This window comes from Limanda limanda, chromosome 14 (assembly GCF_963576545.1).
Source record: "Limanda limanda chromosome 14, fLimLim1.1, whole genome shotgun sequence".
NCBI lineage: Eukaryota > Metazoa > Chordata > Actinopteri > Pleuronectiformes > Pleuronectidae > Limanda > Limanda limanda.
This window is the reverse complement of record NC_083649.1, coordinates 13,772,726-13,844,814: the sequence shown is the minus strand read 5'-3', so window position 1 is coordinate 13,844,814 and position 72,089 is coordinate 13,772,726. Positions and strand designations below refer to the sequence as shown.

General features: G+C 42.7%; 2 protein-coding genes across 2 annotated transcripts; both read left to right on the top strand.

Moving 5' to 3' along the window:
• Positions 1-29,371: 29,371 nt before the first annotated feature.
• Positions 29,372-40,648, top strand: paxbp1 (PAX3 and PAX7 binding protein 1). Its single transcript, XM_061085620.1, has 18 exons — positions 29,372-29,798; positions 30,023-30,145; positions 30,762-30,968; positions 31,582-31,803; positions 31,909-32,009; positions 32,286-32,509; positions 32,811-33,000; positions 34,064-34,187; positions 34,775-34,877; positions 35,064-35,179; positions 35,280-35,479; positions 36,550-36,697; positions 36,796-36,917; positions 37,034-37,110; positions 37,211-37,277; positions 38,433-38,579; positions 39,583-39,737; positions 39,983-40,648. Exons 1-18 carry the CDS (start codon positions 29,486-29,488, stop codon positions 40,101-40,103), a joined length of 2,760 nt encoding a protein of 919 aa, XP_060941603.1. The 5' UTR covers positions 29,372-29,485; the 3' UTR covers positions 40,104-40,648.
• A 1,514-nt stretch (positions 40,649-42,162) lies between these two features.
• On the top strand, positions 42,163-58,963 carry slc7a1a (solute carrier family 7 member 1a). The gene is made up of 13 exons (XM_061086611.1): positions 42,163-42,371; positions 49,602-49,873; positions 49,960-50,142; positions 50,290-50,448; positions 50,879-51,056; positions 51,245-51,378; positions 53,123-53,345; positions 54,423-54,562; positions 56,198-56,300; positions 56,419-56,624; positions 57,650-57,801; positions 57,902-58,010; positions 58,434-58,963. Exons 2-13 carry the CDS (start codon positions 49,687-49,689, stop codon positions 58,619-58,621), a joined length of 1,962 nt encoding a protein of 653 aa, XP_060942594.1. The 5' UTR covers positions 42,163-42,371; positions 49,602-49,686; the 3' UTR covers positions 58,622-58,963.
• The last annotated feature ends 13,126 nt before the right edge of the window (positions 58,964-72,089 follow it).

Here is a 72,089-nt window from a genome sequence, read left to right as displayed (position 1 = left end):
CAGCAATTTAAGACGATAGAAGAGAATGTCCTTCCTTACTCAACCAAAGATGTGATCACCAGTGTGAGCAATACACCTTGTTAAAACCAGAAGAAGATGCTGCCCTGGATTTTTTCCCCTTTAAATCTGTGTCAATTTCCCTACATTTGCAATTTCCGATGAAATCTGAATATATTGTTTTGTATTTATATTTGCATTTCTGAAGCGATAGAGAAGTGTGTAGAAGTGTGCTTTCTTTGTTTTGCTTTAAAACCTCTGCCCAGCAGGCCTCAGAAGCCCTGGGGTTTAAGTGCTTCTCTCATGTGATCACACTGAGACGGCTGAAAGGCTCTTGCACTTGAAAACCCGACAGGACCACTAGGTGCTTTCATTGTCTCCACAACTGTTATATGTGTGATACTCTGAGCATATATGGGTACAGAATAGCCTATTAAAATAATTAAACGAAGTGGGCTTCTTGTTTCACTTCAGCCACCCCACCCCACCCCACCCCACCCCCCCCTTCTCCATGCCGGCACTTTTTATTTGGAAGGAACACTCCAGAGGAACAATTAGTCTGGTAATCCATTGAACAATACAGACCGCATCTGCTCCCTCCTCCCGTCCCCATTCTTTTATTTATGTTTTAGTTGCTTTTGAATGTCTGGAGAAAGCATATGAGGTTACCATGGAGATAAGAAGCAACAAGCGCTTCATCCACGCCAGCCATATGTGCTCTTATCATGACAGCGTGTAGAAGCATATGTGGCATTCCTGCCTTGCTTAAGAGCACCTTGTTAGCGAGGTACTTTGTTTCCCCCCCACTCATCCATTTCATTCTTCTTTCCTCATCTTCTGTTTTCTGGACTAATTCTGCCCCCTACTGGGTCTGGCTTTTTTTTTTTTTTTTGCGTTATTCAAATTTCCCACTTTACAGCACAATAAGCAGCTGGTAGATATAGTTTTCAATATGCAACCTTGTCTTGAACAAGATTTCATGTCCCCATCCAGGGAAGCGCGGCTGCAGAATGTGCTGCTCATGTTCATCGTGTCCTTCCTCGTGTCATATTCAGCGAGGACGTGGCAGATAGTCGCCATCTGTTGTGACTTCACATGCGATTTCACAGGCTGCTTTTACTGCCTCAAACTATCCCGGCCTCCTCAGCCTGTCTTTATGAGACGCACCAAGGACGACCAGTGAGCAAAGTGTGTTTGTGAATATAAAGGTGTGTGTGTGTGTCAGGGAAAGAGAGAGAGACAGAGGCCACCATGCCCTGTAACAAAGGCTGATGTTGTTAAATCACCCAGCTGAATACTCATCAACACTGAATGCATCATTTGCAGAGGTAGGCAGAGACGTGGCACCATTACTCCGTTCCAGCCACATGACTAGATTTTTCAAATATTTGTCCTCTAAATAGCCTGATTGGTCTATTGGTCGTGCGCAGTGAGGTACTGTACATATTGAAACTGGACTCTTTACAGTGTGTAAACCTTTTCACCATTGTCTCATTAAATTGGTTTGAAAGGTACTTTTCATTGTGACAATTATTTTTAAATGTTTTTGCACACAACGAGGTTTAATAGGTGCAAAGAACCAAAAACTATGCGTGCAATACACTGTGAATCCTCACTGTATTATCATCCACTATTGAATTATTGTTTTTCCCTTGTATATTATGATGCAGGGAGAAACTTTTTTAATCCCCAGAAATTAAAAAAAAATGAAAAGGCACCAATAACTGTAATAAAGGGACGACAGTGCTCAGGAGTTATGAAGCTGATTACAGCCTAAAAAAAAAACATTGAGAAGTCAACTCAAAGGAATTAACGAGATCTGGCACAAGACGAGCTTCTGTGTTGACATCTTTACTCTGGTGTTAATATCGTGTTCGCGTCATATTGAATTTACCATAAATACGAGCAGCCAACTGGGAAAAATGGGCCTGTCAGCGTCCTCCTGCAATTACAAGCAGGATGTGAGGGAATTTTCGTTGGCTCCGATGTTTCCCACTTGGCGTCGCTGATTTCAAAAAGCTCGTCAGCTGGCAAACACTGAAACAGAACCCCACTAACGTCAGCAGTCTAAGGTAGTTCAAATTAAAATGATCATTCATAATCACTCTAATATCATCAACTCCACTTTCAAAAAGGCAGTAATGCACGTTTTTGGACTCCATGTTGGAGTCCAAATAGACCACAACAATATCATATAAAAAAACAACAAAAATATCTGATTGCCTGCCAGATTTAAAGCAATGTGACAGATGTTCTTTGGATATTAGCTGTTGATTTGGATTGAGTGTACTGCTCCTGCCATCATTGTTCCTATTACAGAAATGCCACTTGCTTATCCGGTCAAACTAGTGCACACACACACACAGACATTGCATTCGCACACTTGGACCGAAATTACACGTTGGCTTAACCTGGCTCTCACAGAGCGCTCCTTACCTCAAGTCACACTCACACCTGACACCACAAATCTTTTTAACAGCCCCCTGACAAACCTGCGCTCTCACTGAGGCAGATCACTCACATCTGTTTTTCTTTTATAACTTGACAAAGATGCACCGAGCGCTATTTCCCTCCAGCTCTCGGTAAAACAAACACATAACACCACTACAGTTGCTTACCTTCACCCTTCAGATCACGCAGTATATCAGCCGATCGGCTCTGGACACAGTCGAGCGGAAACAGTTTCAATGGCCACTTACTGTGCTGCGTCTCTGCAGCTCCTCAACAAGACAGATCCAGAATCAGCTCCCTGGACATGATGGAGACAGTTGTTCTGAAAGGATCCTGTACGGGCTGTTGTTTGGATGAAATTTGACAGTTATACTTTTATTCTCCCCGGGTTTTTAAGCTGTACATCCGCTAAGGATTTGCTTGTTAGGAGGATAACAGAAAAACAAGTTGCCAGGTTTCGACTGCATAGCTGGAGGGATGCAGTATGGGTCATACAGCATTTAAATTCCTCAGGGGTTGGATCCAAGATTTTTTTTCACTTTTTTAAACATTGCTTTTTCAACATTTTTACAGTTTTCCAAAGGAATAATATAAAAATCTGGCACATTTTTAGGGAACTGATGTCTTTGGGTGTGTGACATTTGTTGCAGCAGAGTTCAAGAGGACTGGAGGACCTCGGTGGAGGTGTGCGTTTACTGAGTGTCATAATTGTGGCATCTATTGTTTTAGCTCTAGTGACGAACAGACACAACCAAACAGGTAGAGAAGAACTGACTGAGGAAGGAATCTGCATAGAAAATAAATGTTGTATGTGTGTATGTGAATGTATGTGTCTTTCAACAGCAACATTTTTCTTTCCTAATTATAATATACAGATTAATTAATCCCATTCATGGGTTTTCCACATGTTTTCTATTTAAGCAACACCAAATAAAATGCTTTTACCTCATGAACATTTTTGCCATGACATGCAGGGAGAAGTGAGAACTAAAAACATCAATAAGTAACAAATTGTCCTGCATCCTGGTACACACTCTCTCCCATGCTGTGGTCAGAGATGGTTTCCTATCCTTTATTAAATTTCCCATTCTGTGTTCTTCATTTAGAGATGTGACGAGGTTTATTTGTTTCCTTACTACAGTCCTGTGGTGTTTTAATGTAATGAATTAGCTCAAGGAAGGAGAGGAGTAATTCTGGAACTGTTGTGACGGGAAGACGTGAAAACGATTTTGACAACAATGGAGAGAGATCAGTTACTTTACTTCACCGTGAGTCAACTTGTTAATAATGGAGTCACTGATGAACAAAAAATATCAATGACAGGGAAACTAAAACGTATCAGTCATTATGGTGTATTGATCAATTGCAGATTCCAGCAAACATTTGATATCCTGATTGACTTATTCCAGTTTGCAATTCTTGGCAAAGTGATTATTTAAACTAGCTCCCAACAATTTATTGTTAATTAACAATTTTACAGACACAAACTTTATCATTTCACTTTATTGAATTTTATGGTTTTTTTTAATATTGTGTAAATGCCATACAAATGCCTAAATTTGATTTTTTTCTGTCATTAAATGTTAAATTACATTGAATTCTGAAGGACAAAAATACCAATCCTATAAACGCTAAATGTATGTATTTGTGTTGGTATATTAAAAAAAAATGTCTCTGTTGTACAACCAAATGTTTTATTCGATGGTATTTGGTAACTTTTGCAGCCAGACTTTTACTGTATCTCTACATTGTGGTCAGCTCTTTCAACATCCATAAGGCTTCCTTACATCCCTGTGCAATTTTCACTAATTGGTAAACAACCGTATCATTTGAACGCATGTGATTGTCGGTGTTGGCAGTTCATTTATAAGCTGGATAATTAAGGTCCATGTACACTTTCCTGAGCCTCGTCAGGGGAACTGAAAGTAAACACATTGACTGGCTCCATATTGGATTCAAACCAGATCCATTTCCAACCCTTGACATCTCCCACCCCACAAGCCCCTACAAAAAATCCTACACACACACACTGTTTATATTACTATATACAGATACTATATTAATTCATCTACATTGACAAATATTTGGGTAGATATACAGTTGAAGCACCAAATTGAAAATGTATTCAATAACGTATTGAAGTCAACGCTGTCTTGTCAACTGTTTTTAGGTTTTAAGTTCATCAACACATCATTTATTTGGAATTGTCTGCTGCTGATATAGATTTAATCTCCACTGAAGAAAATAATGACCCTGATAATAAAATTCCTCATTATGTAAATTGGCTGTACTTGTAATAAACTGTGGTGAATTACAGGAAGATTATTAAGCATTTAAGAAGCATAATCATCATAATTAACTCGCAAAGTTATATCAAAAAATATATCGTTGCGATAAACATCAGAAGTTTTCATTTAATAAGACGTTGGCCTCTAATTAACCATGTAATTGCCTCATGTGAACTCCACACAGTAATTGTTATTCATGAAACAGTAACGTTTGCAAAAGCAAGTCGTGGGGAGGTCATTTCATTGAAAGAGGAAGAATTCAGCATTTAAACAGCATCAGCCTTCTGCATCATTTCAACTCATCACACACTCGACAGGAGGGGAGGGCTACCTGGGCTGAGTGTGTGTGTGTGTGTGTGTGAGTGTGTGTGTGATACATGAAAGTATTTATGTTTCTACCTCCGCCTTCCATCGCTTACAAAAGCAAAGACGTGTGTCTGTCTCTGCTTTGTATTTGTGTGTCTGATCTGTCTGACTCTCTTGAGTGGAAAGGAATTTTTTCGGGAAGGGTGTCTGCACTGAGGTCTTAACCACACAATATCCAAAAGTCTCCCACTCCCTCTTCACACATTCCTTTTGTTGGTCTCTGTAAATATGTGTTGGGTCTCTGACTAAACTCCCTGACCCTGAGGGTGAACTCTCGAGTGCTGGCGGAGAATCGGAGATGACTGTGAAAGGAAAAGAGAAGCAAAAACCAGCAAATACTGAGCTTAACATGAATTAACACCTGCAGGTGAAGTGATCTAGTTCACATTAGACATAAGCTGAAGCTTTTGTCAACATGACATCAACATGAAGAATCACAGTATTGGTATAAAGTTGTGTCAATTTGTGTGTCCAACAACTGCAAGTGATGCTGCCAAGATGTTGCCATAGATACAGTAGCTAATACAGTTATAAAAAGCATCATAAAGGCTAGCACTTAACCAGCTCTTCTTCAAGAGGCAAAGAGCATTTTTCGATCAAACCAAGTGACACATAGATGCACTGATGGCAAAGCAAAATTTGCTTTTTCTATTCCACTGTGCGCCAATTAAGGTTGTACAATCTCAAAGCCCAGTGTCTGATGAAAAATCAGTCTCTGGGGGAAATGGCCAACACTTGTGGGTTTAGACAGTGGATATCATGGCCAGGAAACCGCCGGCCACTATTCACAATCGGATGAGTCCACAGGAATTAAACGTTCCTCCACACAAAACACAAACAGTGATGCTTTTGGAAGATGTTTTAGGTCCAGACGACATTTTGCTTAATCTCTATTGAAATATATCTGGATATATTGATGCAGATCGAGTAACAAGCTAATGCGTATTGCTCAATGTGCTTCTGGCCCCAGAGTCTTGTCAGATTTATGCATTTTTACATTCAAAATCTGTTCATAAAGATTGATTGATTATTAATTGGTGCTGCTTTCATTGCTGCTGTTATTATTAGTAACATTATTACATCTAGACCTAATTGTATTACTGTTATTATTGCCATCACTACCAGTTAGTTGCAAAACATCTCCTGGTTTCCTGGCTTCTCTCTATAATAGTGTGAGGTTTCAACCTCAAGCATTCTGAGATAATGTGTTATGTGATTTTGTGTCACACAAATAATGCTGAACTGAATTGTTTCTGTTTGAAGGAAGAAAAGAAAGTTTACAAGAGTGAAACCAGCAAACTATTTAATGACCCAGAATATCTTACAGCTTGTGATGCAGACCTCACAATGACTAACTCAGCATTGCAACATTAATGAAAAAACAACAACAGTTGAGCACAATTACAGCGGCCCCCAAAAGTCTTCCCGGCATTGCTGCAGAAAGTCGACGGGTTTCAAAGACGTTTTATAAGTAAAGAAGATTTTCAGATTTTTTTTCAGAGCTCCTGAATCAAAGAGGACGAGAGAAAGAAATGACTCACACAGGCAGTCCGTGTTCTTTGCTTTGTCATTAGCAAGTTAATGAATGTGTGTGACTTTAGTTTTTTATCCTTGCTTTGCTGCCAATCGTTATTTCGCTCACTCTATCTGATACACATAAACACAAACACACAAACACACACACACACACACACACACACACACACACACACACACACACACTCACAGCTGTCTCTGAATCCCTGGAGACCAATTTGCTCCTGCAGCTGGCATACTGTAGGTGGTACAGGCCATGGGGCATTTACCCATTTACCAAAGTAATGAGGCTTACTACTATTCATGGGTCTCTTACTCCGCTGCTTTAAAATAAGCGGAACACTCCTCCATTTTCTCCCACACACAGCGAAGTAAAGTTTTTTTTTGTTGACTTTGGCTCAACCTTAGTCAAAGAATTCCTGTAGCACAAAATCAAACTGGACTGAGCCGCAATTTAGCGCTCTTCCCCGGCACAATGAGCCCTGCAGGAACAGTTCATCAAACTGGGCTGTTGTGGAGCAAAAGCAACAACACCGGCACACAGAGCACACAAGCCCATCTGTGTGGAGCAAACAATCCCCTCAAAGAAGTCGTAGAACAAATACATCACCTGAGGGGAGCAGCAGCGTGTGCCAAAGAAGATTCCCTTGTTGCACAGGCCCTGATAATGGAGCAGGGAAACAGACGTATTACCTGAAAGAGCACAGTAATTCCAGATTCATTATTGGACTATGGTTTACCTCCGTGCCAAAACTTCAGCCGCACGCTGAAATATCCAAAAGGCTTTGCAGTGTTTTTTACCTGGCAGGAACCGATGGTAAACAGAAATCCGTTACTGTTGGGACTGATAACAATAAACGACAACTGTTATGCATCAATTCTGTAGAGCCTGCCGCCTGTGGACCTATTGACATAAGTGGAGGGGGCGAGATACTGCAGCAACACACAAGACTTGTAATCTAACTTTTCAACTATTACACTTTAGCGATAGCAAGATTACTGATTGACGGAAAAGCTTAAGCACGGAAGAGTATTTTGATACTGATTCATACCTTGTCTATATTACTACTGATATTTCATTGAACCTTCGCTTTTTAAAACATCGACATCCACACAAGATGACAACAAACGCTCAAACAACACATGGGTACAGATGTTTGAAAATACACACTGTGGAAATATTGGTAAAAATCTTTATTTTAGTGTTTTATAAAGACGCAGAGGGAGACATTTCTTTTGCAAAATGTCTGCATTATTGTGGACAGGGTATAAGAGGTGAAGACCATGCATCATGAGGATATTCAAATGTAATGGTCCCCTGCCTGAACTTTGGCTAAAAGCTTATATCCTAGAGAAAGTTATTGTAAGTTCACAATCATTTTTGCCCAGGAGGGTTATTTGAAACAGATAATAAAGAAGGAGCACACATATGGCACATAAAAACCATGGTATAAAACAAAATGCTAAGGAAGATATCATGTAAAATACCTACACAATACCCTTAATGACAAATGTGACAGAGGACATCACATCCATAGACTTTCCTGACTGGAAACCAAAAGGAATCAACACAAACAAGCTTCTTTGGCCATTAGTCAAAATAGGGGCCAGTATGAAACAGGAACCCGCGGCTAGAGTTGAAACTCGGGCAGAATTCATCATTAAGAAGGTGTGTGTTCAGACAGCTGAGGGAGAACAGGGACAAGAGGATTCAAGCAGACAAATGAAAGCAACTTGCAGTCCCAGAGTGTCAGCAGGAGTCTGAGGTCTGAATCTGAATTACAGTCTAACACTCGGCCGTCTGTTTACTCGCTAGGACCCACTCTGCCATGAGAGGAATGGAAGATGAGGGCAGAGTCTAACTTTTGTGGTTTTGAAGGGCATATGCATTTTTTTTTTATACTTTCCAATATCAATGTGGACACAGTCTAGATATGCTAAAAATGGATTTTGATGAAAGATCTGGCTTTTGAAACACATTGATGCTAGTCTAGTTATAGCTTGTTTCTATATGGACGGTGAAATTCATGAAAGTATGATTGTAGTTGTGTGTTCTTTGGAGCTGCAGTATCAAGCTGCAAGTCATGAAAATACCTGTTGCCTTCAAAATATTTAAAACACACATCAATCAAATAATCCTGTATCCTACATAGGAAGTATATGAAGATGGCTGACATGTTTCCACTTCCTTTCCAGTATCCAGAAATGAAGCCAAATTATCCTGGATTCCGACCCTGCCGTCTTGAGCAATTTGAGCCGAGAGTCTTTTCAGTGGCTGATATACGTGTTAGACCAATCCAGAGTCAGTCTTAGTCATGACATTAAACTCAGTGTTTATAGCATCAAATACCCAATTAAAACTAAACATACCTGATAATTTGCAATTGAGCAAACATCAGTACTTTGAGAACTACCTAAGAAAACTGTATGCAACGTGTAATTTGACTTTATAGTTTGCTACATGTCCCAACCACTAACATGAAGGAGACAAGTTTTATGATCTATAATGCTTCCAGGCACCAGTTGGCAATAAAGATGCTTTGGCTTCACCTTTGCAGCCACTGTTCATGTCATCTTTGTATATGGCCTATGCTATCCTAGCCCTATGCTTCACATAAGCTGTGAGCGACATATAAACAAATATTACATATAATTGCATGCATATTGTAAGTTTTGTCCACATTTTCATCAACTCTCCAGACTCAGACTAATCCTCGTCTGATCCAACTCCCAACCACGCAACGCAGGATTGCTCCTGTCCCACGGCAAATCGGATTGGTCCTGTGGGAGTCTGATTAATGTCAGCCTCTGCTGTAGATGATTACCAGTCTGATCAGCGGTGATGGCGGGTGTTAAGAAGCGGGGCTCTTGTCTCTGGGAATTTGTGTGGGCTGTGCTTAAATAAAAAAGGAAAACAAAAATATAGAAAGATGAAAGTGAGTGGGAGGTACGAGCTTGATCAGACCAGCGACAACACAAAGTCCCAGCTCTCGTTTATCAACCCGTCTCCACACTTGAAACAAAGTTTGCTCCTTAGTCACTTGTCCTTAATACCATAACAGATGGTTACATCAGATCCTGAGCACTGATCCATTTTCATTGGTATTCTTCTTCTCTGCCGTCTGTGCCTGTTGCACAAATGGCTGGGCGTGAAATTTAAGCAGCATACATTTTTCTCGACCAAGTAAAGTTCAAGGGAGAGCTGTGGGACTCGCACTTGTTTTTTCAGAATTACATTTGTGAGAATTTGTCGGGCTTTTTCTTTCTTTCTTCTATTCATGTAATTAAACCATGAGATTTATCCGAAAGTAAAAATTTCTCGTGAGGCATAATTTACAGAAACAAAAGATAAAAAGTCTTGCACATTATTGGCATCGAGAAGTGAGCAGCCTTGCCTTTAATTTGGCTCTTGCCCTCCCCCTGCCCTTGGATAAAATATACTGCGACCGTAATAGAAGCACAGAGGAGTAAAAGTGGGCTGAAAGTGAAGTCATGTGTAGCAACTATGATATATATATACATGTATTAATTATAGATGAAGTCATGTTCTCATTTTTAATGTCATCTCCCCTGATCAGAGGCTACAGTGTGTTGGCTTCAGACAGTATTTTTGTCCACCCTAAGGAACTTACCTGACTGCAGCATGGCATGTTATATTACTCTATTAGAACACTACCATACATTTCTGTTACACTTTTATTATCAGTATCAGTAAAAACTTGTATTATGTGCCGCACAGCGGAGGCCTTGTGTCCAGAGCCTCGTAAGAGGTCCTCGCAGGTTGTGTGTGCATAAATTGTGTTTGTCCGTGAGCGATCAATCAATTTTATGTAATTCTATCACTTTAAGATTATTCTGTGACTCCCTGTATGAAAGGAAATGACTCTCCACGAGGGGGATTTGTATGTGGGCCAGATTTTTTTATGCCATTAGTAGAGCATGGCTTTGAGTATAAAGGGTAACAAACGTTCTTTCCCACATAAGTTTTTCCAAGAGTTTACATGTGGATGTTCTCTGGTTATCAGTCTGTGATCATGTTCAGAAAATGGAACATACAAATATCCCTGTTAATTATGACTGTTTGCTGTTTGCAGACAGTATCATGTTCACAACAACAAAGCCTACCAGTTTTCAGATTCCTGTATGGTGGCTTTTGAAAATGAGGCCGTTTTGGCCCATAGTGGCCTTAGCTCTATTGCATGCGTAAGTGGGTTTGACTGACTCAACTTTTTGCCAGCGATGGGAGACGAGAGCGACAGCAAATATAAGACATGCCCTCACTTTGGTCAGTGTTGTGCTGTCACTGCCACAGCACAGAATCCGGGCATGACTGATGGTATCAGGCTGTCATGGTGGAGTTCGGTGACACAGAATGGAGAGAAAAGTTTCATATGAGAAGGGCATCCTTTCATTGGCTGTGGTGAGACTGGAGGAAACAGGAGTATGAGCCCCAGTTGCTTCCCGATGGGAGTGGCCATTGTGTCGTACAAACTGGGAAGTTGTGGCACTTGGCTTAAGCCACGCCTACATCAGTTATGGTCAGAAACAAGATAGTGTATCCATGCATCAGTGTTCCGGTGACTAACGAAGTAGTCCAACCAGTAAAATTGGCCTCTGTATATGTATATATTCTTTTCTGTAGTGTTCTTGCTGTCTTCTAAAGGGGAAAAGTTGAAAAAGAATTTATTACAATGTTACATTCACAAACATTATTCCTGCTGATCGCTGAAGCCATTGTTAGTCAGCTGTCAGCACGACACTCTGGATGTGTGAGCATCATCGTCTTCATCGCTAACTGTGGCCACTGCAGCCCGACCTCACGGCTGAGCTGGAAGCTTCTCTCCGAGCTGAGCTGGGTACAAAATTCTTTACTCGACTCCTGCTCCCATCGCCACTAACTCTTGTCTCACCTCACTGTTTGACAGCCTTATTTTTGGTCAGGCCAGGGAACAGCCTAGTACTTTTGTGACAACTACAGTATGTAGAAGTTAAATTGTTTTATTGTGCTGTATTTGTAATTTTTGAAGCTGTAGTAGACATGGAGCTGCTTGCATCAAATTGGTCAAATATGCAATTGATTTGTTGGCATCAGCCTCCGCACGGGGGCTGTACTCGAGGGGTAAAAACCCTTTGCAGCCTCTAAACTTCAAGTTAGCTTGAATGTAAACTCCACAGCTTATTCACATTCCATTGTGGGGTTGTGATTTTAATACACACATGCTGTAATAAACACTATCTGTGAGGAGGTAACACAGCATCAAGCTTCCGGTCCGATTTTTTAAATATATATTCCTGAGGGAAAGAAGGGCTGATATAAGGACTACCTACAAGTGAGACTGTTTAATTGTTGCTCCATGAAGTGTTAGGGTTGCGGTTAGGGTTAGGGTTATGGGCTAAGGGTTAGGGCAGCGCCGCCGCTCCCATAACGTGCACTACACGCTGTGCGTAGGGCACCAAGTCCTGAGGGGGCACCGAAAAATAGGCAACTGAAAATCATCATAGTTATAATAATTATGTAGCAGAGCGTTTGGTTGTATCATAGGTCCGGCCTCAGCCGACAAAGGACACGAGAGCAGGTCGTGCGCTCGGGACAGCAGACCCGTTTATTCTCCGCAACTTCAGTCATCACAGAACCCACTTCCTTTAAAACCCCATTTCAAAATAAGAGTCACTACCAACAACCCGCTTAGAACAGGAAATACAAGTCAACCCTCAACAATAATGTCATTAAATAAAATAGCTTACAATTATAATGCCGATATTATTTCAGTATAGCAATAGTAGCCAGCTTTTGGGCATATATATCACAAAACAGGCAAAACAAGAGATATATTTAATTGCTCAAAAAAAAAGTTACATGACAAGTCCTGTCATTGAGAGTCCATCAGCAGGTGACAATGTAGAGACCTGTGTGCCCCCTCCAACTGATCCTCCTCTTTGGCCGCCACAAGTTTTAGACGCGGATCGTGTTGAAATAGTACGAAGAGGTCCATTTAAAATCCCATCAGATTTAAATATTCCAAGGGGAGTAGATGGCAGGGCGTTTAATAGTAGCCTACAATTCAAAACACTCTCAAATGGAGAGAAAATCATGAGAAGTTGGCTTGTTTACTCGCAACAAAGCAAAGCTGTGAAGATTTTCTCAATACTTGAATGTGTGTGTTTGTTCAACATAGTGTGTTTACAAAGTAAAGTAAAATTGTGTGAATTTTCTGCTTCTAAATCTTTGCTTTATTGAAGAAGATTGCTAACTTGTATACTTCTGCTATTAGTTTGTATTTATGGATGACTATTTAATTTCTACGAAGATTTTGCACATCCCAATACTTGTGTGTATGATTGTTTTGGCTGTTCTGTGTACTGTGTTTACAAAGTAGATTTTCCTTTTTCGTTTTAATAAAATGTTTAACGGGGGGGGGGGGGCCATCATAAAGGAGTTATGCTTAGGGCACCGAAATGACTAGCAGCGGCACTGGGCTAGGGTTAGGGTTATGGGCTAGGGTTAAGGTTAGGGTTAGAAGAAGAAGAAGAAGAAGAAGAAGAAGAAGAAGAAGAAGAAGAAGAAGAAGAAGAAGAAGAAGAAGAAGAAGAAGAAGAAATGCATGCTCATGTTAGTGGGTGTGAGTGGGTTTCTGAAGGGGCTGTACTCAACGGAACTTCATGAAATTTTGTGCAGGGGCAGAGAATAAGCAGAGGAGGAATCAATTACATTTTGGAGCAGATCCAGCCACATGGCAGATCCAGGATTATACATTTTTCACATTCTTTAACTTGACGAGATACGCTCTCTGAATTCCAGTTTCTAGTTTTCAGTAGTGACTGATTTGTTAATCTTTCCATCCGTACAACCATAGAGTAACTGATGTAAACATTTATATAACCAATTTTAATCTCTACTGTACTGGTTATACACCACTAAACACATGATCTTTGTGCACGCAGGCCGCACTGTATACATGAAGCTCCCACTAAAAATGAGTCAGTCCACAACCCACCTCTCTTCCTCCTCATATTCCTCATCCTTCATCTCACCGCAGGATGAATATCTATAGTGAATAAAGTGATGATGACAGGGAGCGTTGTGTCTTCTCATTATGCGTCTGCCTTCATAAAGCTGGATATTTTGCACATTATTAGTCAAAAACATTTCCGAGTCACCCTTTGATAAATAGGATGATTCTTCCCTGTCCTCAAACGCCCCCTTCTCTTCATCCCCTCCTCCTCATCCATCTCATCTCCGGCTCTCAAGCTGCCTGTTGTCCACTAGCAACAGCACCACCAGCAACAGCACCACCAGTAGCAGCAGCAGCAGCAGCAGCAGCGGCAGCAGCAGCCTGAGCCTGAGCCTGAGCCTCAGCAGCAGAGGCAGATTGTGTTGCCACAAACAGAGAGTGAGCAGGAGAAACCCACCATGACAGGCAGATAACAATGCTGCAACACCACACTAATTGGCCTGGGGCCTACAGCGAGAGTCTAGTGTTCAGCAGCCTGGTATTTTGGGATGTGAGAGCAGAAGGTGGGTAGGTGGGAAGGCGAGGAGGAGGGGGGGCAGGCAGAGGCAAAGAGTGTCGGTTTTGATTATGGATGTGTTGTGAGATAAGTTGAGCGAGGATATGTTTTTTTTTTGCGAGGTGGAACGAATCCTCCGCGTATGTGTGTGTGTGCATATTCATGCATGTGTTTTTGTGTGCACGTCTGCCACACGAAGCTCTAATCAGAGGAGATGGATGATGTTTAAGCGTTTTTTTTTTTTTTTTTATGAGCGATCAAAGAGGATACTTATGAAGTATGCTAACGCAGGCACATTTACCACTGCATGCAGCCCGTCAACAGACACACAGCCGTCTTTGATGCTCTTTCTATAAAACCCTCGTGTTAAAACCAGGCTTTTATGTTTCATCAGGATTTTCAACCGAGGAATTTACAAATGTTTTTGCGTTTCACACCTGCAGTAGCCTCAAAAGCAACCCACTACTCACACCCTCCTCCATCCCACCCTAAACACTGCATTACAACAAAAGAACATGTGTTTAGTTTTATACCTGCAGAGCTTCACATAATATAATCCAATACTTTTCAGCTTTCTTGAGGTTGTTAGCTGCTTATACAATAAACGGCCCCATTAATCATCGGCTAAAGACAAGGCTGACCTTTCTGACTTAAAGCGGTCAACTCTCCAACTCAAAAATCAAGCTCTGTAAGAAATTGCTGGTTTAATAATTTACTGTAGCACAATAATAAACAAGAGCTGGGACTTGCGTCTGAGGCCTACATACCGAGAGTACCTCCGTGGTCTGGGACTTGTGTCAATAGGCTGCTCGGGTCCCTGAAAGATTTCTCACATTTGTCATTCAGAGTCCTTTATATATTGCTCTGTTCTCGGGCCTCTCCTTCTACTGTTGTGCTTCCTTTCTCACCAGGACCACTGGGACTCCACCTGACAGCGTGCCAGGAGTCAGACAGTGTGAGTGGACATGACAGCGGGTACTTAAAGTTGTGCAGCGAGAAGAAAAAGATATAAACATGGCATTCATATTTACTGTCTAGGTATGACAACCTGAGGAGTTGCTATTCCAAACCACCTTGTTACTTTTAATGGCTTCTCCTTTGGGCACAGTGGTAAAGTGGTTAGCAATGTCCCCTACCAGCAAGAAGGCTCCCGGCTCGAACCCCAAACAGCTGGAATCCTTGTGGAGTTTGCATGTTTTCTGTTGGTTGAATGATTTTTCTGTCTCTGGATGTCGGCCCTGTGAAACCCCGTCTCTCGCCCAATGTGTGCTGGGATTGGCTCCAGCTCCCCTAGCAACCCTCAAAACGATAAGAATAAAAATGTATATTAAAAATAAACATAAGCGGGAAGGATCTATTTGTCTTTTTCTTCTGATCAGTTTTTCCACTATTATGCCTGTACATTATGAACTATCATAGACCTGAAGTGAACCCCAAGTGGCAGATCTAGGACTTCTCTTAATCAGGGGCCATAAAGGGGCCTCAATTTACGCAGAGGGGCCCCTGGATCCCCCAGCAGGTGGAAACAGACTCACGTCTTTGAAATGTTCTAACTTCATATTTCTTTAGTGTGTTATAATAATGTTAAACCCACAATTTCAAAAAGGCTAGATGCTTTTCAGTATAAGGCTGAAATCTGGGAATAAAAGAGGTCGGAGCCATGATTTCATCAGAAAGCTTGTCGGCTCCTCAGAGGCTTCACATATTCACATTTTCTTATTCATCTTCCAAAAACTAGAAATTGAAAATATTTTCATTTTTTCTAATCTCACAAAAACACGGAGACACACACACACACACACACACACACACACACACACACACACACACACATATCCATAATAACATTCTATTTAGAATAATTGAAAGATGCCAGGAGGAAAATTGATTTGTGAAAACTGAGTGGAGACTGCAGGAAAAGGTAGTAATAGAATTTTAATAGACTAACAGCATGTACGGAGTCAAGTAAAGGTCATTAAATCTTTGAGCTTGTGGAATGATGTTCACAAATAATTTCATACCCTGCAGTTGAGTATCAACTCTCAAGTTTTTTCTCACACGTTTAAGCTTGCAAATGCGTGACAATGTGTTGCAGTTGTAGATATATTGTGTGCATATGTGAAAAGGGTTTGTGTGCAGTAGCTTCAGGAATGTACCTGAAATTTGTGCAGGAGCACACAAATCTCCTATCTGTGCATGTAGTAAAGCAAAGCATAAGATGTCACATTACTTTAGTGAAGCAGAATTTTAAGGTAAATTACTATTACCGAATTCAATACATGTGCATGTATAATAATTATCTGCTGACAAATATCTCTGCTAAATATTGAATATCTTTAATCCTGAATGTCAGTGGAAAGAGTAAATAATTTACCTCTTTCACCAGAGGATAAAAAACAAATTTGTCCTTCTCCATTTGAACACTGTCAGTATGTTTGAAATGATGGATGAGAAGTTTTTAAAAGATGTATCTGATGTTATGTCTGCAGCGCCAAATGCATTTATATTAGAGCGGTGTTAGATAACCTTATCAGAGATGAGTAACCTACACAAAGTATTTTTAATTAATCTCATTAATCTTTTCATTAAAGTTGAACGGTAGAAGTTGATGCTGGAAACGATGACATTCCATGACAAAGATAATCAAGCAATAATGATAATAAGTGAATGGCAATTAGTGGGGAGCGTTATCTTAGCTTAATTCAATGGCAGTAAAAGGTGCAGCAACTATTGGTAAAGTCACATATTTGAACCAGATGAATACACCTCACCACACCAGCTATTTTCAAGCATGTAGAAGAAACAATAGTGACCTTCGGTTAGCATAAAAATGCAAAAGCCCTCTTAAGAGCCATTGTTTGGTTTGTCTGTTATGGGATAATGTAAAAACATGGAGGTCTAACTCGGCAGACTCTGTGCAATAGAACCTGCTCCCCACATAGATGCAAACAGGTTGTTATAAGGTAAAATTAACACAATTATTCTTAGTCTCTGGTGATTACAAACTAATGACGAGATAATTATGCATATTGTATTTCATTACGATTTAAGATCCCTCTAAATCCTACACACTGGCACTTTAACTGGTCAGCTCATCGTTGTACTGAGTTGAGCTTCACGGAACTTTGAGTAAACAGGTGAACAGCTCTGTGTGCAGCTGTAGTGCTGCAGCTTCAGGGTTCTGTCATCCAGCAGCAGGGCTTTACTTGCTCCTGCAGGTCATTTTTATAGTTTCAGTAAAAAACGCTGCAACCAGCACCGCTACAGGCCAAATTAACAGCCCGTTCCAAACAGGCAGGTTTAGAACAGGTACTGCACTAGTTAATCAAAATGGGAAAGGTTTCTCTCATCTCTTCAGAGGATCTCTGGAGCAGAGAGTAAGAGTCAGAGTTTTCAGCCATCTGTTACCATAGTGTACATTCACTGTCAGTTCTTAATTTGAGTTCATTCCATTGATGCTTTTCTGTCTCGAATGCTATCAAGTTTTCAAACCAGGGCAAAGTGCTGAGAGGAAAGAGGGAGAAGACCAGAGGAAGGGCTTCATCCGCTCCTCCCTTTAAAACAGTGCCAGGGTCCTTTTGGGAAGTTTCCGTCAATCAATAACCTGTCAGGTTGAAAGCCTTTTCACCTTTTTCGGTCAGTCCACCTGCTAATGCTCAACTCAACTCAATCTCTGCTCTTGTTTTCAGCCTATCGAGTGTCTGTGCCGGCTCAAAGAAACATTGTCTCCTCTTGCGCCTCTCAGACTCTTAATAAAACAAGGGTCAGAAAAGCTCAGGTGGAAAAAAACACATATAGCGGAGCATGAAGTCACTCCTGTAAGACTGAACCTTTACTTTGCCTTTTTCAAGCGATGCCACTTGCCAGTGACTTTTGCTGCGCTTCTGCCTTTCGATCCTGAGAACAGAAGATGTTTTGTCACCTTAAAATTGATTGTCTGAGATCTGAAAAGACTAACAGACTTTACAGAAAGTCAAAGCTGTTAAGGTGTACTGTTGAGAAAACTGATGACTGATGAAACTGATGAAATGTTGGTAAATTATAAGAATTCACCTGATTAACATTTAAAGCAAACATCTTTTCTGAAATCTAATGAGAAGATAATTTTTCTGCCAGTAAATTTAAAGATGTATTCTGTCTGTAAAGACACGAAGGAAAGCACTGTTACCTCACATGAGGAAGGTTCTTTGTTTGAATCCTGGTGTGGCCGGGTTGTGTGAAGTTGGCATGTTCTCCCTGTGTCTGTGTGAGTTTGTTCGAGGTTCCTCCTAGTGTCCGAAGACATTCAGATTGGGGTTAGGTTAATTACAGACTTGACTTTTCCCCTTTTCATAGGTATGAATATTTGGGAATGGTTGTTTGTCTCTATGTGTCAGTCCTGTGTTGTGCTAGCGACCTGCCCATGGTGTACACCCCTCTCTCCCAATGTCAAATGAGCTCCAATGGATGGATGGATGGATGAATAGCCATATAAGAAATATAATTAAATTGTGCAGGATCAATTCGTTTTTTCTAAACCACATGCACACAGATATCGAAGTGAATAGAAAGTATAGTAAGTAAATATTGCAATATTAAAGAAAACTTCCTGGATCAGCCTCTTTATCCGGATCTGCAACAAAATTGTATGTGTTAATTTTTGGCCCATGTTGGAAATTCATGTTTAATCCTGCAGATTCACCAACAAACCAATAAACAAACAAACAAGGGGGAGCAAATGCTGCTGTTTCCAACTGTCTCACCAAGGCTTCATCAAAACAGTGGATTTGACAGCTTGTTTTGATTTATTTAGTGTAAATGTATGTTTTCCTCTCCCTCCCTCTCCAGTCATCTGGAGAACCAAGCAGGTTAAAAGCTCCAGAGAGGTTCACCCTCCGGACCAGTAACACCCCTCAGCTCAGGTTATCATCATCTGTCAATCATCCATCACTCAGAGCCTGTCACTGCACGCTCGTGCTATCACATCATTTAGATGATTGATGACCACTTGGGTTCAAAAAAAAGAATACTAGTCTTACAATCATTTTCTTCCAAGTACTGCAGACTTCCACATGCCCATTAATGCACACACGCCACATGCACACTCATGCATGAAGCGAAATAAACTACTGTAGATTACACACACTGACACAATCAAGGACCATCTAAATATCCATAACGTAATTCACAGGCCGTATTCAATTATTGAACATCTCTTTAATTGTTTCTTGCTGTGATTTAATCTATTGCTTGTTATTATAACCTTTTTAAATTTAAATATTTGTTGAAATTCTATTTGATGTCAAATCTCTTGTTGTATATAATGTATATAGACGTGGGTTTGTGTGTGTGTGTGTGTGTGTGTGTGGGATGTGAAGTGTACCAAACCAAACTTTCCAAACTTAAAAAACGCTGCATATATGATGTAAGTGATTTCAATTTCACTATGTAAAACTGTATAGTTCTAAGGAGTGGGACAATGCCAGGATGGGGGGGTCCAGACATGCCCCTGTCCCGCCCGAATGAAAAACCCTCCAGTGATACAGAGTCAGTTTCACCTCGAACTGCCCAGCCTTTTAATGTATGCCCTGAATGGATGTTAATTGCTTAACTGTACCATGCACTTCACCTGGATTTATGTTTCTCCACTTGTTTATTCAGGTTTTTCCTTTAATTTGTTGCCCCTTCTTTATTAGACAGAAACACACTCACATATCCCTGTAAAAGGTGAGTGTTAAGCCAGGCACGCTCCTTCATCGACCCACGCAAAATGCCTGAGAGCAAATTGACCGTGGTAGCCTGGTGGGACCGCAAAGTCAATATAAACCAACAGGAGTGATTGATTGATCCCCTGCTACCCTCCTCTCCTCCATCTCATCATGCACACCTTCAGGTTCCCTGTCCGTGCACTCTCTGTAGATTTGTTCAGACCGAGCATCCTCTGTGCACATTTATCCAAACTGGATCAAGATCCTGTAGACATTTATTACACTTCACACCTCACATGAGAGTGCATCTCAGAACACATGTTCACACTAAGCCAGTTAAATCATTCATTTTTTTTCTTTTTGGGGGCGGGGGGGTTTCAAACCACACTACAAGCCTGTGTTTCACAGTCAAAAATGGATCTCTTCAAAAAGGCTTTCCAGAATGGAAGTATACAACCTCACACCTTTAGCACAAGTGGTGAAACATTGCTGAAATGATGTGAGAAAACAAGTGTTGTCAATGATTTTCTCTGTGCTATAAAAATCTGATCATTGTGTCAGTGCAGCAGTGCAAGAATCATAATGGATCAGCAGAGTATATATGGGTTCGGACTTTAGGTTATATTTATTATTTTTTGAAAGTATAGTTACTGTCCCTTTGAGAGAGAGCATCCTGGCACATTTATCTCAGTTAAGAAGACTAGTAAGATACTATTGAAGAAGAAGATTTCTGTGGCTATTTGGTTCATTTTTCATCTGACACAACCTTCACAAATTATGAGATATTTAACAGACTGAGCTTATTTTTTTCTGCGAAATTTTGTTCGGCTATTTTTCACTAAGTACAGGGAGGCATTTTCGCTCACATTACATGTCCCTGACCTCCTTGAATATTGATCAGCTGGTCCGGTCCCTGTGATTCCACAATAAGCTTTGCTTTTACAGCCACTTGGATGATGTCGAGTGGCTGTAAATGAGAGGTTTTATTGCCAGGTGTCTACAGGGCCAATTTTAAACGGCTGACTCATTGTCGACCGGGGAGCCACAGCAACAGAACGATCCCATCCTTATTTATAGATTATTGATGAGATAGCTAATAAGTGAAGGTGTGGATTATTGAACGTTGAGGACTAATGACTCGTGTGCAGTTCTCACCTGGTTATTTATTATTTTGTCATTGGGGAGAAAAGGAGATGTGCGTGTTCGACTGGGACTGAGGTAGGTATCACAGTGATCCTCCATCTGGACCTATTTATTTCGGGGTACATAAAATGACTAATCATGATGAGCCGAACACAGGAATAGAGACAGGAGGCAAGGTCAGCTTTTAACACCGTGATTAACAGTTCAAAGAGAACAACTGGGGTTTCATCTTCCTCTCCTCCTCTACGCCGTTCCCTCCCCTCACACCCGGTTCCTCTCATCTTCAAATAAAGCAGGTGGAGAGTGGAGGGTGAGGGACGGCCTCTCCTGGGTCAGTCAACGGGGAGCATCCATGGCAGGGGGATGGAAGGCTGGAGGGCAGCTTTGTTGCCTGCTTGGTCTCTCCCCTTGCTGGGCAGTGATTAAATCAAGGCCCCGGTGTGAGGCCTTCTGCCGGGGCAGCAGTGGGCTCCTGCCCCCGGTGAGCTTGGATGTGTCCCTCAGAGGAGATGTTACAAAGTCAAAGCCTGTTCTTTGTTTGTTTTTTTAAATTCATTGCAAATGCTCACAGTCCGCTCTGTTTTTCCCCTAGCGTGGACCAAATAGAGACGCCCCGTACCTGCCCTGAATCTCAACTTGTTATTGTGAACCTGCTGGATATCAAACATAAGATCAGGCTGGATTTTGATGCTCTTCACAGATATACTTCACATAGCCCTTGGCCTTCAAGAACAGAAGGTTCTCTGGAGAGGTGACAGGAATCCCAAAAAGGCTACCTAAAGTCAAAGGAGTGACATTAAAACCCTTCGCTTAATATTCAACTGTTCACACACAGACCAGATCTGATTAGAAAATGTAACCTCATTTAACCGTTCATAGAACCTTGCAATTATTATGAGAAAAGTTCAAACTTAGTGTTCAAGACTTTAGGATTAAAACTGAGGAGCAGGTAAGAAAAACTGGGTCATGTGTAAATGAGCTGTCCCACTATAGCCATTACTGAAGTACCTATGAGCAATCCCCAGTTGTTCCGGTGAAGCTGCAGTGTGGCAAACAGCTGAATGCGGTTGCCCTTGGCAACTCCCCGGTGGGAATCTATATCAATGTATGAATGTGACACAGTATGGTGCTGAAAATAGCATGCATACTCAACCAAAGCTGCTCAACCCCTGTATAAGTAAAGATTCAAAAAGTTAAACGCTTAAAAAAAAGTAACATGTAAACTTTTGGAGGATTGTAACTGCCTCTTGCAGAACAGCAGCAGCAAGTGATTGCTGTGCCCCAGGTCCTGTTCCTGTCAGCCTGACAGAAAGAAGGGGGAAAGCACTCAGGGAGAGTTATTCTTATATAATTACTCTGAAATCAAGGTGGAGGGGGAGAAAAAGTATTTTTGTCTCCACGTATAAACTTTTGGGAGATTCAAACTCCCTCCTGCAGAGTAGAAGTGAGTGATTGCTGTGCCCCGGGTCATGTTCCTGATGGGTTGACAGAAGAGGAGAAGTGCATTCAGGGAGAGTCATCATTTATCCTTATGTAATTACACCGAAATCAAGGTGCTGAAATATCTGGTACTCAGGCGGACCGAAGAGAGAAGCCCCCGAAGGACTGTCTGAAGCATACACTGCCGAGGAAATGATGCGACTGAGAGAGGAGGCAAAGTGGAGAAAGAGAGGAGAAATGAAGAGACGAGTGGGGGGAGAGAAAAAGTCAATACAAGGTCAAGTAGTTTTAAAAGAGAGGGTCTAATGAACAGTCAGATAGAATGATTAATCAGCAGACAGGGATGAAGAATGGAGGGGAGACGTATAAAAAATCGGTGGAAGTCAAACATTTATTCTTCACCGTCAGATTCACTACGCCAGGAGGATCTGTGATGTTTAATTTACCATAGATTGTCGGTATATTGAAGTGTAATTATCCAAACTGCAGAGCACTGTTAAGAGCAGGAGCATATGCTGCTCAGACTGTCTTTGTTTGTGATTGTGTACAATGACGTACTTACTGGTTCAGCTTAAACTAAAAATGTTATTGAAATTCTTTTCGGAATTAGTTCCCCTTTCATCTTCTAAACCTCCGCATTGAAAGCACTCCTTCGTTTTTCTCTTTTCCTGCAGTAATTCTCCCAAACAAGTGTCTCCTCACCCTCCCGTTTTGCCAAATGAGAAGTTTAGTTAACACATCCAGCACTAATCTCAGCGCCATTATGAGCATTGCTGGGATGAAAGAACAGTAAAGGAGCGGATGAAAGGCAAGGAGGGCTCTCGCGTCTGTTGTCCGCTGATGAGGGAGTTCTTGAGGATTTTTTGAAGGAAAATAAATCCCAAATTCTCTTCTCCTCTCCCACTTGAAGACGGCGGCGTCTCTCAGCACACACATTTTCCAAAGTCAATGTGCGTCGCTTTAACACACCCGCACGCTGACTCTTCTGAGCTCTATACATGCACTCAAGTGTGCGTAACCATGGCAGGAAATTAATATTTAAGCACTGAGCCGCAGGTGTAGGAGCTGCAGCCATTTCTCCAGTTGTCTTGAGCACATCATTTATTTACCAGTTTCAAGCTTCAAAGTGGGTTTAAACATCATCATTTTCTCTGCCTGTTCCCTTTAATCAGGCACATCATCGCCTTCAAACCCTTCCTCAACTTTAGCCTCCGCCTGCTTCGCTCTCAAGTGCTGTGTGTCTCTGAAATGGTACTTATGTTCTTCCACTGTGAGGGGCTACAGATCAGGGTGCGCTGCTTTTCTTGAATCCTCCATACAAGTGCAGTGCGTACTTACAAACGCGTCCGGGTGGAACAGACTTTAAATGTGAGCTAAAGTCCTGATGGAGTTCCTGCAACTGGACAGGATATATAACACTTTTAGAATAGCTCTGGTTCCAGAATTACATTTCCCATGCATTTTATCCATTAACATTTCAGAAAATGCTTATTTGCTTCGTTTTCAGCCCGGAACCAGGTCGACGAGCTGCTAGATGAATCTTGACAATAAGAAATTTGATTTGGAGCACAGAAATTATTGGGAAATATAAAATAAAAGGTAAAGGTACAAGGCTGTACATAATTATTTCAAGAGTCAACCCATTGCTTATTCAATTTCACTTTTCTCTAGTGTCTTTTTCTCATCTCTGAAACACCAAAGCATGTTAGAAAGCGAAATCGTGCCTGCTCTGTAAACGTGATGTTACAATCAACCATCCAATCGTAGCTAACATACTTTTCGCAGCTCCACCAAATACAGACATCACTGTGACACCTAAGGATTATGGGTAGTGTTATACTTCTCCTTGACATAGCGGATTAAAACACGTTTTTCTTATATCACATCATACAAACCTGTCGTCTCTAGAGGAGCATAACACATAGTTTTCACAATCTCGTAGCTTGTTGGAAATGTACCTTGGATGTTTAAAGTATTACAACTGATAATCAAAGTCTCTATTCAGAAAATGAATGGGTTTTTCTATACCTCCCAAACCAGGCAGCTGAGCTATATAGCCAGGTCTCCCAATCATCAGGCTTTGTTGTGGTCTTGAGTGACAGGAGAGTTGGTTGAGAGTCGAGCTGATGTTGCTGACGCAGTAGTTCGAGACAGCTTTCTTCCTCATACTTTTTCTTTTTTAAACCCCCCAAAAAAGTATTCTGTCACTTTTTTCTCTGCACTTTCAGCAGTGAAAACAACAGCTTTGCTCGGAAGGTGGAACGAGGGGGAGGCAGCCTGGGGGAGTGGGGGGGGCGGAGAGGAGGCGTGAAACGGGCAACGTCAAATTAGTTTCTAATGCATGACGGAGGCAGATGGAGGTCACTGCCGTGTTCACCAGGATAACGCCTGAGACAAACACATTCCTGCTTCACCCATAATCAATTCAGATCACCACCACATACAGTGAGCTCTGAGACACCAGCAGCAGAAGGCAGAGGACGAATATGCAGATACTCGATGAAGTTAACATGCACACAAGATACATTATAACAGAAAGGGTGGCACTATTCATTGACTAACTCTGGATTTAAGAGTCCAAATGTGTGTGTGTGTGTGTGTGTGTGTGTGTGTGTGTGTGTGTGTGTGTGTGTGTGTGTGTGTGTGTGTGTGTGTGTGTGTGTGTGTTCTTTGTCTTCTTTGTCTGAGATTTTAAATCCATTTGTGTTCAAATAGCTTGTGTCCCTGGTAACGGAGGCAGTTACTTACTTGATTTGATCTCAGTGATTGATGGTGAGAATGGCCACTAGGAGGAATAAAGTACCACAGCACTAAAAGGGCCTAAACAGAAATTAACTCGGTGAATCCTGATCCCGCGTTAGAGATAAATATAATTACTTATCCACATCAGTCAGGTTTTGCAGCTTCCTATGTGCGCTTGTATCACAACATTAATATTCTGTGTTCAAAGGGTGCTATTACCTGAGAGCGCCGGGACATATGAAGAGCTGCAAATTTAGATAGCCGTCTTTAAACAAAGCTGACACTCTGCATTATAACACACAATTGCATTCGTTTGAGATTTTAGTGCAATTTAGGTTTTAAATGCCAATTAATGTGGGGTTCTAATATACAAAGCCTTGCATTAAGTGGTCAATAAGAGGTGGAGGGTGTAGATCCGCTTGTCCCTCCATTACTGCGCCTCTTGTTTTATTCTCATTCCGTCTTCATTACCTCCCGACGTGCACGCCGTGTATTTAATAAGACGAGCTATTCAACCCTGATGTTTGTTCCATCAGTGCAAATGAAACCTTGGCTTCTAATTTTTGCTTTAAAGAGTCACTCCATGCAGCAGCAGCAATTTTAAATGGCATCACTCCTGTTGCACGACATTAGAGAAAAACAAGACACACTCCCCCGCTCTCCTTTCACTGCAGACCCCTGCACGTAAACAACTTAACAAATGATGACACACAAAACAGATTGATTTCCTTTTACAAATCATCACACACATCAACAGCTTCCTCTCTGTGATGTGAGGAGTGATTTGATGAGCCTTATGAACCTTTGAGCAGTATTGATGTCATCTATATTCATGCTGGCTTGTTTCAGATACATTCACTGGATCAGGAAATGTCATTGTATTTCATTAGCATTTATACACAAGTGAACTCTGAGCAGCACCTTGGCCACACATGAGACTCAGAGTTTCTCTTACGAGGGGCTGCAGCGCCCCCAAGTGGATTATGGATTCATCTCCTCCTCGGTGGAAGCGCCGGAGAACAATCGATCTACGTTTGTGTGTGTCTCATTTAAAATCCCCTGTGGTGCCGAGACTCTCTCAACTCTCCAGCCTGGTTTCAGCTAATGAGGCTGACCACAACGTTAAACACTATCACATCAGAACAGGTAACTATGGATTCTGAATGTGAGAATTAGAATATGATGGCACTTACAAATTGGACCTGGGAACAACATATTCATTTCCTTGTCAATTACACAATACACAGACACACACAAACACAAGCAAACAAACACACAATACACACAGACTGATACACACAGAAATATTCAAAGTTCTTACTTTTGATTTTACTGAAGTAAAATGTACTATTTGAAGTAAATACCCTGAATTATTGAGAGCCAGAAAGCAAAGTATTCACATTATGATCACCACTTTTTTGTCATTTTGTCAATACACAGTGTATAAAGAAAAGATCACCTCTGTATAATATGCAATATTATATTAAAAGAAAGGAATATACTTATATATACTACTACCACTACTACTAATAAAAGTAATCATAATCATAATCATAATCATAAAAAAATAATAGTAACAATCTTGGCTGCATTGAAACATGTTTTTGAGGTAAAACTGTATTTATGATATATGATTATTTAAATAAGTCAGTCATCCATTCAGAATCAGAAAGTCATTGTCATTCCAGACTTACTGTCAATATACATGACAATTAAGTATGAGCCTAAATATACTGTGATGTGGAAATAACCACAATATCTTTGTGTTCCAGGATAGTTTTGACTGCATCACAACAGGATTAGAATACGTTTTCTGCTCTGTTAACTCTGCTCCTCAATAATGACAGTGTATTGTTATATGGGGGAAATAGCTCTGGGACTTTAAAACTGGAATGCTGCCAATAATGGGAAGATATTTATCTCCAATTATCGCTTTAATGGCAAAGGGTCATCTTGACATTAATTAATCACAACATATCACTCTGGCTTCATCAGCGGTGACACTTTAATTTCTGCAGTTATTATCACTACCACAGCGTCGACTACACTGTGTCAAGTAATGGCTCTGTAATGACCCTCACTAACTGCAGCTCACATGTCTGGCATTTATTAAGGGAGCTGAGTGAGCTTGAAGTGCAGAATACATATTATCTGTTTGTGTTGGGGGACACATATGCTCCGGTTCCCATCACATGTTTACCACGCAGACACTGAAGCAGGAGGCTGCAGTTGCAGAGGTGTGCATCTGGATCTTTCATGTCTGGACTATTTAAAAAAAAAAAGTCCATTAAGGGGCTTAGTGAAGGACGTAGCCCAGAGATAATTGGGGCGATTGAAAGTGAGCTAGAATGACATGAAAGGGTTTTGAGAGAAGGGAGAAAAGAGGTTTGAGAGGGTCTGTAGGTGGGATTCTTTTGAATTGTCGCTCTGTGTGTCTGCACTCAGACACAACCTTGTATGTCAACAAGCCAACGACTCGCATACGCAGGTCAGGACTTGACTTTGAGTTTCTACACAATGGGCCAAGCAGGAAAAGTACCATCATAACAATAATTTTGGCCCCATTATTTCAAAAGATAGATGGTGGTGATGACCCTGACGGATTGATACCTGTTCTTCTCCCTCTGTGACACCTCTGAATGTGTCAAAACAGACAACTGCACCTTATGATTTCCGTAAGGACCTCATTGTCTTACATAGTACAGTAGTTCAACCACAAGACATTTAGTTTTGCTCAACACCAAAGACTTTTTTATAGATATTTATGACAGATTTTGATAGTCACTCGTTGATACTGCCACTCTCAGTGCAGAATTGGCAAAGTGCTGAGATGACACTCAGCTCATAATGAAGTTGATCTGATGAAAGCCCTACGACAAGTTATTCAAAGAAAAAATCTTGCTGTTGCGTTTTTCATAATGCTCCTTTTTTCTGCGTCTGGTCATGATCCACGTGTATCGGTTTTCGTGAAGATCGGTCAAAGCATACTCAGAGCCTGTGTATAGGTGGCGCTGTTGAGTAGTGATGGCGACATGACGCTTCTTGAAGCATTGAAGATTTCCATCCAATTGGTTCACTCATGGGCCGAAGCTTCATGGTGCTTCATTTGCTCTACTGCGCCATCAAGTGGACAATAAGTGTAAAGCAGGCAGAGTGATTATAATGTCATAATGGCTTTGGTGTGTGAAGCTTTGAATTGAATAAATGAATGAATGACGTTTGTGATGCCAATTATATGAATTATTATCATTATATTATTAATATGGTGTCTGTCTTTATGATACAATGGGAGGGGGTCAAAAGGGAAAGTGGAAACAGATTTGGCAGAGGGATGTGATGTGACTGTGCTTATGTTACTAGGGACAACACGTAAAATAGGGAGAATTTTTTTTTGCAAACAGTCACGCAATAAAGTCCCAAGTCCAAAAATGTGAGGGGGGTCCATGCGTTTCGCTGTCCCTTATATTTAGAATCGCACGCATAACCCGCAACATGTCTTGACTCAGTCACGTGGTACGGCCGGCTGGCGAGCCTTTGAACGTCACCACATACGTCATCATTACAAGCCTCGATACGCACTTCACAAAAATCCTCCTGGATTACTAAACACACGCTTCGAAGCTTCGACCCGGAAGGACACATAACTACTGTTGAGTAATTTTGCCACGCCCATTTCAAAGTTCTCCGACTTTGGAATTTTCTTTAAACTTTGGTGCGAATTTGAGCATTTTTTTAGGCTTAAAAAGCCAATTCATTTGGCAGAGAATAACAAGAAGAATCCTTACAAATATAATAGGGCCTCCCATCGTAAGTGCCCGGGTCCCGAAATAATCCTTGTGATGTGTGTAATCACCTAAATTGTACAAATTATTGTTTTTTCTTAACCCTATAATGGGACCATTATATTTAAATACTTAATATTAACATTAGTAGCAGATCCTCTCCACTGTTTTTCTTACAGTAGTACAATCTTAACCTTTTGAATGTTTATGAAAGTGGGATCTAATGGAGGTTTTAGGGACAGAAGGAGAAGGAATAAGATAAATCAGGAGGCACTCGTTACTCTTAAATCTATCTATCCATCTATTTATCTATACCTGCAAACAGCCAGATCATACATGATGATGCACACTGTCGTCCAGTAGGTGGCGGTCTGCACCTGAAGCTGTTTGCGATCCGCCAGTAGCCAGAGAAGAAGAAGAAAAACAGCGTCTAAAGGAAAATGGCCGCCGGTCAGTGTGTGGATAGTGTCTTTTGGCTCCAACTATAGTTTCTAAGCTGTCCGGTGATCGAGCATGTGCTGTGTCGTTTAACGAGGGGAGCACGATGTTCAAAAAGGCGAAACGAGCGAACTTCCGTCGGAGGAATGAGTCCGACGAGGACGAGCCGGAGGAGGGCCACCAGCCCCCGCTAGCGTCCGCATCGCTCGGGCCTGTTATGGAGGAAATCCCGTTCATGGAGGTTTCCAGCAGCGGCTTCACCACAGCTCCCAGCAGCGCGGACGGCTACCACAGCAACGGCTTCCTGTCAAACCTCCACAACGTGAGACCTGTCAAGAGGGAGAAGAAAGTCAAAGAAGTGGTAGCTGTGGTGCCGGCTCCCACCAAAGCCAGTTTGCTGAGTTTCCACGATGACGAAGGTAACGTGCTAAAGCAATGCTAAGTCAGCTAGCTAGGTGATCTAAGCTGGAGAAAACGTGTTGTCCTCACCGGGCTTTCTTTCTGCTGACCCGGATATCGTATTAATGTTTGCATTCACTGCCACAGATCAGTACTTTTCTTTTGGATTCCAGTTCTAGCAACTAAACGCGGGTTATGTTGCATGATGCACTGCGCTCACTCACACTGTCTCGTTTGTAAACAGATGGATCCGAGGTGTTCAGGGTGAAGAAATCCTACCACAGCAAGAAGATCGCCAAACAGCTGAAGAAAGAATACAAGGATGATTTGGAGAGATCTGGATGTTTCAAGCAAGAAAACAGATCAGGTGGGAGTAGGAGCACACTGTTCATGTCTCCTGTCAAGTCTGCTGGCACATGACTGACCAATAAGAAAGCCTTAATGTGCCCTGCTCAACATCTCAACATGCAGCAGCAGGCAACAAGTAGTTTAAACTTTGACAATGTGCACCTTTTAAAATCTATCAAGACAGGATCGGTCTCTGCAAAGATCAATTCACCTTCTCATTGCATTATTATCCTCAAAGTCCAGTGTGTAAGGTGCAGGAGAAAGGGCTCTATTGGCATGAATTGAATATCAAATATTCCTAGAGATGATTTCAAATGTGTGTTTCATCAAAATTGTACAATTGTTTTCTTTACTCTAGAATGGGCCCTTTAATATTAACATACTTTATATTTACATCAGGAGCGGGTCCTCTGTATGGAGGGAGCTATGTTTTTTACAGTGGTCCAAACTGGACAAACAAAACACCTTTTGAGTTGAGGGGTATTCACCTGCAACATTAAACTTCACCACTAGATATCACTATATTCTAAATACTGAACTTAAGAAAAGATTGTTTATCAGAAATATTGATTGCCTTTTTATATACAGATCTGTATACCTATTGACTTGTGTGTTTGTGTATCCTGTTTTCGTAGATGCAACACCTCATCTTTCCATGACAATCAAAGAAGAGGTCACAAGTGCTGCAGGTAGTGAGCATGGGGAGGAAGAGATGGAGGTGGACAGTACAGAAGAGGAAGAGGCGAAGAGTCAAGTAAGCCAGACACATAGTCAGGTGGCCAAGACCAACAACACCGGATCATCTTTCAACACGCTTTCCTCCCTCGGCAGCCTTAAACCAGGTAGCACATGCTTGTTCAGTGTTTTGACTATAATCACTGGCACATTTTTGTAGGCTAAGGGTGTGTCTGTGTTTCTTTATCAGCCTCCACCACACTTTTCACACGAAAAAGATGGTGTCATGTTTAAAACTTCAGAGAGGGAATGGAGCTGATAGTGAATTTAAAGTGTTTATCTGGGTAGTTCAGCCAAGCGCCAGTATAAATTATATTTTATGTTTGGAAATTAAAAAAATTAAATCTGGGGAGCCAAATGCTTTGCTTAAGTTGTCAGTAGAGGAGGTTCTGGATCATCATTCAGCAGTAATCACCAGGCAGCATAGCCAAAGTTTATTGAGATAATTATTTTCTACACTTTTCTGACAATTTTGCATTTATATTCTCTTATCTTAAGAATATGGAAAATATTCTATTCAAGTAGTATTTTTTCTTTTTACCTCATTCTGTTCAGAATAGGTATAGGGAGGGCAGTGGGAGCACTTGGGTGACAGGTGTGGCTTTAGGAATAGAACGTGGTTTGCATGACTCACAGTTGGAGGGCCTGTTAACCGAATTTTGCACCAGTCCTTGACCCCCCTTTAAAGAACCTCAGTATCAAGTCCAATTTTTATTTTAGGTGAGATCCCTGATGCAGCATTCATCCATGCTGCCAGAAAGCGGCGACAATTGGCTCGAGAACTGGGGGGTGAAGCTCCGTTGGTAGACACAGAGACCCCCAAGAAACGTCAGGTACGAGAAGACCAAGATGTCAGTGACGACGAAGAAGAGGAGGAGAAGAGGATCCGCTTCAGCGGAGTCAAGAACAAGACCCAGAGACAAAAGATTGCGGAGGAGATAGGTACTGTTATAGCTACAGTGTGCCAACCAACCAGCCATTGATTTGTACAGTCCTGTTTTAAATCACTTTGTTACTAAGACATGAACCATGCCTCTCCACATTCAGGTATCGATGGAAGTGATGATGAGGCACTGGATACAGGTCAGGATGAGGAGGTGAGCCGCTGGGAGCAGGAGCAGATTAGAAAAGGAATCAGTATACCCCAGGTAAGCTTTACTTCATCTGTTAACAGCTGTAAAACATTTAGCCTTTCTGTAAGACTGACAATGAATCATTAGCAATTTTGACAACTGATAAACCAAATTATTTGTCAAGCATTGATGTCTGACATTTTAAGATGTCACATTCAGTCCCACCATTTAATAGACTAAATGAGTGTAAATAACTATTACTTGCAACCCTTATGAATTGTTATAGGAAGCAGCATGTATGTGAGTTGTAGTGGTAAAAGGTTTGTTTATTTGCCTTGTTTCTCGGTCCAGGTCCAGAGCAGCCAACCAGAGGACAACACAGTCTACTACCAGAACAGCTATGAGAGCCAGGCCTATGGCTCCCACTACAACATACCTTTCACCTACAGCACTGTGGCCCCACAGACTGGCAAGCCAACTGGGCGAGCAGACAACGGCTCTGTTCACTACGGGGCTCCTATTAGTGATCTAACCCCAGTAACCATTGATCTGGTAAAGAAACGCCTGCAGGATAGGTAGGTTCAGTGGAAGACCGCTCCAACATCTAATATGAGTTGTCAGCTCAAGCTGCTGCCAACTCTTTGTGCTGTGGTCCTGAAAACCCAGCAGACCAGTCCACAGACCTCAGGGCCAGAGACTCCGGTTCAGCCATCATTCTAACACATTGTCGCCTGATAATCTGTTATCATGATTTGTGTAATCGATGGATGCACTCTGCAAACAGTCAGAATTTAAAACTAGATTAGCTCTGTGTTTCATCAGTCTGGTCGAAGTCATCCTTTCTTACTGTCTTCCCCGTATGTCATGTGTCTGTAGACTCGGCCAAATGCACGCAGGCCACAATGCAAACTCCAAGCGCTACAAAACGATCGAGGAAGACCTAGCTGCCTCTGAGAGCGCCATTCAGCAGCTGGAGGGCTCGTCCAATGATAATGCAGAGCAATATAAATTCTTGCAAGAGATGCGAGGGTATGTTGGAGACTTGCTTGAGTGTTTCAATGAAAAGGTAAGGGAGAATTTGTCTGCTGTCCGATTAGCTGTTTTGTGTCTGTGTGATCTCTGACCACTTGATGTGGATTTTAAAGAGATGAAATGAAATACAAACCATCGCGTAGAATTAATGAAGAATCATAAAAAGCCATAGTTATTTTTCGTACAAGTTCTGAAAAACCAGTGTGACTAAAGATTAGTTGTTTGGAGCACTCAGTATTTGCCAGTTAAATCACAACAGCTTATTTTAGTCAGAAATATAACTTTGATCTGTTATCTCAGTAACAGACTTTTATAAATTGTTTTTCTGTAGAAAAAAACTCAGGGTGTTTAATGTTTTCAATGTCTTTTCATCGTTACTCATACAGTGAGTAAACAAAGTTATAAGATGAGTTGGTGAATTAGGACGACCCAAAATAGTGGTGCAGCTAAATATACACACAGGATCTGTAACCTGTCTGCTGGATCTGTTTAAAGAGGTAGAGTCCAATTTGGAAAAACATGATAAAATAACGTCTCTAGCTCAAACTATGTTCTCTACTCCTGTAGCTGCTGACTTAATGCATGGGACAATAACTAAACCTTGATCCTGCAGCAGCAGAGTTGGAACTAGATGGAATGGCCTGTCAGCTGACGATATTTTTTACGCAACCTCACTAATGTCTGTTTTAATTCTGTCAGGTGACTCTGAGTGCACAGAACAATGTGACGGAAACGGGACACTAACCATCCATTATCAGCATGACTTAGTATGGAGTCCATTATTACAGCGTAAAATGACTGGAACTGTATGTTGTCAGTGTTGGGTAGAAACCTTCGAACACAGATTAAGTGGTTCAAACGCATTCATATCACAAGACATCTAACTAGGCCTTTATGTGGGTTTTGGCTGATTAAAAGTCCAAAGTGTTTCTACTTCGTCGAAACGGATATTTGATAGAATCTCAGGCTTCACCCGACACTTACAATATTTTGCTTCCAGTATTTTATTGTCCATCATGCTCCAGCAAGACATCCCCATGACTCGGAGTCCCACTTTTGTTTGGATCAGAGGTCACAGAAGGCAATATATCTTTCAGGTGCCTGCTGTCCTGGAGCTGGAGGCTGCCATGCACCAGTTACTAAGGCAACGGGCCTTACGACTTGTCCAGAGAAGACAGGATGATATTAAAGATGAATCGTCGGAGTTTGCAAGCCTTTCAAGTCAGTCCATCTTGAAGGTTTTTATGATTTATTTGAACGGCCTCGTTAGTTCTCTGTATGCGAGTGTGTGTATGTGTGTGTTATTCACATCCTTGTTTCCCACCACCCCCGTTATGTTTCCCTCATTCGTGTGCTTGAGGGTGATTGACATGTGGTTTTGAGTGAGTGAGCGTGCACTTGCAATAGAGATGTTTTACTGGAGGAGCTGCTTTGGCTTCTGTTTAGTGGCTGAGTCTCACAGTCAGCTGGGTGCCTGTAACTCAGCGCAAGCACTCAGTCACTCAGTAATGATGAGAAAAACGTTAGCGACTTATCCTCTGTCACTTTCACTGTAACATGTAGGAAGTTGCGGACAGGTAAGTGACTAGAACATGAATGATATCCAAATTATTTGTCACAAATAGGATTTTTGTATTGCTGCTGGTACATTTAGAGCAATGTTTGAACTTGTGTAATAAGGTTTTAAAACAGTCCTCGTGCCTTTCTGATCTCAGAATATCTTAATATTGAGTGTCCATACTAAAACTAGATTATGGGTTGTCTCTGCTTTTCATAACTGGTTCTAAAATTGTTCCTGTCTCTTGCAGATAAAGCTGTCATGGCGCCTAATTTAGACTCATTTGGTCGTGACCGCGCAGCATACCAAGAGCACAGTCGTCAGAGGAGGATAGCAGAAAGAGAAGCTCGACGGTACGAGGCGCATTTGCACTCGGAAGATCTCTCACAGATTCCATGTTTCAGACTAGAAAATGCAAAAAACTCATATCTGACTTTAGCCTTGATTATTGGTTGGTTTGCCTGATCACAGGTAATTCAATGCAAAACAATCCGACCATGGTTTTAATAGTCTTCCTTTGTGCTTGTGGGTGAGTGCAGAACTCGAAGGCGACAGGCTCGAGAGCAGAATGGAAAGAGGGCCGAGCACAATGAAGGCTTATCGTCTGATGATGAGGAGACGTCTACCGACATCACCAGCTTCACCATGGAGAAAGGTTGGTCATGGAATTGCTGCAAAAATACAGAACCAACCATTGACAGCAACATTAGACATTCTGTTGGTCTTCACTAATTAAAGTAATTTTTCTCACCCAGATCGTATCAGCAGGGAATGTAAGAAAGCTTTTGAAGACGTGGTGGACGATTTTCATTCTCTTGACTGCATCAAATCCCATTTTGAAGTGTGGAGGAGGGAATACGCAGACTGCTACAGGGATGCTTACATTGGCCTCTGTCTGCCCAAACTCTTCAACCCGTTAGTCCGCATGCAGCTTATTACATGGAGCCCACTCGAGGTAAGAGGAGATAACACTTCATTGTTCTTCAGGCTAGAAATGTAGGAGCAGCAGAAAGACAAATTAAAGAAAACAAACATCGCCGGATGAAAATGCAGTGTCAGAAACAGAGAAGACGCAGACGAGATGTCAAAAGAGCTTTTGGGGAAAAGGGCCAATGTCGGTGTTAATGTGCTGTAACCAAAAACACGTGATCCTCTCAGCTGAATTAATGCATCACATCCTGCGCCACTCCTCACCTGAATGTGCTGAGGATTAATGTGTAGCTGTGAACGCGTCTTAGCTGAGAACCTCCTGCTGAGTTGTATGTAGGTGAAGCCAACTTGTGGAAAGAGTCCGATCCCAATTCCTCCTGACTACCTCCGGAGCTCATGTCTAAAAACGGCTTCCATGATGGCTCCGCTGTAAAAAGTTGCTCGCACAGTTTTGAAGCAGAGGATAGCATTCATAACATAAATCCAAGTAGCCAATTGCTGTTTGTTAATCAATACTTTACTATTATAATCAAAAATCAACATAACAAAGCAGCCAGCTGTATTTACTGGTCAGCTGTTTGGCTGGCAGCCAGTCAGTGCTAACAGAAACCGCTGAGAGGGGCAGCAGCTGGTGTGTGTGTGTTGTCCAACATGTTGAGAAACGGGTTTAGCTTATTTGCAAACTCCTGCTTCCTGCCACAGCCAGAACAGATTATTTTTCATGTGCAGAGCCAGAGACCCATTCACTCCTACATGCCCGCTTCTCCCCATAGCTGTCCTGGGCCTTCTTTCTCGTATTGTTACACAAACACTGGACTTTTTAGCAGGCAACAACAAAACTGAATATACTCTGAGTTGTCTCAAAGACCAGGTTCCAGTCTGTGGTCTCTTAACAGTAATGCAGATTAGACAACCCCTTCTATTACACGTTGTGTATCAGGTTGTAGTCTGTTCCACCGAGGAGGCAGTTGAGCTCCATGCCTCCTTCATGTTGGCAGAGCCCAAATATATGTTGGTACTCAACGTAACACTTTCCTTCTGTGAAATGGTTGTCTGAAGTTCTGAAAGATATTTTGTGTTTTGTCTTTCTTGCAGGCACAGTGTGCAAACTTTGAGTACATGCTCTGGTTTGAGTCGCTATTGTTTTACGGCTTTGAGGAGAACGGCACGCTGCAGAAAGGAGATGGAGACGCCAGTTTGCTGCCCGCTATCGTGGAGAAGGTCATCCTCTCAAAACTGACAGGTAGGGGAACCAGCTCAGCAGCACCTACTGTAGTATCCTGTAGTCCAGTAAACAAAGTATGAAGTGTTGATGTTTGGTTTTTGGTTTGTGTGTGTCAGTGTTGACGGAGCAAGTGTGGGACCCACTATCCAGCAGTCAAACAGCCAGGCTGACGGGCTTCATCCACAGACTCATGAAAGGTTACCCCACTGTGCTGCATGGGGACAATCGATACACTGAGGTACTGTCCACTCTCTCACTGCGTATATACACATGATGTACTTTGTCTGTAAAGTATAAGACTACTTTGGCTCCTGGGTAGAAAACATTGTCATCTTGATTTCTTCTTTGCATCAGGAACTTTTGAAATCTATTGTCTTAAGGACGAGGCGGAGTCTGGATGAAGACGTCTTCCTTCCACTCTATCCCAAAAAGTATGTTACACAATTGTTAATATTGCACGTTGTCCAGATGTGATTTCTGCATCTGTGTTACATTTGATTACTGACTGGGTGTGTTTTTGCTTCTGTTCAGTGTGTTGGAGAACAAGAATTCTGGTCCCTACTTATTCTACCACAGGCAGTTTTGGTCCTGTGTGAAGGTATGTGGACACACTCATTGTTCTCCTCTGAATCTCATCTGACTGACTTAAAGAGGAGAATTAAGATAGTTCACAGGGTGAAACATTGAGATGACCAGGGTCAGGCACACCTACTGAAGTCCAGATATTTTGCCAAAACTTTCCCGAGTGGCTTCATGTTAGATCGCAAATGTCTGATTCGGTTGCTCCCGACATTATCCGGAACTTTTGCCGCCGTCCCCTTAGTAAAGTGTAAAATCTCTAGAGTTACCCCATGTGAGAATATGTCATAGTACACAGCAGAGTAGGGACGGGGGGAAAAATCGATTCAGTTACGAATCGCGATTTTTGTGTATGACGATTATAAATCGCCATGCTGCCTCCAAAATCGATTTTTAAAGCATAGCCTTCTTTTTGTTTATTTCAAAGTTTATATTCTAATTAAACTTTTATTCATTCTATTTAATTTACCTTTTTATTTATTGTTTAAAAGTAGCCTAAGTGGCATACATTTCTTAATCTGTCAGTTTGTGTGCAGTTTACAGGGGCTATACAATAATAGGGCACATTTTTATTTCTTTTCTCTGTTGGCTGCCCGGCAGTCATTAAGTTAATGTTAATATTTGAAATAAAACTTGTAGAGTTGTAAGTGAATTTGACTGTGTTGTATTTTAAGGTATGATTTAACTTTTTTCCATGGTCCAGTATTTAAAAATAACCAAAAGAAATCGCAGGAAATCATAATATCGAATCGCAATACATATCGTATCGCCACCTAAGTATCGTGATTGTATCGTATCGGGAGGTCCCTGCCGATTCCCGTCCCTACAGCAGAGTGGGGGTTTGTGTCGATGTTTCTAGAACTGACCCACACAAAAGAGGGGGGGGAAAGGTGCCAAACCTGTAGAAGAAAAGATTTCAGATTGGAAAGAATGAGAGCTTTTGATGATTTTATATTTAATTTCCTGCTGCATGTCACGGAAATGTTCCTGTTGTGAACGTGTCTGGACCCAATTTTTCAGACATTTTTCTAAGTTCACATCTAAAAACTGCTATCATCTTAGTCCGTGCAGGTCCTTGATTTGCATACTACGCACTGATTGCAACATTTACACCAAACAACTACATTGATAATAACGTTTTGTGCTGTGATGCTCTTGCTCCCACTTTGTGCAGCTGCTGGGAAACATGCTGCAGTGGGAAGGCATCTTATCCACTTCCTGCCTGAAGGACCTGGCGTTGGATAGCACAGTCAACAGATACATTCTCTCTGCGCTGCAGACCACAGAAACGGTGGAAGACAATGTTGAGAAGTGCCAGAAGGTGGGAGACGCATGCCGTTTTCTTACCATTTCAGGATTCATGTTTAAGCATACTGAATTGTGAATGTAGCCAGATACAAGATTTGTTTTGAAGTTTTTCTGTCAGTAAGAAACTTATTTTTAAAAGAAGGGGTGAAAGATCTTAGAAGGTTTTGTTTGTTTTATCTTATATAACAAATGCATTGATTTCATAAAAGGGGAAGTTAGTTACTGCTGCTTGTTTCCACACTCTTTGAAAAGGTCAACATATACAAGGTTACACTGACAATCTGTATGTATTTGTATATGAATGAAGTCAGTTTGTTTTATTTCAATCAGTAGAATGGGATGGGGTGACTTTCCACTCTATATCCTGTTACATACCGTTGTCATCATAAAACATGAGCTACTGCAGGACTTATTTTCTTGTGTAACTGACCATATGGCCGTGACACCTCCATGGTCCTGTCTACACCTCACATTTACATATTTACAACAATATGAATTCCACACATCTAGTTCAGCGATAAGACGGCTGCATTATAACGAGCGGGCTGAGAGGAGAAGTGCAACTCAACAGAAGGATCTCCTTTCTCAGATGATTTGACTCCAGGGTCAAGTGCAGAACTTTGTACTAGAAATGTACGATATGATTTCCTGTTTAACCAGTTAAACAATTCCGCTCTCTTAACTCAAACCTGCAGAGTAAATATTGATGGCAACTTGTTTCATTATAGTTTGAAACTGATGCAGATTGCATTAGGGCCATATTCTTTAACAATGTCTTAATATAGAGATTATTTGTTTAGGCACTTGAGCAGTGGAGACCAGTTCCTCTCCTGGATCTGACAGTTTGAGAGGAGTTTGTCTTCTATATCAACATTCTCTCAGCCCATGTCAACGAGAGCGGCTTTTTTTTTTACAGCCCGCAGCTGACAAATACACCTGTTCTGCTGCTCAGATTTATGACTCACTAAACAGGGGCCACCGAGTTTCCGTCTAACGCGTCCTTGTACCTTCCTCAGGTGGTGGAGTGTCTGCCCGTGCACTGGTTCTCTGGGCTGAGGGGCCAGCAGACGTTGCCTCAGTTGGAGCCGTTCTGTCGGTACCTCACCCACCTGGCGAGCTCACTGCACCGCGGCACTGTCGGCTTGTCTGATGCGGAGCGGCGCTCGGCCAAGTAAGACACTCTGCTAGGTTCTGTATATACAGCTCTAGAGTGTTTGTCAGTTCGGGGATGTAGGATTCTTTTATAGTCCATGTGCTGGAATAACAATGCTATTTCAAGTGCATGAAGTAGCATGACAAATATTCCGTAATAACAATTTATTAAAAAGACTCTTCAGATCAGTATCTTGAAGTTGTGTTGTAATTCTTTGGATATGTGCTCACACTTATTCTCATCAAACCCACGTCTGCCAACAGGGATCAAATCCGAGAGGTTGTGAAGATGTTGGCCCGAATGAACGCCCTGGACCACATCGTCGCCGTGGCAGCAGAGCATGGCATTAAAGACATCAAACCATTTCTGGACACCATGTCATAGAAGACGTCTGAACAGCAGCCGCCGATTTGTCTCCTGGTATTTTCAGCACATCAAATGCCAAGAGATCAAAACGACGTGTGAGAGACTTCAGTGAAAATACTTGTAAATATTGTGAATACTGTACAGAGAGGTGTCCTGGCACACCTATCGGCACGGGACTGATGCTGAGACCAGGCCTTGTGTTGTCAGCACGAAACAGCAGCAGTGTTTTAAATGCATAATTTATTAGGAGTCAACATTTGATATGAATTACTGTACAATAGAATCACTATATTCATCTTGGATATGTGTAAAAACCTTCTCCCCAAACATACTTTTCCGTATTTGCCAAAAGGAGTTTGTAGGTGGTAGAACCTGCACACAGGAGTGTCAGCTTGTGTCTAGATGAATGCTCTTCGATCCCCTCTTCATCTTACAGCTCGCCCCTGCAACCAACAGACGTTCCCCACGACCCTGCCACAGCTGAATGCTTAGTGATGACATTTGTAAGACTTTATGTTTTAGTATTCTGTTTGCCTGTGAATAAAATATTCATTTGAGAGATCGATGTGGAGTTTTCTGGTGACAACTGGGGTTAAAGGGACTGAAGTCCACTATTGCTCCCTCCGCCAGGGAGGTTGTTGACAAGATTACGCAAAACACACTGGCAGCTTTCCATGAAACTTGCTGGAAGGTTTCAGGAAAGAACCTGTTAAATTTTGGTCTGGATCCAGGTTGAGAGATGGGGAGTTTTTCAAAATTTTCAGAGATTTGTAGGAGAATAATTCATGGATCTTGATGCAATAAATCATTTTAAATTTGTTTTCATTAGTACAGTCTGAGTACATTTCTAGTGAGCTTCAATTTATGAATGAGGATTTTAAATATCTTCTCTACAGACTGAGATTGAATCACCATCATTGATTTGAAGGATTTATTTCATAGGAAAGTGACCTGATATGTTAAGCAGCACCGGCTCACGGGTGGGCTGGTGCTGCCGATAAGCCTCAAACAGTTATTTTCAGAACTGCCTTGTACCGCTAGATACTGATGCAACATATCATTCTTCCGATTCGACTGATGTAAACCATTTCAAGATCCGATAACCACCTCTGGTACAATTAACGTCTTAGTCAAGACACTAACAAAAAAAACAATCACAAAGTCGACGTCACTCACCTAAGAAGCATCATATTAATCCACAGATCGATAACATTCCAACGAAAACAGTCTTGGTACATTGCCAAAGGTCCAGACGATCCAATCCAGTAACATAATCAGTCCAAAACACACTATTACATCAAAGAATAGCCACAGTCAGCTGTTGCGTAATCTCAGCGCAGCCAGCATCAAGATGTAAACAACATGAAAGATGTTTATTTGTATAAATTTTAAACCATATGACCTGTTTTGCCTCCTTTATATAAAAGTATGATTTTGAGTGTAAAAGTAGCCTTTTCAGCCTAGTTGGTTACCATAGTTCCAAATGGCCTTTGTGGAAAACGCCTAGACATGACCTTAGGAAAAAATCGGTGAAATATTCATTTTCTGTGGTATTGTTATCAAATTTAAACCACGGCTAGTCAAGGCTTCATGCTAGGGTCCCAGTGTTTTTCCAGCTCATAAGTCCCAGCTAGAGTCATCTGCAGGCATCTGTTTAAGAAAAAATATTCAGGCGGAAATAAAAACCTTCTACTTCACTGTGTTCCAACTGCTATTACTCAATGTCAGTAGCACTTAGACTGATGATTCTGACTGTTGGTGGGGGAAAGTTCAGAATGTTACCTTTCAAAGACACCAAGATCATGCATGTACTCCAAATGGTTCAAAAACAGCTTTTAATTTACTTTCGGTACTCCTCAGACAGGCATTTTAGGCGAATCTCACCCGCTGCTTAAGAGGTTAATGTTCTCTAATCATCTCCCTACGTGTCTGATGATTAAACCACACACCTCAAAGTGAAATCACAGTCCTGGCTGACTTCTTCCCTCCAGTGGCCACTAGGGGCCGTCTGGTCTATCTGCGGTTCGTGGCTGCTTCACCACAGTAACACCAGTGAGTAGGCGGGGCTGTTGGTGTACCCCTCTCCCTCTCCCTTTACACTCCCTAAACACAGCAACCCGAAATCTTAAATTCCTTCACACCACCTGTGGGGAAACACACACCAGCTCCACCTCCAGCAAGGGTCGACACGGTTCGTTCTTCTCCACTTCGAGGAGTTTCTCAAACCTCGGAGGGAAGCTCTCTGTCTCGGATCCCTGCTCCATGCTCTGCTGCAGGATCTCCAAGGTAAAGATCCTCATGTGCAGCCACATGCATTCGCTGTAACAGTGTGTGAAGACAGAACTTCAGGGGTCAGGATGTGGGTTGGATGGTTTTCAGCGTGCACGCAACACTTTGGAGAGTTTTGAAGGTGGCTGCAGGAACACGCACCCGAGCGTGCACGCTGGGAACCACATGTTTCTTTCACTTCGTTTCGCATGGAAGAAGAATCTGATCGCTTTGCAGGAAGCAGCTGGTGAGATGTGGGATTGCTTGGGAAGCTTTCACCGAGTTGCACGGTCTCGCTCCTCAGAACCTCGCTGCTAAAAGTTGGAGGCGTTCACACGTGAAGGAAGGGGGGTGCTTGGGTTCATTGTCTGTGAGTGGCCGCGCTGTAACGTGAGAGGGGGTCCCGGGGGTGGGGTGGGGGGGTGTTGAGTGCAGCAGACAGTTGTGGTCTGTCCGAGGATGGACCAGGATGTGTCTCCTGGACTCAGACCCCGATCTGAAACAAGCACGGACTGGTCTGCGCTCCTGAAGCTGTGGGCAAGCTCTGGAACGAATTAGAGCTGATATCAATAAAGCACATCGATCTGTCTGTCTGTCTGTCTGTCTGTCTGTCTGTCTGTCCGTCCGTCCGTCCGTCCGTCCGTCCGTCCGTCCGTCCATATGTCTGTCTATCTATACATCTGTATGTCCATCTGTCTGTCTGTCTGTCTAGAACTGGTCTGAGCTGTGGCCAAGATCTTAGAAGTCAGCTCCTCTTTCTATGGAGTTTTCTAAAATAGGGTTTATTTTGTAATTTTCTATTAATCACTGTCAAAAAGACTAGTTGACTATTGACCTTTTAAATCCTGGTCATGGTTCAGGCCAGTTCTAGTTGGTCTAACTATAGCTGGTCTGAAAGTGGGTCACCAACAGGGAAGTTGCCAAGTGCAGGATTGGATGTAGCCTATACAAATGCACAGGAGGAGTGTGTGTGCGTGTATGTGTGTGCGTGTGTGTGTGTGTGTGTGTGTGTGTGTGTGTGTGTGTGTGTGTGTGTGTGTGTGTGTGTGTGTGTGTGTGTGTGTGTGTGTGTGTGTGTGTGTGTGTGTGTGTGTGTGTGTGTGTGTGTGTGTGTGTGTGTGTGTGTGTGTGTGTGTGTGTGTGTGTGGGAGCTTCACTGGGACTCTAGGACTGACTTCTGCGTTGTTGGGATTCATGTTTCACTCAGACTAAATGTTAGGTTGGATACATGCTCTGCTGCACATGTTGTATATTGCCAAGAATTTGGATTACACAATCCCGTTTTCTGATATTTACATTGCACGTTTAGAAAAACTGCCCTGCCTATAGTATTTCCATTTTATATATTATTTAATTTGTATTCTTACCACATTTATCCCTTTTACTGCTTCTCTTAGGATGGACAAAGAAGTTTAAAGACAGTCTTTTGCTAATGAGTGAAGGTTGTGGTTTTAATGGGCAAAGAATGATAAACACATTCCCTTTAGGACTTTTGTTAAATTGCTACTGATGAAAATGATATTGTGTTAAATATTTATTGTCCAGCCCTAACTGGTGGCATTTAGTGGTTTTTGACTTTGACATCTCAGAGCAGGGTTCAAACTGCCCCCCTGAGTGGCTCAAGTAATAGTAAATAGACACAATGTGTACAAAACATGGATCAGGGGGTAATAGTAACACACACCTACACACACATCATGCGTATTCCTGGCAACAGAAGGGATTATTCATGGGATTGAAATAGATTGAGATTATGAGAATGAATTTTGTACTCAGTGGTGCCCAGAAACAATCCCTGAACATAACAAAAACACCATCACAATAAAATACACACATCAGAATATAAATGTACATACATTTTGTATGTTGAAATACAGAATCTCTATTTTATGTAATATTTTGTTGTTAAATAGCATCTCAAAACTGAAATATTCTCTTGTAAAAGCCAGGATGACCTGGATGACTCAACTGATGCTGACCATCCACTCACATTATCAACAAGTTGATATTGATGTTACTTTATTTTTACCCATAGCCAGTTTGGTTTGCAGCAAAAAAAGAGGAGGCATCCATCCAATACACAATTCAAAATAATAACTCACTGATAGAAGACACGACCACAAAAACCATGACACACATTATTGAAAAGTTAAAGGTGACCTGGAGGGGTCTGCTTGAACCTGTCCCATAATTGTGCAGGTTGCGGCTTCGCAGAGTTATAAACAAATAACTGCGGTCCCTGAGTTTACGTGATCTCAGTTTCTGAAACAGAAAAAAAAGAGGGGTGAACAAACTTTTAAACTTTTCCTGAAAAACCACTTCGTGGAATGGGGCCCGAGGCCAATATAGCAGCAATGTTGACTGTTCACAGGCCAATCAAGCGTCAATGCAGTCGAGTTTACCGAGCAGAGTTGGATGGCATCCTGTGTACACAAAGTGTGTGGAATAGGAAGGGAAGGAAAATGTAGTAATAGTGTAGCTGAACAACTCCCAAGTAGACGACTAAAACACAGAACCCCAAGGATTTTATCCGTCTGTTCCTCAAACATCATGTGTTGTTGCTTTTGTGCATTATAATCAGTGGTGTGCAGGGATTTTTACAGACAGGCAAACAAAGCTGTAGACTTATCATGTTGTCATGGATATATTTGACAAAGACAATGTTGATGGTGGCGCATAATATGTGAGAACAACTGTTATAACCATGCACGTGAGAGCAGTGAGACAGACCAGAGCGTCTGATGCCGGTGAGAGTACGGGAACTGAGCTTCGGGTTTGAGGAATTGCACCTTTTTGTCCACAGGCATACTACTAGCTTCACTCTCTGCATCATAACAGATCTCAACTCAGTGGAAGCGGAATACTCTTTTCCCGGGATACAACTAATATTATAATACAAATTGTAGCAATTCAAAGGGCATGTCCTTCAGGTTGCTTGCTTCTGGCTGTCAGGCCACTGTCAGATTGAAACACAGCCGTGGCCTGAGACCTTTAAACCTTAAGTAAATACCTTGAAATGAATATGATATGTCAAACTGTATGTATGACCCATTTCCACTCAAGTCTGCCTGACCTTAATCTGGAAAACCAGGTGCAAGTAGCATCATCATCATTATTACCATCTGTCATCAGACACCTAGCCAAAGAGAAGCAGTTTCAGCCGGTTAGTTGTGAAATGGGATATCCTCCTGGTATCTATTGCCTGGTATATGGTGATCAGTATGCCCCTCTGGGAAAGTATAATAATTTAGTTTATCCGAAGCAGTATGAACTTTTCTATCACGTTAGCCAGGTAGTGAAATGTAAATTTATATAAAGCAGTTTTTTACATTTTAATATATTTTTTCTGACTTTAAAGGCTGAAGTGAGTGGAGGCTCAATTTGGCCTTTAAAGTGTTGTAGCACTGAAAAGGTCTCTAACTGTAAGCGGTGTCATATTCATAGACCTCTTTCATTGGTTCTAGAGGATCACACCCCCTTTCCTGTTCAACGCCCACCACTGGTGGCTGCTGCCTCTTCTGTCTGCACATTTCATCTTCTATTCTCAACAAAGCAATTTTTAAACTTGTAAAAGCTCTTGTATTTTGTCAGTGTGTGTACACCAAGATAAGAAGAGAATCCTTTTCATAAGCCAGATGGGCTTTGTAGACACTTTTTACAGTTTTGAACCTCTTAGCTTTTATTCCTGTTTAAAGAATAAATTTCATTATTAAATTCAAATAGAGCGTGCATGAATGAATTCATGCAAAGGTACGCTTGAGTGAGCCCAAGCCAAAGGCTTCTGTGGATGCAGCCACCAGTTAAGGGCACTTGTTAGAGCTTGCTGTGGCTTCTTTCAAATCATGGTAACTGTGACTGTTTGCCTCCATGCAACTGTAGCTCAGTGACTTCGTTAGAATTCAAGTGCATCCAGACGTACGAATGTAGGACTTTAATCATCAGGGCCTTCCAGCTACTGCTTGTGTGTGCATTTGTGTGCGAGTGTATGCAGCTTGGAATAGCCGAGCCATGTGATTCCTCCAGATTCTATTTCAGATAGGCAAGGCCTCGTTGAACGCTCTGCACTCTTCACGGCAGCTTGAAAGATACGTAGTCCAGTGCGATGTTTAATCCCCGTATCTGTTCTCATTCTGTCAAGACCCACCCGACAGGTGAAGCGTAGCTATAGGGGGTTTCAAGTTCCAACTCCTCCACGTGGAAACCGGTTCATTCCATTTCGACATCGATCTGCAACACTGACATTTCACGCAACATTAACAAAGTTTATATCAAGATGCCTCATGTTTCAGAAAGTTTTTTTGTGCTTTGTCTCAGCTCTTGTGTAACATGTGTTCCCAGGTCACCGATTTCATTAAGGCCTCTTTCTTTCTTGCTTACGTGTGTGCAAGTGCGTCTTCGTGCCCCTAAGTGCTTCATGATTACCGTTGGCCAATCGAATAGTATTTTTCCTCTAAGCTTTTATTTAAGAACTTCCTGGATTTTACAATAATGTGGCACACGTGACGTTGTGATAATCAGCTACTTCTTTATCTTGGGGGAATAATAACGTAAGCATGGGCTAACCGCAGCTGCTTTAATCCAGTAATTTAATGGATTATTTATTGCTCCTAATGATGGGCGGGAGCACAGTGGTAAACAGTAAGGGAGCTTAACCTCTTAGAGCAGTGGTTCTTAACCTTATTGAGGTACTGAACCCTGCAAGCTTCATCAGTGCATTCATCGAACCCTTCGTAATTGGACGAATAAAATATTATTTCTTCAAAACATAGGTATATATTTTGTTAGTGCACAAAATTAACCAATGCCTCAGGTGCACACAAAATCCCTGTGTTCAAAGAACAAAACCAACAAACAGGAATTTCACACAAAAACATAACTAATATGATAAATAATATTTATTGCAAATCAATGTGACTTTTGCTGTTGCCTTTCAGATACAGCTTCAGAAATGCGCGGCTTCACCTTGGCAAGTGCGACTCTTATATAATTTTCACAACAAAGTCTGTTCCTTTTACTAATTTTTATGTCTACCATCCTCGAAAAGTATTGCTGGCTGTATGACGCTGAATGACGCACAATCACAACAGCCACAAGTCGACTACGGAGCGCACCAAGCAGCACAGATATCAAAGCTAAGCAATGTGGCGTGATCAGCTGCAGCCAATGACGGCCAAGTGGAGGGGGACTTCACGAATAATACGAGTTGGCTGAATTTCTTTTGTGTAACAAATTTTTACTAAGCAACAACATATTTGTAATCTGATACGGCGAAGAAAAATTGTGTGTTGCCAAGTTGTCTGCAGCCAATTTTTTGACGGCCGACAAAAACGGCCAGATATTGCCAGTGTGAACCGGGCTATACTGTGTGTGTCTTGACCCCTGCCGAACCCCCGAGAGTGACTCACCGAACCCCTGGGGTTCGATCGAACCCAGGTTAAGAACCACTGTCTTAGAGTGTAATATCCACTGTGGATTTTCTCTTTTCGGTGGTTTTGACCCAAGCACGTAAATGATTTCAATTGGATTTGAACACTTGAGAATTGGATGGATGATATGAAAAAGCTCTCGACCTGGTATCAAGTGAAGACATCTTCTGTGTTTTGTTTTTTCCTGGTGTAAAGAGGCCATCTCAGGAGGTGAGGGGAAGTCAAATGCTATAAATACACCTGATGGCTTTCTAGGAAAACTGAAACAGGAAATGTTTCCCACTGGAAATGTGAGCTTTTTTGCAAGAGTTTATCTATTATTCAACATCTATAACTCCATTATGTCTATTCTTCATATGTGGTCAAATAGGCTGAATCTGATTGTAAAGTTGGACTCAATTTGAGCCCAGTTGAAAAAAAAGGGCAGTCACCTCAGCTTACCCTTATGTGGAAGTTTCTACGGGGTACGACACAACTGTTGCACTGTCCACACGACCTTTTATAGATTTGTGTCCTCATGTCAATGGTTTCTGGAAAGCGGCCATTACCTTGAAATGGGTCATCAAGTTATTCTTCTCCATGTCAGTCCCTCAAGTCCCAGTGTTTCTTCCATGGAACATACCACTGCACTTCTACCAGACATTTTCCGACTTGTTTACACACACTACCCCCCCTCCCCCGCTTTGTTCCAGCTGCCCTCCATGTTTTGTTTCTCCCATCCAAATATCAAGATCTACCTCTCAGTGTATGTGAGCTCAGCACTGGGGAATGTCCATGAGTTGTTGACTACTGACCCAGAGAAGCGTCTCAGCAGACGGTCATGGAGTCTTACAGCTGTGTTGTGCCTCCAGAGACAGTTGCTCATTCCTCAATGAGTGTGTAGTTATGTCAGATAATAATACGCCGCGAAAAAGAACATGTTCCGGTCGAGCTTTAGTTTAAAGGCTGAGTGCACCAATTTCTAAACTGTATAAAGTCTCAAATAAATGGTTTGTTACAGGAGGTGTCATGAAGTTGCCATTAATAAGGAAGGGAGAAGTTTTTTTAAGATGCATTTTGGGAAATGTGGGATCCAGCAGTTTTGGAGCTTGACACATACAAGGGACTAAAAGTCTCTGCCTATTTTTTAGATAAACTTTGACTATTCTATCTTAAATCTGTCACTTGCGAGGCCCCCAGTCGAATGGAAGTGCAATAAAACCCCTTAAATTTAATTTGAAATATTTTAAATCCTATCATTTAAGAAAGAATATCGAGAATAAGAGCAAATGCTTCAGATTTATTCTGTATGCTTTGAAAAATTGACTCCAAGCGCAGATGCAGTATTTGTCTTGGTAAGTTGAGTTTCTTCTGCAATGTGCAGGAGTAACTCAATATGCTGAGCCTCCACGGTGTCATTGGAGAATGTATTTTTGTGTCATGAGTTATGATTCTCTTTGTGTTGAAACAATCTGTTCACGGCTCTGCCTCCTCTCCAGTGAGTTGTGTTGCATTGCGTAACATGCTGGGAACATACCCAACAATAAAATGGATTATCCCTATAGGTCCTCAGTTTTTTGGCTCGCGGGCAAACATTGTGGATTTGGGTTGAAACCGTGTTCTGCTGACGACAAGTTTGTCGAGCACGGGTGAACCCCTTAACCCGATCTGTACCGCTTGACCCCTGTGACACTGGTGTTTATAGATGTGCATGACGTGCCGCTTTACCAGTGGATCAAGCACGATACAGGATTCTGTCAGTCACCGACTAAAGCTCTCCTTTTAACTGCAAGTGTGGGAAACTTGTTTAATGACCGTCCTTCTGTCCCTTGCCTCCTATTAGGGTACGTGACCTCTCCCCTGCTCCCCTGTGACCTCTGAATCCCAGCCGACCTTCGACTCCTCCCCCAGAGGCCGGACTGTCATCCATGGCGCTGGAGAAGCTCCTGCGTTTCGGGAAGCGGTTGCTGCGGGTGAAAGTGGTGAACTGTAACTCCGATGACTCCCGCCTGTCGCGATGTCTTAACACTTTTGACCTGGTGGCGCTGGGCGTGGGCAGCACGCTGGGCGCCGGCGTCTACGTGCTAGCCGGGGCTGTTGCACGAGAGAATTCGGGTAAGTTAACATCACAGTAAATAAATAAATAAATGATGTCCTCAGAGACAGATCTTCTAATCCTGTGATTCCCCCTTCCATCCCAGGTCCTGCTATCGTGCTGTCTTTCCTGATAGCAGCCTTGGCCTCAGTGATGGCCGGTCTATGCTATGCTGAGTTTGGAGCCCGTGTTCCCAAGACAGGTTCAGCTTATCTCTACTCCTATGTGACAGTAGGGGAGCTCTGGGCGTTCATCACTGGATGGAACCTCATCCTCTCCTATATCATCGGTAAACAACACGGCATTTCCTTCTATGTTGTCTCTTATTTGTTACTTTCTAATTAGAGGTGATTTATTTTGGATTTGAAGAACACCAGGTGCTGTTGCTCAGCGACAAATTGAGAAAGGACTCTCCTCTGCTCTCTCTCCACCTCAGGCACCTCCAGTGTGGCCCGTGCATGGAGCGCCACCTTCGACGAGTTGGTCGGGAAGCGCATCGAAATGTTCTGTAGAGAACACATGTCTATGAATGCTCCGGGTATATTGGCCGAATACCCCGACATGTTTGCTGTCATCATCATATTCACCCTCACAGGTTTGGAAACCCCTCTTTCTGTATTTCTCTATCTCGTCTCGTCACTTGTGGTTTCCCCTGAGCCCGTGTCTATGATGTTTTCCAAATCAGGGGCCATAAAGGGGCCTCAATTTACACAGAGGGGCCAGTTAAAAGACAGATTATTCATTATTCCTGATTCAGTAAGGTGTACAATTAAGTCATTCTTTGTCTATATTTAGCTCTATAGCCTTTGGCAAAGACACACCTTACAGAATCTGTTTTGTAAATTGTTTCTTACAAATATTTGACAAACCACTTTATTTAGCAATAAACCACAGATATGGAAAACACTCGGTATGCAAACACTTTAAATATGCTGCTGAGAATCATTATAGCTGCCAACTGGAAAAATATGACTGCATAGCAAGTTTGACTTATTTTTCCATCCTGTGTCTTCTCTATTCCCAAGGTCTTCTGGCATTCGGGGTGAAAGAGTCAGCCATTGTGAACAAAGTTTTTACGTGTATCAACGTCCTCGTCCTGATGTTCATGGTGGTCTCTGGGCTGGTCAAGGGCACCATGAAGAATTGGCAGATCGACCCTGACGAGATCCTTAATGGCAATTACACCAGTAACTCCAGTCTCAAGTAAGAAAATAGACGTACAAACATGAAGATGTTCTGAGAATTATCCCATGTAAAATCTTTCTATATTAAAGGTCTCATTTACTCTGGGTAATCCACAGTTTGTAATTCTGGTGAACTGACCCTTTAAAACCACAACATTTAAGGTGGTATTTTGCTGGTTTCATTTATTCCATTCCCTTCCCGTCCAGTGTGACAGTTGTCCTGCCAACCAAAGAGAGATTAGGGGTGGGCGGCTTCATGCCATTTGGTATCACAGGCGTCCTCTCAGGAGCTGCTACCTGCTTCTACGCCTTCGTCGGGTTCGACTGCATCGCCACCACAGGTCAGTGCAGCATGAAGCCAGAAGAAGAAAAAAACACACACTGAATTTTGTTGGCCTCGTTCTCTTCTCGTTCCACTTCTCAAATCCTTTCCACTGCCTCATGGGTATGTTTCAGGTCTGTGGGGGGTGGGGTGGGGGGTGAAACCGGATCTTGAGTCGGGACCATTTCAATCCTCAACTTGTCTAAACATCCAGGGGCATTGCACGAGAGGGGCAGGGTGTAAAAGAAAAGATGCAGTTTAGTGAGTTGGGCCCTGCTCTTGGCAGAATGCCCAGCAACGTGACGGAGCTCAGCGACATAAATCAAGATACGGGCTTCGGGGCGAGTGTTGTTTCTGTGCAGCGCCACACCTGTGTGTCTTTATGTGTGTAGTTCCTGAACGCTTCAAGGCCCCTGAGTAGTAAAAAAAAAGGAGTTTCTTTCAGATTGTCTACTCTCCAGCCCCTGACTTTACCCACCCCTCTTTTTCCTCAATTCTAATTGGCTGGGGTGAAGTTAACCCTGAACAAGTACTGGAGTTTAGCTTGTGGGCATATCAGTCACACACACACACACACACACACACAAACTTAGGCACCTTTAAGCCATTATACCGTGTCTGTGTGTCTGTGTGTGTGTGTGTGTAGCATCAAGGTGTCATGAAGCAATCATCTCATCCTCCTCCCACACACACATGTGCAGCCAGTACAGTACATTCACACAACTGTCACCTCTGTTCTTCCTGTGACCCCTGACCTTCCAGCAATCTTTAATCAGTAGCTGTCACCCATCATGAATAGCGGCGCAGGACAGGCTCCATCATCGCGATGTGATTTCACTGCAGAACAAGACCTGAGTGTTCGCCTTCAGGGCGCTGTTGCATAATCGCCTGCTTCGTCCGAATAGTTGGGTGTGTTAGTCTTCTGGTTGCACAGGGACAAAATAAGCTCCTTGTTCAAATGTGTTGCAAAATACCACACGGAATGTTTCTCGAATATATCTCTGTTTGGACAGTTTTTCCGTGTTTCCAAGAGCGCTGCCGCCACAGCCAAGGAGTGGATACTGTGAATTATTCTGAGCTGCACCCCTGCTTTAAAACGGTGAATAGTTAGTTAATAACAAACTATCTGACATAGAAGCTAATGGATGGATGCTAATGCAGTCCCCTCCAAAATAAATGACCCATCCCATTCAGACCATTTATGGGGTAATTTGACAGCTTAATTCACAATTAATAAAATTGTATTGTCAATGTAATACAAGCAATTTTACTAAGCCGTGATGCTGGGAACAGTTTCAGGAGGTTAATGATACATTAAAAAGGGGATTGACCTTATTGGCCTAAAATATATAAATATCCCTGTAGTTACCTGCTTTATTAGAGTAAGGGCATACTGGAGTCACATGTAATACTCTGCAATATATGCACAATACTCTGCACTTTACTGCCTTTTTTTTGCACTTCTGGTTAGACGCTAAACTGCATTTCGTTGCATATGTACTTGTACTGTGCAATGACAATAAAGTTGAATCTAATCTAATCTAATATGTGCTCTAATAGTCAAGAACTACATCACAGAAGATGCAAACTCAGCACCGATAGAACTGGGAACCTTTTTGTGCTGAGGCAACAGTCCTACACCACGCACTGCCACTGCCCTTTTTAAAATAGATGCATGTCATTAAAGTTTCAAAGACAAATGTTTGCACCTGTTGCAGTAAAAAGTGATTTATTGCAACTTTAAATGTCTTTGCATGCCTTAGGTGAAGAGGTGAAGAACCCCCAGAGAGCCATCCCTATCGGCATCGTGTCCTCGCTGCTCATCTGCTTCGTGGCGTACTTCGGCGTCTCCGCGGCCCTCACCCTCATGATGCCCTACTACCTGCTGGACAGCAACAGCCCTCTGCCTGTGGCCTTTAAATACGTGGGCTGGGGAGGAGCCAAGTACGCTGTCGCTGTAGGCTCTCTGTGTGCTCTGTCGACCAGGTGAGCAGTTACACAAGCCTTGCACTGGAAAACGCATGTTCTAGTTCTGTCACTCGCTCAGATAAACACACAGACACACGCATTTAGGTGTGGGTGCACGTGTTTGTGTGTGTGTGTGCACGTGTCTGTGTGTGTGACTGTGTGAGTGTATATTTAGCTTCAGAGGGCATTTGATCCCGTGAACTGAAAATAAGATTTTAGTATGTGATTATTTAGCAATGCCGCGGGTCACTATCGGTCACCACAATCTGCATTTATATTACTTACCAGTTTTTATTTGTTTTATTAAGGTGATATTACCGTATGCACCCATTTATTTTGTATGGGAATTTATTGCTTTTTTAAAATAGTGCATGATTTTAAATTAAAGACGTCAGGTTGATCGGTGTGAACAGATGTGTTCTTGGGAATCAAACATGTCCTAGCATGCTATTATTTATCTGACCCTATATGTCATGCGCAGTATGAATAAAGGCCAGCGCATGCTTCTGCGTTTTTAGGGGCCCGGAAGCACGAGAGTTCTTCCGGGCCCCTTATGTACTTATGTATCCCTTCTTACGTGCTTACATGCGTTGCCCAATTTTTCTAGCTAGACGGCAAAGCTCCGCAAGCCTCACGAAGCCCGCAAGGCTGTGATTGGTCTGCTAACTACATCCTTTCAGGAGTCGCATTTCCGGTTTCATGCCCCATAATACTGGCGGAAACCAGAAAAAGGCTATGAGAAGCCGACGTGGCGATGTAAATAAACAGTCGACGACGACTGCCACACACGAAGAAGAGCCGACTTCGACAAAAAACATTACACCGCCTAGTGGTCTGGCGGTGAATTGCTTTGCATCGAGCGCAACCCTTGGGGAACTATAAATTAAAACGAGTCCCACGACACAGCTACGTGAAAAGCCGCAGACACCGTTGCAGAAGCATGCGCCGGCCTTAAGGTTGTGTAAATGTAATGTTTATATACTATATATATGTGCTTTGTCAATGTGAGCTAGAGTCTGTGTTGATGTATGTTTCATGGCCTTTTCATGTGTGTAAGTGTGGATACTGTATATCCTGGTCTTCCCCCCCTGGTAGCCTGCTGGGTGCTATGTTCCCTATGCCCCGTGTGATCTGGGCTATGGCCGACGATGGGCTGCTTTTCAAGTTCATGGCCGAGATCAGCCCCCGCACCAAAACCCCGTTAATCGCAACCCTCACCTCGGGCATAGGGGCAGGTGAGACACTAACACGCATGTTTTGAAACTGCATCCACGTACACAGAGGCGTCTCTTCACGCCGCAGCCCAAGCAGAGTGTGTTTAGGTTGTTGGGTCTGGGCCTGCATGCTCCAGGGACTTTGACATGTTTGAATGTATCTTTGGCCACTTAAGGGATTTTTTGTCTACCTGTGTCTCAGTGATGTGAGGAAGAATATGAATGCAGAACTAATCTGCATGGTGAGGTAACCTAGGGTTTTAAACTGGAATGGGGAGTAACAGCATGGTGGGCACAATATTTGGTATTTAAGGGAGATACATTTTGCATGCTGACATCAGAATGCCCTTGGACCACCCTCACGACCCTGATGATCTGCAGTGCACCCTGAGTATCCTGTGGCACATCCCCCCCCCTCCGAATCCCCTAACTTCTGTCTTGCTGACATTACTCACCTCTTTTCCCTCACACCTCCCCTGTGTCTCCTACTGAGCCCCCTTCAATCATTCCTTCCCTCTGGTTCCTCTGCTCTACACCTACAACTATTTCCAATCTGATGTTTTCTTCCCCCCCTCCACCCCAGTCTGTTGGGTTCCATGTTCCCCCTACCCCGTATCATCTTTGCCATGGCTAGGGATGGCCTGCTCTTCTCCTTCTTGGCCCACGTCAGCGAGAGGAAGTCCCCCATATCGTCCACTATGGTTGCTGGGGTTATGTCTGGTAAGATAAAAACAGGGGTTGGTCACTACAACAGATTTCCCTCTGCTGGATTCCAGCGAGCCCACGTCAGAGATCAGGGTAGATCTAAAGACAATACAAGGCAATAAGTGAAAACCCTACAGACGGCTGGCCGGTGTATGGTCAGTGTTCAGGTTCAGGTCGGATCAGGTCCGTGAGGTTTGATTATTGTCATTGGCACTGAACAAGCCAGGGGGCGATATAAAGCCCTTCTTTTCATAGAGTGTAGGCCCTTTCAAGGTTATCGGACAATTAAGGACTTAAACAAAAATATTTGTGTAGCCTTTGGGTGCATAGCTAGATGTTTAATCAGGTGCTTCTGCCTTTTTTAACATGAACCTATGAAAAGTGATGGTAGAGCTTATGCCTGCTGGCAAAACATTCGACTACTCAGCTTTATTATATCAATGTTTGATTTCAACAAGTTGCGATTTAGTATGTGTGCACATGTGACAACCACTTGCCTCCACTTTAGATAAAGGCCAGCATGATGATGGAGAAACGTGCCCATCTTTTGTGTCAGTCCTGCACATGTTTGTGTGTGTGTCATTGTGTGTTTGACAAATACCAAACTAGTGTACAGCAGTGTAATCAACCCCCACTGACCCGACCTGAGCTTCCCCCTGAGGGATAAGGAAAAGCAAGAGCCAGGGTGACAGAGAGAGGGAGATGGAGTGATGAAGAAGTGGAGGATGCATGAGATGATGTTTAAGTCAGCTTTCGACTTTCCTGTTAACAAATGGCTGGAAGAGACAACGTGTGGTTTTTCAATGACTTGCGACCCTTGTGAAAAAAGTTTAATCGCATATCAGAGGGCAATCTTGAAAATATATATGAATTATCTTTGTTTAAAATGTTCGTACACTCAAGCAAATATCTTCACTGCTCTCTCTTTCTTCTCTTTCCTGCCCATTAAAGCTATCATGGCCTTTCTGTTCGACCTGAAGGACCTGGTGGACCTGATGTCCATAGGGACGCTGCTGGCCTACACGTTAGTGGCGGCCTGTGTCTTGGTGCTCAGGTCAGTGGTGGGGACAGAAGAGGAACTCCCTTGGTTGAATGTTCCATTTTGACCCTACTTTCAGGTGGAAACACTTTTGAGTTTGAATCAGCTTCGTGTGTGTGTTTGATTGTGTCAGGTACCAGCCGGAGCAGCCTAGTTTGGCGTATGAGTTGGCCAGCACCCAGGAGGAGGTGGAGCAAAGTGACGGCATCAGCATTCCCAGTATGGGCATGCTGCCCGGTGTGGAGGAACGGTTTAGCGTCAAGACGATGCTGTTCCCAGACAACCCCGAGCCATCCGCGCTGTCGGGCTTCACCGTCAATGTCTGCGTCTCTGTCCTGGGTAGGTGATCCAGACTTAAGGCTCCATAAGCTTCTCCGTGTCCGTGGCGCACGGGGGGACGCACGTATCCCACAGACTCTTTTTGATTTTTGCTTCTCTGACAACTGTACGTGCTCAAGACAATTCACCGCCAAACAGTAGGTGGCGCAACAGAAGACGAGCTCAGAGAAGCCTACCTCATTTGTGCGTAGAAGAAATCTACTTTATTGTCTTGCTCCCTGATTTCCTCACAAACAGTGAACGATTGGAACTAACAGAACTAAATAAAGTGACCCCCAGCGGGTCAAAATGCTGATGTTATCATTTCTTAGCGCAGCGGTTCCCTGGTCTTGTTTCCGAACTGTGTTGCTAATTCCATAGCTTGAAGCTACACGGAGGCAGCTAGCTTTCCCCCCAGCTTCCACACACAGTCAGCAGGACTCCCGACACTAACTACTACCCAGTGTTTGCTTCTAACCTGACGGTGTTTGAGAAACAGTGTCATGATAGAAGTGGAATTAAAGTCGTGACAGCGGGTTTTTGGCTGTTACCACCGCAGTTAGCATGGTGGCTAGCCCGCTAGCCTAGCCCGCTAGCGCCGTTATGAAAGTTCGTAATAACAGTATGTGACCGTACACACATGCCGTCAGTGCTCTAACCAGCCACCGTCAGCCGGACAACTCCGCTGGCTTAACACACACGCCACATTAGTCGTAGAATCGTAGTTGTGTTTGGGTTTATTGTGATAAATGGAATGAGACAGGAAGTTTGAGGTCCGGAAATGATTTTGTTCCGAAATGCTGTCGTTAGCGGACCAATCACAGCCAAGGGCTATCCGTAGGCTCTCTGCCATGCCGACGGATAGTTAGAAAAGGTGCACGAAAAGCTCTCCGAGGCGCTCGGAGAGGGCGTTTCTCTGTCCGTTTCTGTCCGTGTCAGTAAAAACGGAGAAGCATATATCAGCCTTTACTGTGTGTTAGCGACTTAAAACAAAATATGTAAGAACAATGGTGAGATTTGTGACATTAAACATGAATGTCCTCCAGGAACGTTGATCCTGGCGTTCAGTGTGCTGGCTGTGCAGGGAGGCTTCGCTGTGTGGAACATCGTAGCCCTCACCTTCATCTTTATGGTGTGCCTCTCCATCACCTTCATCATCAGGAGACAACCTGAGAGCAAGACCAAACTATCTTTCAAGGTTTGATTCTAGGAACTCCCTCTGTAGAACAATGAAGGATTAAGAGTAGGCGACTACTTTTTCATCATCACCTCCGGCATTCATGTTTTCTTTCTCTTAGGTTCCGATGCTGCCGTTCCTCCCAGTGATCAGCATGTTTGTGAACGTCTACCTGATGATGCAGCTGGACAGAGGCACTTGGATACGGTTTTCATTCTGGATGGCCCTAGGTAGTGATGCTCCGTTACTATCCACCTCAACCACCTGTTGCAGAACGTGAACTTGACTTTTAATAGGACACTTTTCACTTGAGTGTCTCTAATCGAAGGATGGTTGGTTCTGAGACTAAATACACACAACTGCCACCTGTTTTAGTACCTTGAAACTGCCGTCCAATAAAGTGACCAGATATTTTTCATCATTTTAAGATTGCAAATTTACATCTGAGTCACAATAAGCAAGTATATGTTATTCTCTGAGAAAATAAATGTTTGAAAACAAAGCACCTGGAACTTCACCAACATTTTGTAGGTTCTTCCCTAAACTATAATGCATCCTTCTACCCAGATTCTTCGTCATCTGTCCTGTAGTTTTTGTGTTTCAATGACTATATATCGCAGACGCTGATGATATTTCTTGCTCTGCTTCTTCAGGTTTCTTGATCTATTTCGGTTACGGCTACCGTAACAGCGCTGAGGGCAAGATGGCCCGCTCGTCTCCAGACACGGAGATGATCGGCTTCAAGCTCAGTCACGAATCGGAGGCCGCGTCGCAAGAGAAGGAGGCCTTCCTTCAGAACGGAATCCTCGCCGGGGAGGAGCTTGAGGACGAGGAGTTGTAGAAAGCGTAGGAAGCATCGGAACCTATGTCAACCTGCCCTGACGCCCAGTCTGTCTGTGTAAGAGTATTTCTGAAAAGACAACTCCCAGCCCCTCACTGACGGTACTCCCAGTTGGGAAGAGTAATGATAAAATGACAGTTTGGCCTAAAATTCACAGACGTGTAACGTTCCCCCTTCAGCTGTCGGGTAGAGCGCAGGCGGCTGGTGATAAATGTATCATCCTAAAACAGAACTTTTATGAACATAACTTGTATTATTGCGGTTTGTGAGACAGGCTTGTTACTCCCTTGTGGTTGGCCTTGAGGTTTAGCCGCTGTCTGAAGCGGGTGGGTGGGGGGGTGGGCTTCATGCTGGAGACAGGACACATGTTTCAGGGAGGCTCAGAGATACTGGGAAACCAGAATGTTTCCTTGTCTTCCTGTCAGGGTTGCTTCTTCGGAGAGTGCCTGGGTTACATGTCTGGCAGCAGGACCACGTGCACATGAAATCGCAGCTGTCGTCTTGTTGCCAGAAAGTTCTGCCCTGATGGATGCATATATCTGTTTGAGCATAACAGCTACTGCACTGTATCTACATGACTCTGGAGCATCTGATAACACACAGTCAGTATTAAATACAGATTTGTACCAATAACTGTTAAACCCGATAAACTCTTATGTAACTGATGTTGAAATGCTCCCAGCTCCCAGCGGCGCTCGCTGACGAGCGGCAGCTTGCACAACACGCCCTGCAGCACACTCTGCTTGTCTGTGATGTAATTGCACTCGTTCAGGAGCAGCAGAACTGGGGCGGCAGGAAGCTGTAACTCACACTTTCCATGTGTCCGACTTTAAGTCTGAATGATTGCGGTTGTACTTGCCGACACTGGCAGCGTGTCGTGGTTGTACAGTGTGGTTTTAAATCAGGCAAGAAGCAGTGGAGAACATTTAAGTCAGGTTTCCTCTGCAGATACAGTGAGAGGAAGGGATCCAACAGGAATATTCTACATTTTCAACAGATATCTGATTCAAATGCCCTTCACAGTGAAAAAGTTTTAAATAGCCTCTTACTTGGTAAATCTATCAACCTGAGTGAAAGTATGGGATCTGATTTGTCAATCCTGGTACATGTTGAACATCATGTGCAGACATTGGCGGTTGCTGAATGCCAGCTGCTGTCAAGTCTCCCTAGATCACAGTGTGTCTTTCACAGTGCTGGCTGCTGTGTCTTTTGGCATCTGTAGCTTATAAATAACAAAAAACAGCCTGACTTTTTTTCTGAAAATGTTTTATTTGGATAAATGTGTCTTTTTATTACCCGCTTTCTAAAATATTATTTCGGGTGTTTTTCAGATTATGGCTCTGACTCGACTTCATTTTTTAGTAAAAGCCTGTGAAGAATCTGATCAGGTAGAATTTCATCACCCATGTTCAGGTTTATTTCCATTTTATTGTTGTTGCTCTATACAACTCAAGATCTGTGAACGCATTTTAACGTGTAATTCCCCTCTTTTAAAAAAAAGATGAATTGATGATTAAATGCTCATATATTCATCAATTAACACAATATCAACATATCAACATGTCCACATTGTTCTCATTCGTTTCAACCTTTCAGTGCATTTTGTCTCTTGTTTTGGGAGTCCTTCACAAAGTTGTACATGTGTTATCATTTTAATCATGTGTATATAAAATGTTGTGTATATTTCTTGCAGTAAATTATTTGTATATTAGGGAAAAGGATTTTTTTTATGACTTATAGTCATTTTTATCAGCACAACTAAAACTGTATGGTCAGAGTTGGTAAAAAACTAATTAAATCACAGCCTTAACTTTCTTAGGATCCCTGGCCTTCACGAGCAGTGATGCCTTTTGAATGAAACCGAGCAGTTATCGTGTTTTTACCGCTTTCCTTTTTTGTCTGGTTTGTTTTTTAGACAGATTATACAGAAACTCCTGGACGGATTATTACATTTGAGTGTGAAACTTTGGTGCAGCTTGGTGGAGCTGTCAAAGGAATGAACTCTTCATAGTACAACAGGACAACTATTTACAACAACTCCATTTCATCACTTCATTTACACTCAACGGACAATAACAGCTTATCGTATTTATGTGTGTGTGTGTGTATATGACAGTTACAGTTCAGAGGGAATCATTTGGATCTTTGGTGAACTTGTTCGTACATGTCGTGCCAAAGCTCAGTGTTTACCCCTGACAGAAATACTCAGTGTTCATACATATACTCTATAAATAGATGAAGGGAAGGGACTTCTTTCCGTCTCCTGTGAAGCTGCTTTAAAACTCTGACCTTAGCTCTCCCCTTTCGTAACCCGTGACGGTGCCTGTGACCAGCTGCATCCTGTTTGTCAAGTGGTTGAAATGAAATCGTTTTCTCAGATTTTGTATTTTTTTTGTTGACTTTTTTTTGTAGATGTGTGTTGCCATGTGTAGAATTGTGGAAAAGAAAATGTAAACCTTTGCCTAAATAGCACAAAAGCAGTTTGACTACTGGGGTCACATCAGTGAATTTATCATTGTTGTTTCTCGTTCTGTTCTTCATCGTGTGTCCGGTTTTCCTTCTACGCATCATGATGATATCTTCCTTTGCTTCATTAATGGCAACATGGTCGACGAGACACGTGCCTTGTGATGACCTTGACAGATGTTGAAAGACTGTTGAGCCTTTAGGTCATTACACAGCAGCTTCTCAGGAAGATTATGAGATCCACCTGAAAGCTGCAGAAAACTGAGGAAGTGGACTGTTGTTGAGACAGAGAAACTTTAATATCAGTATCAAGTTAAGATTTTGCTTGTCACAATGTGTTTCTTTTTGTGAAAGGTTGTATGTTTCATGCACATCTCCCTGTAAATAAAACGAGCCATTAAAAAAAATCCACATGGTCTCAGAGCTGCTCGTGTTTTCATCTGCTACGGAACTCAAAGGTTTACGAAACACACATCAGTAGATATATTAAAAGCACTCAGGTCAAATCTAAAATAGACATGCATGCCTCACAGTGACCTTTCAAGGATAGTTCACCCCAAAATTAAAATTCACTTATCTACTCACCACTATGCCGATGGAAGGGTGGGTGAAGTGTTTGAGGACACAAAACACTTTTGGAGTCTCGGAGGTAAAATCCAAAACAATTGACAACTGGTGACCATATATTTAAACGTAGAAAAACAACAGAAAAATCATATAATGCCTCCATACTGCTCCTGTGATGTCATCCAAGTGTCAACAAGCCCAGAAATTCAAATTCGACTTAAAACGAGGTTACTTACTAAAAAATTTGCCCTAGAAACCAAGTGTAAATGAATGGTGAATGTGGGGGCTTGCTGACACTCGGAGGATTTCATGTTTTTCATTCTGTTGTTTTTATACGTTTGAAGAAGTGGTCACCATTTACTTCAATTGTATTGATGTCAGATGTGGGAACTGTTGAGTTTTTCTCTATAATAATGTTTGGTCTCGACTTTACTATGTGAAGCCTTTAGATTATAATCTGTTGGGATTCGGCCTCTCTACAAATACAGTTGAATTGAACGGATTTCTCATATGATCCAGCAGAGGACGCTAAGGTGTTGAAAGCGCCTGAGAAGAATGATGCTCTCTGCGAGGTGTCGGCTGCAGCATCAGCACCGCTCCTCCTCCTCCTCCTCCTCCTGTCCGCAGCATCTCTCTCTCTCTCCCTCCACTCAGAGAAGTGGGAGAGGAGGAAGAGGAAAGACGCGCATGTGTTTTGTTTTTGCAACTCCTGCGTCTCGCCGACATTCTTCAGTGAGCCACAGGAAGCCGAAGGTGAGTCGCACATGTGGAAAACACCTTTTTGCGGGTTTCGTGTTTTTTTTACGCAGCGCCGCCGCGGAGCCCAGCCTCGGGTTCGGTGCGTAGTTCGGCTCGGATCGTATCTGCGTATTTTGATGCTGACTCGGTTCGGTTCAGCAGCCAAACGTGTGTGATCTTATTGTTTTTTAAATTCTGTGTGATTTCATGAGGGAAAGTGTGACATTTTTCTCAGAGGAAAAGACTGTGATGTGGAAGTTGACCCACACACGCAGGTTGGAAGTGGAGCAGGAGACTGTGGCTGCATGTGGTGAAGATAGGGACAGAGGGAGAGAGAGAGAGAGAGGAGGGGGGAGAGCGAGGTCAGAAACAGCAGGCTGGTGATGGATGGAGCAGATCAGGTCTCTGAGGGTGATGCTAATGATCAGCTATAGATTATGTAGGATTTAGACCAATGATCCACTGCACTGAGAGGTGACAGCTAGGAGAGTTTGAAGGAATTGATATTTATTTTTGTGAGGATTTATTGTTTTGTTTTTTGCCCCATCAGACCGAACGTGATTCTGACTTTACAAATAAAAAATATAAAACTGGGCAAAATATGAGGACCATCCTCCCATCCAAAACAACTTATTCCGATATAATGCCAGAAAAACAGTTTTACAATGATTCTATTGTTTTGCCATTATACTGAGCCAGATTTAAACAGTGAATGAAAGCAGTACATGTGAGGTAGAAGTAAAGATTTACTTTGATCGTTCTCTGATCAAACGCTCGAGAAAACCTTTCTCACATCTAACCATCGGTGCTGCTTTCATTTTGTAAAATGCTTCAAGTCTCTTTCTTCTCTCCGTGAATGAGACTCTCCCGCTCTCCTGCAGCTGTCCTCACTTCATCTTTAGTATCTAATTCTCTACAAAGCTTGGGCAGCCTTATGTCAGAAGAAATTAGGAGGATTTTGTTACTTTTGCAACAACTCCCTTGTCCTGGTCGTCAGCTCTAGGTTTCTGAAAGCAGCGAGGGCAGAGCGATGACCTGGATCAAGTGAAGGTGCAGACGGGGGGGTGCATGTCTTTCCACTCAGCTGTCTCTGGCCCTAATTGATTGGCGTCTGATCCTTCAGACCTGGTTTGGCTGTAAAGTGTGAATCTGCTGTTCTGCTGCCTGATTATATTACTGTATTAATTCCCAGTATTTTCAGCTTTGAAACTCCATCAGTTTACTTTGTTTAGCATTTGGCTGCACTGGTTTTAAGTGTTTATTGGAGTCGTCTTGCAGATATTATTGATCCCAAAACCAGGCCCGTCCTTCACCTGTGGATCTCTTAGTCCATTTTTCTAAAACCTACAAATCCCTCCCTGTCGTTGTTAATGTGCAGGTTGTCACTGCGTGCCTTGCAGGAGCCTGGGGCCTCGGCTTGTAGCGGCTCGCTGTCTCTGCTGTAGCTGCTGTTCTCGATGCTGATGCATACGTGATTGATTCATTAGATCTGACCTCTGCAATGTCTGAACAGCAGATCAATCCAGCAGATCTCTGCCAGGAAAACCACTCGCAGCAGGGCAAGTGCAAGCGAGTGTGTGTTTTGCTTAAGTGCTTGCGGCTCAGGTGCCTGTGTACAAGTGTGTGTGTTTGTGTGTGTGTGTGTGTGTGTGTGTTTCTGCAGGTAAGACAGTTTGTCACAAGGCCCAGGAGAGTAGCACACCGATGCGACCCTCAAGGTCATTTTATAGGACAGAAGAGAGGAGGAGGAGGAGGACGGATGAAGGGAGAAAATGGAGGTGATAAGTAGAGTGAAGGAGAGAGGGAAGGAAAAGTGTGCTCTCTCTTAATTATATTTTGTGTTTGCAAGGTTTTCTTAATTTTCAAACCAGGTTTTTCACTTTTGTTTTGGATGGAAGTGTTTTGCTAGGGGATATGGTGTTTTTTATGTTCAAGAACAAGAATCTATTTGTGCATGTTTAAAAACGTGCTTAATAAAGAGGGAATGACAGAAAGAGGAAGCAATAGCTACCAAAATAATAATGATTGTTGTGATCACCCATCGATACACAATTACGCTCCGCTCTGTTTGGTGTGAGGATGCTGTGCAAGCTTGTGTGAGCTCAGCGTGAATGAAGTGTCAACACACGTGCAAACCATAAAACGCACACTCTCAAATTCACGCTGCCTTTGTCTCGGAAAGGTGGCAACGAGCCTGTTGTAGCTCCTCCCCTGCAGTCACAGGCAGGACATCACAGGGTGAAGGGGAAGGCACGCCTCCACTGATGGAACACACACACACACACACACACACACTCACTGACACTGACACACAAATACACACTGACACACACACAAACACAAACTTCCCTGTCCCGTGGGAGTCAACATGAAAGACCCTTTGCCACTTGTGTGTGTGTGTGTATATCCATTTGATGAATGTGTGTAGTCATCTTAACGGCAATGCTACAGATTTGTGTTTGTTTATTTTTGTGTGCAAGGTCATATTAGTCAAATCAGCTTCTTACCATGCAAATGAATGCAACTCTATGAATGAGCTCAGTGTTTTTACCAGGGCAGGACTGTGAGAGCTACAGTTATCTTGACTGTAAAGAGCCGCCGAACCATTCAGTCCACTCCATTCATTTTTAATGACACATCTCCAGACTGTAGCCTGTATCCACATTCTCTTGGAGGCTTGTACCCAAAAATAAACTTTAAAATGTCAGCAGCAGCATGTTTGAATCCTTGAACTGGATCCTTAAAAATTCCCTCTTGATTTCCCAAGGGAGTTCTTCCCCTCATTGTGTCCCTCCTCATCCTCTTTTACCCAGAGTATGAGAACAGTCCTTTTTACAGCCACTTAAAATCATTTGCTTTTTTTTTTTCATCATCATCATCATCACCCCTCAAAACCCTGAGCTCACTCTATTCTTCGCTCACCTCTCGCTGATCCTTCGCCAGCTCTCCCTCCCCCACGCCCCTGGGGTTTATCACTTGCACATTACACATGCATACACACATTTACACATTACAATGCAAACTATAACCCCCCCCCCCAGACAAACCCCCAATTCCTTTCCACCGCCCCCACTTTTCATCCTCTTCTACAGCATCATTTAATAATCCTAAAATAAACAGTAGTGACTCAGCCACTCTGAGTTGCTTTTCAGCTTCTCTTTGTTTGGGCTGTCTCACCTTGCCAGCTTTATGTCTGACTGTGTGTGTGTGTGTGTGTGTGTGTGTGTGTGTGTGTGTGTGTGTGTGTGTGTGTGTGTGTGTGTGTCTGTGTGTCTGTGTGTCTGTGTGTGTGTGTGTGTGTGTGTGAGAGCATGTGGCAACTTCCTCTTAGTCCCACAGATTCCCCTCCATCCTTTTCCTTCTTTGTCTGCTTTGTATTTGAAGTCAGCTGCTCTCTCTCTCTCTCTCTCTCCTCCTCCTCCTCACCTCTTTGTCCCCCTCATTACATTTCGCCCACCAGCCACGCAAGAGTTAACGTTTTCCTCTGCGACAAGAGTGAGGGTAGTGGGCGGAGGGGCTCTGCTAATAACAATGCGGTGCTACCGGCAACCAGCGTGGACAGACAAACCTATTTCTCCTCTCCATGGTGCACCCCCATCCGGATATACATTAGTCTGTGTGTGTGTGTGTGTGTCTGTGTGTGTCTGTTTGTGTGTTTTCACCGCAGGGCACGGTGAAACCAAATAATCACGAGGCTCTCATCTTCTCATTCTCTCCTCCAGACTGTACTTGTCACTTTATTTCTAATCAAGCTAATCTCCTGTAATCTCCCCAAATTGCTCTTTGTTTCCCGCTCCCAACTTCTCAGATTTCTGTGCCAATGCTCGCTTCCTTCCTTCCTTCCTTCCCTGCACACTTGTCCCCCCCCCCTTCGACCATCTCACCTAAGATCCATCCTCACCGGCGGCACAGCCGAGCCAAACCAGACAGTGAAGCAGGGTCGTGCTGATTTAGTGGAGATTAAGTCCCTGTGCTTACTTTATTATCCAGACGTTGAATTGCATCATTAAGTGTTTTGTGCAACAGACCTCAAGTTTGCGAGCCACATTCCCCTTTCTCTTTGTCTCTGCTCCTGCGATAGTCACAGTAGTCGTGTTTGTGTGTGACTGGTACTTATCTTTCTTTGCATGTAACTTTGCATGTACATGTGTATATATAGGTGCATGCAAGGTCAACGCTTGTGTTTAATACATGGGGTGTTTGTGGATGTTTTAGTTTCCTTATCTTAGCGCAGTACGTCATTGTTTCAGCTGCAACAGAGACACAAGGCTTGCGTGTAACCATGTGTTGATGGACGTGCATGTGTGTATGCGTCTGTGTGTGTGTGTGTGTGTGTGTGTGTGTGTGTGTGTGTGTGTGTGTGTGTGCATTGGCCATTTTTCATTTTGCTTCGACAGATAAATCCCATTATTGGCATATTGCGATTATCCGGCGATTTCAAACAGTGCCTGCCTGTGCGCAAATAAGGAAATAAATCAGCTTTTATTGCAGATGATCTGATTTCCTCTCCCCTCTTATTCACTTTGGTGTGACCACCCACCCTGACCCGAGATCCTGCCGAAATCCCGTTACAGTCCCCCCTGATGCAGAGTATGAGTCCCCCTGAGGGGCATCCAACTGTGTGTATGTGGGAGTGAGAGATAGAAAGATGGAGGCAGAGGGAGGGGGGGGGGGGGGGGGCGAAGAGATTATTTGGGCAGATGTAGTCTGCTGTGCTGATGTGTCTTCTATATGGATGCAAATGGGATTGATCACCTCACCCAACCCTCATTAACTCTGTGTTATTGAGGTGAGAATGAAGGGAGGAAGAGGAGGATGAGACAAAGACAGGCATGAAATTATCTGTATTTCCTGAAAAAGAAAGGAAACAGTTGGGAAAACAAAGAAAAGAAAAGGCTAATTGAACAAAATAGAGAGCAGGACCTGGTCTGTTGTTGTTTTTGATGCATAAAATCAGTGCAGATCAAAAACGGACAAAGTGAAGGATACTATTTCTGGATCTTTCTCTCTTCTCCTTCATTGTTCTGTGAGACAACATGCTCTCTGGTGTGCACGGGGAGTTATTGCTCGGCTCACACGTACAAACACTGAGAAACAGTTTGGTGAATCATCACTTGTGAATTTGTGTCTACAGGGCGCTCATTGTGTCTCCTGCGAAAAATGGAGCATTAGGCTTATTTCACTGTATTTCTGTCTGTGTTATGTTGCTAACAGAGAGGGGAGGAGAAGAGCTGGATGACTAGAGGCTTAGCTTTTTTCTCTCTGAAGAGACTTTCTCTCTAAGCTTCATCCTGCTGGATCATTGTATGTGAACAAAATAAAAAAAGTACTGTTTCCTTTTTTTTTTCTGGATGGGTGCAGTTTATTTTTGAATATGCAAAAAGTCTGCAATGCATTCACATGTCTGCAGAGAGTAGATTTTCACAAGTTCACACATTTCTGTCACAATCCAGCCCTGGGAAAAAGTGTACAAGGACGTGCAAGGATGGAGTCATGAGAGATTAATTACATGCATGCTAAGACACAGTATGTTCTGTATTAGAGGAATGGATTTTTCATCTTTGAGGATAACTGCTACGCTTCATTTTAATGTAAATCCTGTGCTAAATCTAATTATGTTATATGGCAACACTCAGGAATCATAGATTGTTATGCACACGTTGGCGTTCTGTCCATTTGCGTTCCCGCCGTCGCTTGTGCTTCCACTTCAGCGTGTGGGAATTCACATCTGTGCAGAAATGTGTGGATGAAAGCGAGATGGGGGAACCTGTGTGTGTGTGTGTGTGTGTGTGTGTGTGTGTGTGTGTGTGTGTGTGTGTGTGTGTGTGTGTGTGTGTGTGTGTGTGTGTGTGTGTGTGTGTGTGTGTGTGTGTGTGTGTGTGTGTGTGTGTGTGTGTGTGTGTGTGTGTGTGTGTGTGTGTTGTTTGGGTTCCCCAGGGACCACGGAGCTATAAAACCTGTCTGCTCTTCTGTGGGGGAGGAGAGGAGCAAATCCAGAGTGCCAAAGACAAATGGCATCTGTAATAGCCACATGTGCAGCTGGATCGACAACAAAGACGCTGAGGGACGGCATGTGTTGATGTGTGTGTGTGTGTGTCTGTGTGTCTGTGTGTGTGTGTGTGTGTGTGTGTGTCTGTACAGGTGAGCGTCTTTGTGCTGTCACATGTTTACATATGTTCGTAGAAATGTAAAGCTGTGAGCTTTTGAATTAGCATTTATTTTCTTGGCAATACAATTCTTTACAACACATATTTGAGCCAGTGGACGATAATAAGATTCACAACCCCCCCCCCCCCAAATGTTGTACATTTTTTCTCCCCTTCACTTTGTGCCTGAAAATACTATTGGGGGGGGGCAATTTCTAACTGCTAACGGTAAATATTAAATCAAAGACATCGTTTCTGTGGCATTTGATTTTTTTAAACATTTTAAACTTAACCTCGTGAGGAAGAATGGAAGAAGAGATCCGGCGTGTGAAAAATACAAACCCTCCCCCTTCTGTGACCCCCGTCTCCTCCTCATAACTTTAATACGAGCCCTAAGAGGGAAGCATGGATACCTCTTATGGAAATATACGATCACAGCTTCCTCATTGGGAGCAATTTAGCCCTCATTAGCAGTATATTATGGTAAAGCAGTCTCAATAATTAAAAATCATGCTGCTCTATTAGACTTATATCACCGAGTCACTTCAGGAATCTCTATAGGACTCGCTAGTACTATAGAGGCTGTGTTCCCCAGCACCAAGCTAATTAGAAAGCTTCGGTCCTCCTGCGACGACTCCCTCTCTCTCCGCGTCCAGCATCTGCAGGTCTCATCTGTTCCCACACAAACAGATTCCTGCTGACAATAAGAGAAACACAGAAGGATGGAGAAGGCCTCTCTCTGTTTTGCAGTTCTACGCACATTTTTTGTTTTCCCCCTCATTTCCGCAATCCTTCAGAGAAGAGCTGTTATGATCGGTTAGCAGCTCGGTGCAAACCAAAAAAAAACAAGTCCTTGACAGGATTTGATGACTATTCGGATGTCGTCTCATCCTGCTCCATGCTCTCATCATTTCAGCAACTTGCCATCTACCCACTCGCAGGGATGTGATTGCCCCGGTATGAGTCACATGTGTCTGGTGGGGAGAAAAAAACTTGTCTTTCACTCCGCTTAGGGGCATAAACACATTTATATATTTTCTTCACTTTTTTGGCACCTTACACAACTGATCATATAGAACTTAAAAAACGCTTCTTTTTTAGTTTAATTTAAGTGCTGTAATGCATATTACAGCCTAATTTTTTAAACTATATTGTTAGTTAGATATTGAGGGCGACAACTGTCTGTTATTGCCAAAATGGGGGGGGTAAAAGGTAAAATCTGCCCCTGACTACACTTTTTCTAGAACTGCGTGTGTGCATTGTGTGTTCAGTCGGTCACATGTATCTTTATACGTGTTCATCTTCATGAGCTCATATGGGAAATGCACAGCAGAATGTATGCATGAGCTGTCAGTGTAAAAGCATGAAGCTGACCTTCAGACTCCACTCTGTCTTTCTATCGCTGACCTTTTTCCCCTGATGAAAGATGCAGGGGTCAACACGTCCTGTATATTCTCCATTTCCCGGGGATATGGCATTGCCATGACAACTGGAACAGGACTGTAGAAAAATCTTCTCAGGTTTTGCTTCCTGGGGTTTTCCCAGTGGAGTTCAGACTGAGTCGTTACCTCAAGTGATGGGTCGCTGAAACAAAGCCTGCATCATTAGATATTCTGGCCCTGATAACCTCAACATGAATATATGCAGGAATAATACTGATCTTGTCCTCTCTTGGAAAAGACCTGAATTCAATTAAAAAAGTAAAAATTTGCAGTAATTAACCAGTGGGTCGGTGGTTCAACCCTGAACTCCTCCAGTCTGCCTTCCCAAGTGTCCTTGGGCAAGATACTGAGCCCCAAATTGCCTCTGACAGCTGTGCCGACAGTATATGATACTTTGTCATAGAAGAAGTGCGGCATATAGAAGTGCTGTATGTGCATGAATGGGTAAATGTCAATTGTAATGTGAAGTACTGAGTGGCCAATAAGGCCACTCAAAATATCGTCTTTTTACCATTTGTTGTTTTAAAGAATGTGAATGAACTATGGTATTTGCTTTGTACACCTTTCAATCCATCTGGTGAAAACAAACCTGATCCCTGTGTAATTATTTGCAGGGTTCCTCCCCATGTAATGTATTTTTCTACATTAGTAATGTAATTGTTCAATACATACTTCAGTCAAAAGGAACATGAACTCAGCTCTTCACCAACACATCTTCCTCCATCCCCTCTCTCACATGTTCTCCTCTGTACTCAATGGAGCAGAGGTTTTCTTTTTTCCTAAGCACATGTCTCCTGAGGATGCACCTAATTTTTTATAGTTGTTTTACTCACAGTGAGTCTTTTTCCTCAAACGAGCTCTGTGTCTTCTTTCGTCCGGGCTTTTGCCAGATTGGTTTTGTCCACCTCTCACTATGGGGCGATGCTGCGCTCATTGTGGTTCAGCCACTGTGACGGAGGCTCAGCGCTCAGCCTCCCGCAGACTGCTGCCATCAGCACAAGCTCCGGCACTACATCAGTGCCGTAATCGATCTGCCACCATGTCCTCGCAGACAATTCTCTCACTCTCTAATATGCACTCTCTGTCTCTTTCCCTCCTGTTCCCTTCCCTCCCCTCCCCCCAGCTCTCTGAAATGTGTTTTGTAATTAGCTGGTTATCTGATTGTGTGAACCAATTCAGTGTAAATATTAGCAGTGCACACAAAGGCAGAGTGCGGCAGATGATGTGTGGTTTATTCTACATCTTGTTTGTGTACCACAATGAGTCGTCCCTATCGCTCCCTACAATCTTGATCCAAAGCCCAATCTGACCAGTACTAGTGCAGTGCACATTCTACACATGCATGCTAGGAATGGGCTGTTTGCTTGTTCTGTGGTAGTGCTGCAAATCTTGCTGATGTTCTCCTTTACACTTGACATTTATTGTACTTCTGTCCGTCCTTGGAGAGGAAACCGTCACATGTGGGTCTCTCTGAGGTTTCTAAGTTCCTTTTACCCTGTTAAAAGTTTTTTTTTGTAGTTTTTCCTTATTCCGGTTGAGGGTTAAGGGCAGAGGATGTCACACCTTGTTTTAGCCCTATGAGACAAATTGGTATTTGTGAATATGGGCTATACAAATAAAATTGGATTGATTGAATGATTAATTGATAGTGCTGGTTGCACAACAGGATTCAGTCTGAAGCAGAGCCCTGAAGCTGCACCACCACTGCTGCACAAAGAACTGTTCTTATGTGTTTATCCAAAGTTCGGTGAAGCTCGACTCAGTAGCAGAACCCCGAAACTGGAGAATCAGGTGTCACTTATGTCGATGGTCACAGGTTCATTCAAATTTTATTGATATCGAACGTATCGTGTGTAAGTTTGAAGCCGATAAGGTGAACGGCTCTCGAGATGTGAATTCCACATACAGACAGAGAGACTGAGATTTCTGGAATTGGTAGATAGATAGTAAAGAACTTGATATTTTACTCGGGAATTGAATATATAATAAACTTATTAATATTTGGATTTGGTTATCATTGTCATTTAATGAAATAACCTTTTTTAGTATTCAGCTCAGAGTTCTCCTTTTCTTTTCAGGAAACTATGATAATGTCTCCAAAATATATTT

Bases quoted from the DNA above. Each gene is read 5' to 3' on its own strand.
- paxbp1 (XM_061085620.1), top strand. From the start codon at position 29,486: ATGTTCAAAAAGGCGAAACGAGCGAACTTCCGTCGGAGGAATGAGTCC. The intron at 32,510-32,810 runs GTAGGTTCAGTG...ATGTGTCTGTAG, and splicing joins AAGAAACGCCTGCAGGATAG to ACTCGGCCAAATGCACGCAG. The intron at 35,480-36,549 runs GTAAGAGGAGAT...TCTTTCTTGCAG, and splicing joins TTACATGGAGCCCACTCGAG to GCACAGTGTGCAAACTTTGA.
- slc7a1a (XM_061086611.1), top strand. From the start codon at position 49,687: ATGGCGCTGGAGAAGCTCCTGCGTTTCGGGAAGCGGTTGCTGCGGGTG. The intron at 49,874-49,959 runs GTAAGTTAACAT...CTTCCATCCCAG, and splicing joins TGTTGCACGAGAGAATTCGG to GTCCTGCTATCGTGCTGTCT. The intron at 57,802-57,901 runs GTTTGATTCTAG...TCTTTCTCTTAG, and splicing joins AGACCAAACTATCTTTCAAG to GTTCCGATGCTGCCGTTCCT.